The 72,089-nt window shown below is 33.2% G+C and overlaps 4 protein-coding genes and 1 long non-coding RNA gene across 5 annotated transcripts; 3 read left to right on the top strand and 2 right to left on the bottom strand.

Annotated features, from left to right (window-relative positions):
* The first annotated feature begins 11,927 nt into the window (after positions 1-11,927).
* Positions 11,928-17,091, top strand: LOC123658543. The gene is made up of 2 exons (XR_006743908.1): positions 11,928-12,099; positions 16,773-17,091. It is a non-coding gene; the product is annotated as an uncharacterized LOC123658543 (long non-coding RNA).
* A 9,313-nt stretch (positions 17,092-26,404) lies between these two features.
* On the top strand, positions 26,405-28,987 carry LOC123658541 (leucine zipper putative tumor suppressor 2 homolog). The gene is made up of 2 exons (XM_045593928.1): positions 26,405-27,542; positions 27,938-28,987. The coding sequence occupies exon 2, from the start codon at positions 28,031-28,033 to the stop codon at positions 28,637-28,639; it is 609 nt and encodes a 202-aa protein (XP_045449884.1). The 5' UTR covers positions 26,405-27,542; positions 27,938-28,030; the 3' UTR covers positions 28,640-28,987.
* Positions 28,988-29,122: 135 nt separating this feature from the next.
* On the bottom strand, positions 29,123-49,120 carry LOC123658322 (ionotropic receptor 25a). Its single transcript, XM_045593760.1, has 12 exons — positions 48,963-49,120; positions 48,736-48,885; positions 48,297-48,599; positions 47,792-48,206; positions 47,554-47,668; positions 47,152-47,391; positions 46,536-46,924; positions 41,616-41,819; positions 41,056-41,241; positions 35,203-35,535; positions 30,812-31,052; positions 29,123-30,190 (listed from the first exon to the last, which is right to left on the bottom strand). Exons 1-12 carry the CDS (start codon positions 49,042-49,044, stop codon positions 30,083-30,085), a joined length of 2,766 nt encoding a protein of 921 aa, XP_045449716.1. The 5' UTR covers positions 49,045-49,120; the 3' UTR covers positions 29,123-30,082.
* A 355-nt stretch (positions 49,121-49,475) lies between these two features.
* Positions 49,476-52,252, bottom strand: LOC123658732 (nucleolin-like). Its single transcript, XM_045594077.1, has 3 exons — positions 52,086-52,252; positions 50,923-51,119; positions 49,476-50,813 (listed from the first exon to the last, which is right to left on the bottom strand). Exons 1-3 carry the CDS (start codon positions 52,106-52,108, stop codon positions 50,680-50,682), a joined length of 354 nt encoding a protein of 117 aa, XP_045450033.1. The 5' UTR covers positions 52,109-52,252; the 3' UTR covers positions 49,476-50,679.
* A 15,853-nt stretch (positions 52,253-68,105) lies between these two features.
* Positions 68,106-69,489, top strand: LOC123658454 (cAMP-dependent protein kinase catalytic subunit 1). The gene has a single exon (XM_045593875.1). It carries the CDS (start codon positions 68,428-68,430, stop codon positions 69,487-69,489), a length of 1,062 nt encoding a protein of 353 aa, XP_045449831.1. The 5' UTR covers positions 68,106-68,427.
* Positions 69,490-72,089: the final 2,600 nt, after the last annotated feature.

Genomic DNA, 72,089 nt, shown 5'->3' with positions numbered 1-72,089 from the left:
AATAAATGTTTTGCACTATGACGTCTAATTGTTGTATATGTATTTATGATACAAGTAGCCAGTCTTTCGTCACTTCTGTATATTTTTAGACCAGGATAATAAATATAATTCACTTAAATAGTACGTTGAAAAATATTTATATTCGTAAAATAATTGTAACGTATACGAAAGTCAAAATAAGGATTGTAAGTTCTTTACTGTTTTGGGCAAAGGATACAATAATATATTTTTGACCAGCCCGTTGGCGCAGTTTGTAGTGCTTCGAGGGTTGTGGGTTCAATTCCCACTTCGAATCTGGGTGTAAATAAATATTTATTCATAAATTTATATATGTATTATTTATAAGTATGTTTATCGAAAAAATAAATGTAGCTATACCAGTCGGCTGTTACCTATAACACAAGCATTAAGTTGCTTACTTTAGGAACAGACGACCGTGTATTGTGTAGACATTTATTTATTATTATTTATTATATCATGTTTTACAAACTGAAAACCTCTGTTTTTGTTTTCTACTTCTGTTGGAACAAAACACAATCCAAGACCACGTATACGCACGTTTAAAATGTATACGACCTTTGAATTGTGACATTTTATTGCGTCTAACGTACAAAATGCCGAATGCGTGCCGCTCCACAGATAACGTTGCAAGATAGCCATTAGCTCAAATTTCTGTAACGAATATCATTACACTCCGACAAAAATAATATCCACTTAATACCCGCTTGAATTATTTATTACATAAACTAAATTATAATATAAAGGCGAAGTGATAAGTTCATCTCTTTTCTAAACGATCGAAACGTTTATAAGTGTCATTATTATAATGAGGATGATATTTATATTATTAATAATATTCGACATAAATATTAGTTTAATTTGGACTTGACATTTGTGTTTTTTATTAGTATTAAAATATGTCATATATTAAAATATTTTTATTGTTATAAATAAAATATTATTATAATGTGATGTTGGAACATTTTTTTGTCATTAATCATAAACTAAAAATATGTGTTTTACATAATTATATAACTGATATAGAAAAACCGACTAAAACTTGACTGTATATTAAAATATTTTGATTGTGTTTGTAATCACAGTGTCTCCAATTTTTATATTTTAATATAATTAATTATATGAAAAACGTGAAAAAAATATCAGTTGTAAAAAAAAAAAATTGTATAAAGAAATATAATTAGAAATATAATATTTCAAAAAAATCATGCGGTAGATAGATTTGGTTGGCCAATGGGGCGGAAAGGTTCTCGAGTGGCGACCGCGTACCGCGTACCGCAGCGTTGGCAGGCCCCCACGAGGTGGACCGACGATCTGGCCAGGGTCGCGGGAAGCCGCTGGATACGTGCTGCTCAGGACCGATGGTCGTGGAAAACATTAGGGGAGGCTTATGCCCAGCAGTGGGCGTCCGTGAGCTGATGTGATGTGATGATGAGACATTTTATTCAAGTATATTTCTTAACTCAAAAATATTAGTATTTAAATCAAAACTTTTTAAATGTCTATTTTCAAAAATATTAATTTTTTACAGGGCAAATCGGTAATACGTCCGATAGCATTCAAGCCGCTTGGCGGGCGCCTCTCTGCGGGCGGGGAACGGTATGGCTCCACGCCTGTGCTGGCAAGTCGTCCGCCGTCGCTTATGACTTTGTATGGCAGTAAGTATAATTATATCCTTCATTAGACCTACCGAGTACCTAGTTCAATGAATGTCAGCGATTAGTGATTGCGTTATTTTAATACCAAAACTGGAAAAATTAAAATGAATGGATAGTAGGGATAGTATAAATACGTTCGGGTCTGTAATAATACAATGTCTTAACATTTAAAGCACTACAAAGTTTTAACTGACACTAACATGTGTTCACTTTATCTGTTATCATCATTTTTTTTTTTTTTTGAAAAATGTGTATATTAAATGAATAATTAATTTTTTATTAGCTTTTATAAAACATTATTGCACATACTATAATGTTGTGTTAATAGATAATATTTATTATAGCAAGTCTGCTCAGCCAAATTTAAAATCCATACTTAAAACAACAGTATTTATTAACAACTACCTACCTATCTCTTAATATCACTCCCGTATTTTTTTCATATCACATTATATTCCTTAAGAAGTAAACTACGATAAACAAATTCGCAAAGATCATTTACAAAGCAGGAACTTAATAGGTTCATCGGACGTCCGGGAAGCGCGCTGGTGCGGGTCCCCACAGCCAGCGTCTTTGTCCGCCCTGCCGCCTGCCACACTCTCCGCTCCGCTTCACCAACGACATCACTCCGCTATCGTGTGAGTATTAAACATAACACATATTTATAAATAAAACTAGCTGACGACGCAAACGTTGTTTTGCCATATATGTTATTAAACCCCTTAATCCCCCCTATAACTTAGTGGTATGAAAAATAGATGTTGGCCGATTCTCAGACCTACCCGATATGCACACAAAATTTCATAAATATCGCTCCAGACGTTCGGAGGAGTATGTTAACTAACATTGTGACACGAGAATTTGATATATAAAGATAATACGCGATACGCGTAAATACTTTAAATTTAAATTTAAAACAATAAGAATAGTGCAGGAAAATTTCGTAACCCAAGCAAAATTAATGTCGTTTACAGGGTATATCCACATAAATAAAGAGTATGCTTTAGACCACACGACTAAAGTAAAACTTACGAAACTCTCTCTCTTTCTATCTTAACTAACTCATATCTCCCTCTCAACTTCCCTTCGCCTCGCCCGATCACACTTTTTGGTAACGCTCTCTCTGAAAAAGTATATTTAAAATAAAGGCATAATCCAAAAAGACACACCATTTATATGAATACATTATTTTTTTTTAATTTGAAAGATTCCATGAATAGTTTTAAAATGATTATCAAATTTTATATATTATAAAAAATTGCAGCTCAAATGCCAAGAAACGAGAGAGAAATTATTGGCGCTAGCAGTTAACGAATTTTTTTTTTTTTTTATATTAGTTGTATTTACTTATTCTAGCTTTAAATTAAATAGCAGTAATGACACACGTCCTCAGTATTATATTTTAGTTACATTGGTACAACGATATCCACATTTCACATTGTCTTTAATAGGGCAAGCAATTAGCCTTTTATTACCCGCATGTATCAATTAATTCTGACTGCGGTTACAAGCATTCGTTACAATACTAAAATGTTGAGTCACGCTTTTGACATAGTTAAAATCTGTTAAATGATATCAAAAATAATCGAACCTAGAATATTTTATTTTAAATTTATATATTTATATGCACAAAAGGTTATTTTAACCACTGTATATAAATAAAAATTAATCACAGAAATATATGTAAGCGTACAACTTCCAAACTACTGCATTAAATTGGATAGTTTTTATTACAATTTATAATATAATTAAAACGAACCAAAATGGTAGTCACGAAAAAAACATGGTTGTATGAAGTTCGCCGAATCAGCTAGATTAAGATAGCTTTACCAATTAAATAAATTCGCCTGATTCTATACATATAAAAATGAATGTTTGTCTGTATGTCCTTTATAGAATCGTAAACTATGCATTTTATCAAGTCATGATCTTCAGCAAAGTACTGTGCATGAGCCCACAAAGGTTCCTGAGTTGGTGCGACCAAAAAAAAAAGCAAGCGCAGGTACTACTGGTCTAAATAAAAATACTCACCTATAACTCTGAGTTAGCTCCTCTGAGTGAGTTCCTCACTCTACATTATTTATTATACGCTAGCTACAAGCAGGTTGTAATTTATCATTAATTACAAGCACCTAATTATCCGACGAGCTGATCTTGAGCCTTCACTGTTTGCGAAGCACCCAGCTTCAGCATCAGTATTAATAGCTTGGCTTATACAAAACCAACCATCTTAGATATATATAAGAAATCAATGATTTTTCTTACTTGAACTTTGAAACTATTCATATTAAGTCCATACTAAGTCCAAATTAACTATCTAGCAAGAAAAATTGCAGATAGAAGAATTAAGGAACCGACTGTCGTCAGTTACCCCTATCCCTATGTAACATATTAACTTACAAGTAAAACAACTGTTTAGGGAATTTAAACAGTCAAGACCGTGTTCATAAATAGTAGATTTATGTAAGAAAGTAAAATAATTAAAATTTTAATTTATAATTTATTATTTCTTAAACATTGTGATGACTAGCATATCAATAATATTAATATGATAAAGAAAATTTTCTTTTAAAGCAGAACATGCTTCGAGCTTAAGCTAGTCTACTTCTGCAAAATAATCATATCGTAATCTTAAATATACATCGTTAGGACATAATGTATGCTACTCTCGACGGACCATATTAACTATGAAATTGTCTATTAATACTCCTTTAACGACTCTTCGTAACGAGGAAAATACTAGGCTATCTACGTGTCGGTAGGTGGTCTTATTATTGTACTAAATTGTATATAAATATAGCGTGTAATTGCAAGTTTTAATATATTTACTGCCTCATATTAGGCAGAAGAGCTTATTACTGTAATTGAAAAATAATTTTAACTAGACTTAGTTGTTAATGTTCGTTTTTAGTTCATACTACGACTTATTCTAACACATCAAACTTATACATAAAATAATTACAACTTCTAAAGTTTCATCTTATGTGTTCATTGATATCGGTATTTTTTTTTATCAGTAGTTGTTAAGTAATAAATCGGTTCACTAAATGAATTGATCACTACACCAGCAACTGAGGTAGGGGGGCACAGCAGGAAATTTCCTGCTCAAAATATGGCGCAGCCCGACTGGGGAAGTACTTCGACCTTACAGAAGATCACAGCTAAATAATACTACTTTTAAGCAATGTTGTGTTTATGTTGGTTAGTAAGGTGCCCAGGGATCCTGGGGGGAATTGGGGGTACGGTTGGCAACGCGTTTGTTATGCGTATGGTGTTGTAGACGTCTATAAGTACGGTAATCGCTTATCATCAGGTGAGCCGTACGCTTGTTTGCCGACCTAGTTATATAAATAATTGTGTTTGCTCGCAAACGAAAAAAACCGACTTCAATTACATCGACGAATAATACAACGTAGATCGACGAAAAAATAGTCAAGTAACTACGCGTTATCAAAGATTACTCAAAAAGTAGTTATCAGATATCGATAAAATTTATATCCACATGATAAATATCAGCTTTCGATTAAATTAAAAGTTATCAAAATCGGTACACCCAGTAAAAAGTTATTTCGGATTTTCGAGAGTTTCCCTCGATTTCTCTAGGATCCCATCATCAGATCCTGGTTTCCTTATCATGGTACCAAACTAGGGATATTACTTTTCCAACAAAAAAAGAATTATCAAAATCGGTACACTCAGTAAAAAGTTATTACGGATTTTCGAGAGTTTCCCTCGATTTCTCTAGGATCCCATCATCAGATCCTGGTTTCCTTATCATGGTACCAAATTAGGGATATCCCCTTTCCAACAAAAAAAGAATTATCAAAATCAATACATCCAGTAGAAAGTTATGCGGTATAAAACAACGTAGATCGACGAAAAAAGCGTCAAGTAAAAACGCATTATTAGATATAACTCGAAAAGTTATTGTTAGATCTCAAATAAATTTAAATGGGACCAAATGACGCACACTACCTTTCGATTAAAATAAAATTTGTCGAAATCGCTCCACTCAGTCAAAAGTTCTGAAGTAACATACTTACATTAAAAAAAAAATACAGTCGAATTGAGAACCTCCTCCTTTTTTGGAAGTCGGTTAAAAAATAAAAATAATTTGCAGTCCTATGGCTAATGCGCAGCTTGCACGAAATGCAACATTATAGAAGCAATTTACTTCTTGAATTGAATTCAAAGTTATTTTATTGAAAAATACAAAATAATATTGAAAGTACAATTAAAATACAAGTATGTAAATTTGAAACATTACTTTTGCTTTTTTTGTATTGATTTTGATGACTTACTTAAAAAGTTTCTAATTAGATAGGTACAAAAAACAAAACACAAATACACTAAATTTTACTATTTATCCAGTTCTAACAACGTCACACAATTTTAGTTTTAAGAAAAACAGAATCTATTTTTTACAATTTAATGCCCGTGACTCCGTTTGAGTAGCCTTTGGACATGGGAGTATTGTTTTTTTAATTATCTCCTGGGAACTCTTTGATAACGCTGACGTACCAATTATAGGAAAGAAGCAACTTGGCTTGGATATTAATAGTTATTGTTGATTGTACGAGTCTAAGAGATACATGTGATACCTATTAAATACAAAAAAAAAAAAAAACACTCATAACCGTCACGGCCGCTTCATAAATAAAAACGACAATTTGAACCAGATCATTACGTGCGCCACTGGGAATTTGGATGATGTCACTCATAAGCATGACAATGAAATCAAATGTAGCGGATATGTCGATGAAAGGACGATAAATCCAACGTCTTAGTACCTCGCGTAGTGTTACAGACAACATTCCAACGCATGTTCGATTCCCGGTAAGCAATGTGTGTCGTACCGGCGATTCAGACTGGGAATCACTTGTTACGTGCCTTAGATAACAATTTCTTTAGAAATGTCATCAGCGAATTACTTAATATTTCACTGTCGTTAAGAAATCTTGCATCATAATATTTGATAATGGAGTGAATTTGTGCCAGTGTGCTACTTTTATTTATAAGTATATATAAACTTCTTCTTTAAGCTTAATCTATGCTTCAAAAATTTATATGGTTTCTACTAATGTTACTTTAATCGTGAACCATATCTTTTTTTTTGCTGCTTTTCCCACTGTGCGCAAAGGCTCATATCTGCAGACTATCTCCTATAAAAGTTGACCTTTAGAGGCAAATTAGGGTTAAGAAACACTGGTACTAACTCTTAATTGAGACCACGACCGCTATGCAGGCGTTATTGTATGAAATAAAACTTGCCAAATGCGAATCGGCCTATTTTACGGAATGCTAAACCCCACCGCAACCACTTTACTACACAAATAAACCTTTATTAAATAAATTTACTATTAAAATAATAACTACACACTTGGACTTTGAATGAAAATGATAGTAAAATAATTACGATAATTAGGTTCGACCTTCAGACGTGCCATTTCTATTATCCTTCGTATCGTGGTTGTATAAACTTTTTATAATTCCGTGCCAATGATTCCATATGGCACTAGTGCAACTTCGTTTCTTACGCTGTCTCTAATCTATCTTATTCTTTAATTTTATATTCTAATCTATCTTAAATGGTGGTTCCGTCTTTAGTTTCGTTAATAATTCTTGTTTAGGTAAAGATTTTAGATTTCTCTATCGGACCTCGTTTAGTATGAATACTAAATGTTACATAGGTTTGTACTCGTATTCTAATTAAATATATTATAATAATATAACATTATATGTCGGAATGCATGAATTTAATAATTTCAACGTTTTTAGCGGAATTGTCTATTAGAGAAGGCTATAAAATAACATGCTACGACTCGTACATCAATCATTGGCCTTAGTCCGTCTATTGCAAACGATTTAGACAGTGTCAGACAGACACTGTATCGCCTTGGACGCTCTTCAGGAAAACAGAGTTGCCTAAACTCTGCGCCACCCTCGCGACCTCACTGGCTAGGCCCACAGGAACGACGAGTCGATACGTGTGGAGCAAGTTCGGCTGCAGGAGTTTTTCGCATTTTAGAGCTATAACTTGGATAGTTCATTAATTCATTAGATGGATAGTTCATTAATTAATTTGGATAATTAGTCGTAAAACTCATCAAGCTAACTAATTAAACACAAATCCATTGTAACATTATAAAAAAGTAATTTTAACACATTTGCACCTCTACATCGTGTAAAACCTTTGATTTTTAATTTAACTCTTATATGCAAAATAATCAACGTATAGTATTATAGCTAAATAATATCCATGAAAACAATTTTAGTGCCTGATAGCAACTGTAGTAGCTTCAAAAATGTTATTTAAAAATATTTAAGTAATATTATTAAATAATTTGTGTTCTGTTTCTGTAACATAAAATTTAACTGTTCAATGTTTAATATGCATAATATTGCCTATTTAACATTTTATGAAACTTGAGAAATTGCCTATTTGCTCAAACACATTAATAAAATTAATATGTGTCAGTCAGTTTTATTCAAAATATTATTTGATAAAGATAATTGTATTTGGTCGCAAACGAAAGAAAACCGACTTCAACTACATCGACTAGTAAATACGACGTCGGTAGACGAAAAAATAGTCAAGTAAACAAGCGTTATCAAAGATTACTCAAAAAGTTTTTATCAGGTCTTTCGATTAAATTAAAAATCATCAAATTCAGTAAACCCAGTAAAAAGTTATGCGTTATAATAAAACGACGAAAAAATAGTCAAGTAAAAACACATTATTAGACATAACTCAAAAAGTAGTTGTTAGATCTCAAATAAATTTAAATGGGACCAAATGACAGACAATTAAAAATTTTTTTGTCGAATTCGGTAGACCCAGTCAAAAGTTCTAAAGTAGTATACATAAAAAAAACAATAATACAGTTGAATTGAGAACCTCCTCCTTTTTGGATGTCGGTTAAAAACCACATGTAACCTAATATTATAAAGAGGTAGTTTCTAACTTTATTTGTTTGTAGGGATAATCTTTGGAAATACTGTTCCGATCATGAAAATTCTTTCACTAACAGAAAGCTACACTGTTCAGGAGTGATATAGGCTATATTTTATTGTTATTAAAGGAAAAACCCGGGATAAATAATAGTATATGTAAATTAAGTCGGAGAAATACGCCAAAGAGATAAAAACTACTATTGCATCACAAAAATAATTAACGCCCAATGAAGGGGGCACGGATCTAGTATTTTATAAACTGTGCCGAGCTCCCTTCTTGAATAAATTTTCACAACAAACACAAAAAACATTAAAACTGAAGCTAATACTTACTTACCGTTCAATTTCCATAATTGGTCGGCCGAGCAATAAGCGGCTCGGCGCATTAATCCTGCAAGTACAGATCTTAACCGCGTTATATTTATCCAATTTGAGATGAAAACGGTAGAGGAACGATTACGCGATTATGTCGGTCGCAGCGTGACAGGCCTTGGGGATTTATTATTAGTGCTATGAAAATGTTAGCTTTCGGATAAAAAATTGTAGAGACGCAAATGGTATTAAGTTTTGTAGCAATATTGCGTACACTTGACACACAACTCTGCCTGTGTTTATGTTTACTGTTACGATTCAATGAGCTGTAATGTTCAGTTTACCTTGCGTATAACAAACTTAAAGTAGCAATAACTTTTTTCGTCATTTTATTCTTATGGAAACAATATGCTTAAAGCACATGCATTTATAGACGTTGCCGACGCTATGTCCTTCTCCAAAAGCTTTGACTACTTTACTCACCACAGCAATACAACTCTACTAGAGATGAGCATTATTTGCCTGTGATCTTCTGTAAGGACCAGATACCGCCCAAGTCAGGCTGCTTCAAATTTTAAGCAGGGAATTTCTATTGTACCTACCGAGTAAACTAGTATATAGTTGACTATATAAAAATTAGTAGAGTCGTTCCTAAAGAGTGCAACCAGAAATGCCATGAATCGAGATTGTTATTTATTAGACTACTTATTTAATTGAATGCTTAATAGATTCAGCCTTTAACATCTCACTGATGGGCGTAGCCTTCTTTCATGAAGAAAGAAGGAGAGCGGAGCTTAAACCACTATGCTGCTCCGTTGGGTGTTGTAGATAATTTATTTATTACATACAAAATACAGATACATTAAATCGAGTTTTTATTATTATTTTTTTTTTATTAGGATAGCTTACAAGCTTGTTATAACTATAACTAATACAGAATACGAATTAAAAAAAAAGCTAATAACAAGCTACCACGTATACCACGTATATATATATAATGAGTGAAATATGCTGTAATACTGAAGATCGTCGTGGTTTTGTGTAATGTGTTTATTTCTTTTTTGTTTACGATATAAATTTACGTAACTTCTAAAATATAAAGTAAGAGGTTTTTATTATCGAAGAAGTTGAATATATTGTGAATTATGACTAAAATATTTCTTATGTAAGTATTTTTTTAAACTCTATTTGGGACCAAAACAGTCTTACAATATATTTTAATTTAAAATAGTTGTTTGCTGGCAAACGAAAAAAAAAACCGACTTCAATTACATTGGCAAGCAATACAACGTAGGTAGACGAAAAAATAATCAAGTAAATACGCATTATCAAAGATTACTCTCCAAAAGTTAATAATTATCATCTTCCCTGAAAAAGATGCTTTCTAGCGAAAGAAAAATTGAAAAAGTTCTACGGAAACTAATCATATAAAAAGGAATCATATAAAAAGGAATGTAAAAAACAAAAAATAGATTGTTGTTTGCTTAAATATAGAAGTTTGGTTTTAGTTTCATGCTCTCTTTGCTAAATTAATTTGCACATTTCCCTTTCTTAGTCTATTTTACAAATAAACAAGTGAAAACTAGCAATACACTTTTTCCTCGTATTAATTTGTAAATGTTTTTATTTCCGGATTTTTTTCCGTACATTTTATAAATATATAATATGACTAACTGCTTCTCGTAATTCCATGTGTATAAGTTCCTACTCAATGTTAAATATGACATATATACCTTATATATAAAGAGGTTTTAAACGTTTTGTTATAGAAAAAAAAAATTGTCTCTAGCTAATAAGTAAAGTAAACAAAAAGTTCGTCGCCAGTTGACTGAAAATGTCAATGACTCACGCCCTAGTCCATTAGTCGTTTAATTAAAGTTATTAGCAGAACTCGCATGTGCATTCGCCTTAGCCGTTCTTGAATGAGTTAGCCAGTAGCCCTAAAATGACGCTCTAACATTTTACTTTCCGTATTCGACAAATTACGACTTACACATTAAATATTTTTCATATTTTTATATCTACGGTTTTTATGACATTAAAAGAGAATGGTATGCCTAGTAGTAAGCTTTTTTTTAATCAGTCTAATGTTTTTTTTTTCGCTCGAAAGGTCATTTTGCAGCAATATACACAAAAGGTAAAGAAATATTTTAACAAATTATCTAATTACAATATTGTATTTAATAGACATTCTAGTGACGCTTTATTACTAAAGGTTCGTCATTAATTATCCTTTGACTTTGTAATAGGTAATTGTTGTTGACTTTAAAATAAACTATTCTAAATGTGCGATTTACATTATTGAGTTGCATACCATTGTAATCACGGACTAACTTTTACCCGGTGACCACGACAGATGCAACTCCATCGAAGCTTCAGACCAAAATTACAATTATGTAAAAATGGTAATATTATGGTACCTAGAAACGTAGAACAGACCTATACTTGCTAATTAAAATGAATGAGGTGTTTTATAAATATACTACAGTGCAGCATTGTGATTCATTGCATACTTTATCTGACGCACGGATAAATAAAAGGTATTGTAAATAGCATGATCCATATCGGTAAATGTACTTTTAAACGAAGATATTGTGTATTACATTATCAAATGCAACCAAATTAACAAAGAAAAATCATAAACATTACCATGAATTACTATAGTCATATTAATTATACGGGTATTTAGGACCGTAATTTAATGTGACTATTTAATTAAAAATAGATTGTATAATATAACTAAATACGTCTAGAGGTTCAACCAGTTTATGTTCTGAATTTGAATTCGGAATAAAAAGATAAACTTATTGCGAAGAAAATATACATATTTTTATCATTTTACAGTGAAAGTAAATACTTTTTAATTTATATTATTTATGTGAATTACATAATAATATTTATAAATAATTGCAATAAAATAATAATTACCATAATAGATGCGCTGAGCTCGGTTTTAGCGTTCCGATACGGCACGCGCTCGCATTCACACATAGCGCACTGCGTGGTCGCGTCGTGTGTGTACGTCCATTGAAATTTTTTCTGTTTATTTATATATTTTATTTAAAAAATAGACTTAAAATGATTTTCTATGGTGATATATATTTTGCGAGTTAGTGAAGTGCTTAATGGATTTTATTTACTTGAATACAATGTACAGGTGAGTAACTGAGTATTTGCATTGTTGAATGTGTCGTACATAAATATGTTCCTACATATATTGCTATTTGTTTTCTTGTCATTTTTAACTGTCAGCTGTCGCTTTGACATAAACAATGTTCGTTTTTTTTTTAATGAACAGACTAAGAATATTTTATAAAGCAATTAACTTAACTACCTTTAAATTACCTATATTTACTGATAAAATGTTTTTATATACAAACTTATAATATTATTTAGATATTTTTAAGTTTTTTATGTTGCTTTAATTCAAATAAACATAACTACATGCGTACACGAAAAATAATTATAATGACTTTCACGTGATTTTACAAGGGGCTCAGTTCAAAGCAAAATAAGCCTTATTACAACCGTCATAGGAAAGAATAGACTTGGGTAATTTATTCTGTATATCACGGCATCGTACCACAAAAAGTGTCATTAAATGAACGTATGTGTACGTAGGAATCACGATGCTTGAGTCAACTGTTATTTCGTTGACTAGTGAATTAACTATGCGAACGATTTAAATCCAAATAGATGTTCTTTAAAATAAAGTACCGTATACATATGACGTTTTTTTTTTTTCACAAATGAAAAAAAAAAGAATTGTATAATTTATTTATTTTTTATCTATACTCGTATAAATTTTCAAGTACTCTATGATGACATGAACCTAAACTAAATTAATTCGTTTAGTTTCAAGTTTACATTCAAACGTTTTCATAAATAATGAAAGTACAAAGACTTGACATTGATAAAAGTTAAACTGTTTACAGGCAAAACATATTATTAACATAATTATGTGCATTATTCCAAGTGAGTGTACGCTTTGAAGCGTATTCAGATTCACTTGTTAACGTTCAATAAACATTTTTATTCAATACCTTGGCCTTAGCAGACAGACGGACATTGGGACATTGTCTTTGTATTTACATATATATAGTTGGATTATCCGTCAAGTAAAATACGCAGCTATGCATAATAAATGCTATAAATATGTATACATCAAACTTTACAATGTAAGGTCAGGACATCAAAACTTTAAGTCTTCTTACATGTCTCTTAGTAAAATTACTAACGTCCTGTTCCTACATTCGAAATTAACTAGTTCGTGAGCAGAACGACTTGTTTTTGGAACATATTTGGGTGAATTTTGACACTACTATACCTTTTATATTTACATATATTACTTAAAACACAATACATGCTGACCAGAGTTCCTTGGGGGATTGAGGATTGGGTCGGCAACGCGCTTGCGATGCTTCTGGTGTTGCAGATGTCTATAAGCTACGGTAATCGCTTACCATCAGGTGAGCCGTACGCTTGTTTGCCGACCTAGTGACATAAAAAAAAAACGAAATGACGGAAAAAATAATTTAAAAAAATTAATAAAAAATCTCTGCAAGGAATGCTACAGGAAGAAGCTCGTAATATCGTTTGACTTGCTTACTAAATAGTAATAGGCACCTTTTATCTTTTCATACTTTATCTTATTGTTAGTAATAAGTAGATAATAAACATATTGTTATTATTTTTAACGATGTATGACAAACCTAATTCTGTTGTAATATTGGAGCTAGAGTACTTAACTCATCCTTTAACTATTTCCTTTGATATTTTATCAAAAGCACACAATGCGTTTCCTGTTGTGCAATAGTTTCCTAAAATGTTATACATCTATACCTATTTATTTTGCTATATTTTAAACCAAGCAAGACCAGAGAACTACGAATGAAGTGTCATATTTTTATTTTCGTGAATATTGACGCTTTTTTATTTTCTTTTATAAGACCTTATCCTTCTCCTACATGGAGAAAGAGGCATTAGCCTCTGGGCATATGCCCAGCAGTGAGATATTACAGGCTGAAGTTTTTTATTCTGACAGTAACTGGCACAAACAAAAATTATACAATTTCGTGCACTCGTTCGGAAGTATGCGCCCACATACATTGCGGCGATTTATTAACACAGATTAATTCAATAATTTTAAATATTAATCATTATGTAAATAAAATTTGCGTGAAGGTAAAAAATGACCTTCACCAAAATTAAAAGTATACGTGATGTTTCGGTAATTAAAATATTTGTTTCGTAATTGTATATGAATTGGGTTTATTTTTGATACGATTGATAAGACATATTATGTTATTTGCAACGCATAATTGTTATTTGCCTTAGTCATCAAGAAACAGGTAAGTAATTATATGTACAAGACATCCCTCACAGTTTCATTTTGATACTTTTTAAACCTTATTTTTTTATTAGGTCTGTCATTTAAAGGCCAATTTATTACGGATCTTTTTTAAAAACAATAATAAATAATAATTAAACTGTTAAAAGACCTCAAAAGTGGAAGAGAACTCAGTTTAACAATGTTTTTTTTTTGCTTATAATTCTTATTATTGCCACTTTCGAGTACGTTAAATGCTCGGAATGCCCCTATACAAAATGTCCGTATATTGTAGTTTATTAGTTCACTACTAAGAAGTGGCATGTGGCAAACACGTGTCATTCTGTCTAAAAGTGTCTTATGGTAATTTAGGAAGAGGGTTCTAAAAGCATCTGAAATTATAAGACATCTGACTTTACTTCCCCTTAACCAAGCGTAATGTGGCAAAGATCTATACTGAATTTAAAATAATGTAAATTCGAAGTCAATGTTACCTGCGAGTCTGTTGCTTTATTTACTACTAACTTTTTAGTATAATTTGAATATGATAAATAGTGGAGAATAGATTAAATACCATTATTTTTTTTAAAATAATAACAGTGATTTAATACTTATTCATAGTTTTTATTTCATACTAATTTGTGTTTTTTTTTTTTTTGTACAGACGTCTAAAATGACAAGTCACGTAACCTAATTGAGTGATTTTACATTAAGTTACGTCTTACATCGCGAAATTTAAGAAAATATTGCCGAAACTTTATTCAAAAGTATGATGCTACAGTACGTAAAGTACAGTAAAATAAGCGCAGTACCGTACGATCAAAATATACATAATACAAATCATATAATTATGTACCTAACATGTGTATAATTTTATACTAATAACTTATCTATCAGGTAAGCAATTAATTAAAATAATAATATAACTTAAAAGAAAACCATTAAAAGTATTGCTCAATAATTTTTGGGTAGTTAAGAGTTTTATATTTACCGGAGGCTGCGTACAATAGAATGTTGATCAGATCGCCAGGAACTACGCTCCGCGGCGTCTAATTTGCATTCTACAACGGATAATTAAAAATAATTTGTCGGCGTTAACGCAATACCTCATCAATTATAAGAACCTTCGTATCTTACGAAATACAACTACGGAAAAATAAATATAAAAAATGTAAACATTTTTAAGAATTATGGTTATTGTTATAATACTTTTAGTATTTGATTTCTTCCGTTCCCGCTGTTGTAACATCCACTCGTTCACTGACTCAACCAATTTTATTTATCGTTCAAGGTTCTTGATATGTAATATAAATACAAAATGATAACAGCACATAATAACCTCGTTTCCTTAGTCAATCTTTACTAAGCTTTGTGTTGTATATTCAGACTAGTTTAGTCTCTGAGTCTACACATACATGTAGCGTCTTCTTAGTGACTTTCTCAAAATTAGCTACGTTTTTTAGCTGCGTCCTCAGTTGCGTCGCAAAGGTGTCATAATAGTCTTCTTAATGTTGTAAAGTACTTGTGTCGCTGCTCGAAAACTTATAGTTGCGAAATAAAATTAAAATTAATCTAACCTGTTAATAATCTTAAAAATAAATTTTAAACCAAATACTCAAGATTTTATAATTCATAAATAAGATGATTGAGTATATATAATTATAAAAGTACCAATTTTCAATAGTGCTTTTTAAATAGCTGACGATTTTATATCAAAGTGTTTGAAATTCTTCAACAAATTTTACATTCGAATTCCTTAATAATATCGTAGTCTACGTTGATATCGGAAATCAATAAATACTATGTTTTTAACTGCATTTTTGAATCGTTCGAAATCCGCAGCGAATGTTGTAAAGTCGACGAGTCATTAGATGAATTAAGAGGAACGAAACTAAATACCACAAATTTCTTTTTATTTACTTTATTTTGTTCTAGTCTACTCCTCTTCTTATTAAAATGCAGAAGACAGTAAAGTTGTTGAAAATAGGAACTGAATCTGTTTCCAATAATTCGAATTAACTAAAATGAAATTAAACACCTGTGCAAATTCCCTTGGTTATAGTTTCTATTTTTACAAAGAAGATAGCTTGGAGTTTAATCAAGTACTCTACTCCACTACAAGTTGAATAAGTTCTCTCTATAAGAACGATAGTCATCAACTGTTTGTAATAACAACTGTGACCGTCAACTTTACACGCTTTTCAAGGCATAGTAAAACAAAAATACTAACACCCAAGCTAGATAAAATTATTTATACAAAAATAAACGTACACGCCTATTGCGTTCATGGAACATTTTTCTCCTACACCGGAAGAGTTGAATCAGAAGATTGTTAGAAAGTAATTTTTGAATCCATTTGAAAGTTCTATTTGCTACATGTGAGTTCTTGTTCTGAATTTTAAAAAGTGTTTTTATTACAAGAATCGTGTAAACGTGTATGGCTGTGTAAAATGTTAACGCTACAACCCGCCACTTCGATTTTATTTTAATATTTTTCATAGATAAGGTGGTAATGGCATTTCTTCATCTTCAACCATGTCTCGCTTGCCACGCTCGGCCGCTGGAGCACGACACGCCGTCGACCGCGACGTTCATACCTCCATACCCAACTTAGCATAAGGCTCGAGATCAACAAAAATATGTATATTATATTTTTATATTACCGTTAAAACCGCGGAACCTAGATTGAGTAATTTGTGTAATTTTGTTTTTAGTTTTTTATTTGTGAACTATATTGAAAGATACAGTTTTGCTTGCTGTATAGATGAAGATGTGTTCTAGGTGGCATCAATAAAATATATAATAATAATCAGAAAGAAATTTTAAATTGTGTCTCTTTACTCATATAAGATCATACTAATATGAACCTTTTTGTTTTGAAGTCTAACTACTTCATATCATCAAATTGAGAATTACTGCAAAACTTACAAAGAATATCGCGTCAGCCTGTAATATCCCATTGATGGGCATAGGCCCCTTTCCACATGTAGGAGAAGGATCAGAGCTTAACCAGCTTAGCACGCTGCTGCCTGCTCCAATGCGGGTTGGCGAATATTCCCTACTATGAGTAACGATCGCTATCAGGTATACATATACACAATCGGACCGCTCCGAGCACGGCACGGTGAGTACAAAGATTATATAAAAATACTTCATCAAAAACGACTCGTTCGCTGCTGAGGCACTCTCTCAGCTCGTGCGTTGCGCGTAAAAACTAAAAAGTAACTATAACCTAACTTAATGCATGGCTTATGTTCACCAATTAGGGACGGTTCACAGCTTTTAACGGTTTGCAACGCAAACTAAACTGACTGTGTTCAAAACTACGACATATGTATAGTAAACATATTTATATACATACTTGTAAACTTTTATACAAGAATCCTATTGTAACCTAATTCTAACTATATACTTGTAATCAAATGAGACTTATGAAGCTAATTGATGTTATAAATAAATAAATATTTTTATAACACACACTATGGCTACTTCATAAACATATATTGTATAGTCTTTGAAATCACTTGTTAACCTTTTGACCGCCATAGACAAAAAACCCGGACCGCAAAAATATTAAAAAAATTATTAAAAAAATATTTCCAGTATTTTAATTCAACATTTCTTAAAATAGAATATCCCTGCAACATTTGAGTATAAAAAACAAGTCTTTTAGAGCTACAAGTACTGAGAAACATTGAAATAAAAACATGCATTCTTATTCCACTTAAATGATATGAATAATATATGAATGAAATGATATGAATAATGAATAATGATATAGGTGGGAATCTAACCCACAACCCCCGGAGCAGAAAACAGGGTCACTACAAACTGCCCCAAACGGGCTAGTCAAAATGGTATAGATGATTTTTAAGCTATTCAAAATTGAACTCAAACGTGTTATATTTCTTATAAATAATTTGATATTTGAATAAAACAAAATGTAAAAAACATAAAACTATCAGCTAACATAAATAACAAATGAATAAAAAAATCAAATCAACTAAAAACAATCAAATTGCCATATAAGCGAATAGTGAGAAAAGTAGTGCAGTGCAACATGAACGATACCTTAGAACATCGTCGCATTTTGGAATGCGTCGCATCGATGATTTTATAATATATGATTTTAATAATATACAATTACAAATAAAATTTTTTTTAATTTTTTTATCTAAGGTTAGCAAATTAATACAATCGGTGCGGTCGGTGCTAGCCTTAGTTCAAAAGAAATATTTACATGCTTTAAATATTAAGGCTTGCACCGACCTCTAAATAAATAGTAGGCATATTTAGGTAAGTACCTTATATTTTTTTAACCGACTTCAAAAAAGGAGAAGGTTACTCAGTGCGACCGTATATATACCTACATATATTATGAATGTTCGGCCATAACTCCGTCGTTTATGAACCGATTTTGATAATTCTTTTTTTGTTGGAAAGGAGATATCCCTAGTTTGGAACCATGATAAGCAAACTAGGATCTGATGATGGGATCCCAGAGAAATCGAGGGAAACTCTCGAAAATCCGCATTACTTTTTACTGGGTGTAGAGATTTTGATGATTTCTAATTTAATCGAAAGCCGATGTTTATCATCTGGTCACACTTAAATTTCATCGAGATCTGATATTAAATTTTGGAGTAATCTGTGATAATGCGTATTTATTTGACTATTTTTTCGTCTACCTACGTTATATTACTTGTCGATGTAATTGAAGTCGGTTTTTTTTCGTTTGCCAGCAAACACAATTATTAATATGAAACTTTTATTACTCCCTTTTTAGTTATTAATTATCTAATAAGAAAAATTACAAATTTGAATTTGTTTTTTTTTTTCAAATTACTTTTCATAATTATTTATTATATCGATTCGATTCGAACTCGATATATTATATAGCGTGCGGCTTCCTTGCGTGCGACACAAGCACGTCTCTAAGAAAGTTTCAAAACCGTAGGTCAGCTGCGCCGTAGTCGTCCAGTCGTGACAGTGACGTCATGGCGAAGGAAAAGAGTGTTGTGCTTTACTACGATTAGTTTTGTAATGTTTGTTTTTTACTTATGTTATTGTAAGTATATATAACGTGTGCAAGAAAACACAAGAAAAATATTAAAAAAATAAACCTTCGTAGATTATATAAGTAGTAATTTATTGCATAAAAACTAACAAAAACAAGTCACTGTGTGGTACTCAATAACGACTCTTGGCAACACTATTTTTTTCGTAGGTATTTTTGTTATTTTATGCCTTGGCGTACAGGGCACGGGAATGGATTTTAGCCGTGGCGTTCAAAAGGTTAAATTTTGTGATGATAAATCCAGATTCGCTATCTATCACTATATATCATTTCATGTAGTAGTTTTATGACGGAAAGTTAGATTTTCATAAATACTAGTACAATTGTTAAAAACCAACTTCATGTTGAGGTTTGAGAGTTATCATATGCTTAAAATTTCGATTATTTTACTTTAATCCTGCCGTATAACGTATGAGAAGTCCCTAGTTTGCGTTCTGTAAATAGGAAATGTATCAAAAGATAAAACGTATCTCTAGCCCTCCATATCACATGTTTACTTAAGGCCGATTTGAATATCTACTCGTCTATCTGCGATTTATAATGTTAGTGATATACTTGACACAATATTTACAAACTTATCCAAATAACACATGCATTTACAAACTTATACTGGTAAGTTCGATAAAAGATAAATATTTTGCAGAAACGACCGTTAACTGAAATTACAATCAAACAGACCAGATTTTTTCATTTTATTTTTGTTTTTTTTTTAGGCTGTATTACTTATCTTCATTAAAATAAATGTAAGTTAACTTTTTTACGACAACTGTTTTATCATCGACATCGACAGTTTAAAAGTCAAAAATGTATTACAAAATTAATTAAGAGTCGTAATTTTATAACAGTTTAATAATAAACCTACATAAAATTTAATTACATCAATAATCGTAAATTACATAAGACGCGTTCAGAAATCAATTCAACAGAATCAAACGATCAATAAAGAACCGTTACATTAAAAAAAAAAGAATTAAATCACAACAAAACTCGATTCAGGACACTGTTTACGGAAATTATCAGAATGATTCTCGTAAACACGTTCATACAAAAGCGAGCCGACGCAAAGAAGATTACAAAATAAAATATATCACAATTTAACCGTATACGGTAATTCGTACAATTAAACTCGTTCTTGTATAGCTTTATGATAAATAACGATACGGTCGCAAGTAAACAGACGCGAACAAATGTTCATTCACGCTTGTACATTCCGAATATAAGCAAATTCAAAAAAGCTCTTCAACCATATATTGTTATTGATACATGTTTTTAGGAAAGGTTAAATGTTACATTACATTTGATGATTTAAGATTACCTATATGTATATACGAATCTCCCACATCGAAAATCACATCGAGCATACAACGTTAAGAGAAGATGTATTAATAACATTACTTGCTTTTCTCTATATTGCTTTCTTTGCCTTGGTAAGCTTTAATATGGATCTTCTTCAACTCGTCTAAGATTTATGCTCTTATTAAAGAAAGAAAAAAGCCTTACATTTTAACGTACAACTTTACATTTTAACGTATTATTTTTAATTTGTTGGAGTAATATTTATAGCATAGCTTAAATGAGAATTATGGAGTTTTGGCTAACGTAATAAAAAGGTCAACAGTAATGCATAATTATTATTTTCTTAATCCGTTCAAACGCTAGTTATAGTAAACTTATTAGAATAGTTATTGATTTCTTATCAAATGATATTATCGAAATGCATCACAACCGTTTCAATTAATGATAATAATTTATAGTCATTTTCTGATCGCTGATAAGGAAATTGCTTTAAAAGCAAAGCCTTTGTTGAAAAGTCAGATTCAATTAAATATACTGCAAGGGCATTACGAGAACACATTACTGATTTATAAATGCAATAACTTATCTTAATATATCTGCTATAGTAGTAAATTATATAATGCATTTTTTTTGTGTCTATTTTTAATATGCCCATTGTTACTTTATTAGAATGTTAAGTTGTAATGTGAATCGATTTTTTTCAAATTATTTAAAATTTTCTTTGATTAATTTGAGAGACTTTTATAAATTACTAGCTGAACCCGCACGTTGTTTTGCCATATATGTAACTAATCCCCTTATACCTCTCCCCTTATAACTTAGGAGTATGAAAAATAGATGTTGGCCGATTCTCAGACCTACCCGATATGGTCAAAAAATTTCATAAAAATCGGTCTAGCCGTTTCGGAGGCGTATTGTAACTAACATTGTGACACGAGAATTTTATATATAAGATTTGAATCACTAATTAATTGTAATGTCATAAACATTATTAGAGCACTAGAGGTTATTTAATCGATCTGCACATGACGATTATTTTTTTTTAACCATATATATGCTTGGCTAAGTCTGAACGTTTGTGCTTCGCATCCTAGTGGAGAGTCGTTGATTGTACAGCGTTCATTATACTAGATAACATATTAAATATACGAGTATGGGGTAAGACAATTTTGGTGCTAATAAACTTTTTACAATTTTCAGAACTAAATCAAGTTCAGGATTGGGTTCGGAGAGCAAGGAGCCGGTGCCTGCTCCGTCGCCTGCTGACTCTGGAGTTTCAGAGCTAGAGCGGGATCAACATGACTACAGGTATAGTAATAAATCTTATATGAGGATAATAAATAAAATGTAAATAATACTGAAATAGTCAAGATGGTTTTTACAAAAACTCTTTAAATTTAAGATGGTTTTTACAAAAACTTTTAAATAACAGCACATTTCTTTAGAAGAAAATAATCATGCAATATAATAATTGTAACTTACATAGAGCAGTCGTATCGTCCACTTGTAATAAGAAAAGATGATTTTGAAGTCTAAAACATTTCTAGACAGACCTAATTATTTAAAGATATATTTATATTGTCTTGTAATTCTCGTACTGAAATTAATATACAAATAAACTCATCAATTTTGATATAATTCGTGATAGAATACTAAAAGGGCTGAATATATATTATTATCATTTCTAAGTTATTTTACTTTTATACAAGTTGCTAGATAGTCTTGCAAATCGCCAATAGGAAATCGTTTCACAAACACTACCATTGTATGTTTAAATGAACACTTGATACTAAAACGTTAATGAAAATATTACATTGCTCGTAAACACGTTACTGTTGATTGATTACAATCCAGTGCTCGATAACTTAAAAGGAAGTAGGAAGGTGAGCTCGAGAAAAAATGAAATGCCTTCCTTTGTGTTTCGGAGAAGTTTTTTCTATGTATTTATTACTTATGAATTGAAATATTTATTTTTTTACCGTTTAATAATCAGGCTTACAGCAACATGTTTTCATTACAAACTGTTTATAAATTCAATTAGAAATATTCAAATAAATTGAAAAATATTTTGAGATAAATATCGTATTTAGTAATAGCCATTTTGACTTATATAACTGGCAACAAATATTTCTAATAAATGTTACGGTAGACTGAATGAAGATTGTGTCACTTATAATAAAAACGTATAAAAGTTTTTAACCATTTTTTTATATTAATAATGATAATGTAAATTGTTTTTCTCACAATAATGCTTTCTGTTCTGCGGTTTGCGGGTTCGATTCCCACCTGAGTCTGGGTGTAATATAATATTTGTATTTATATATTTATATATTTATTATTTCTATGGATGTTTATAAAAAAAATATAGTTATAACAGTTGGCTGTTACCTGTTGCACAAGTATTGAGTTGCTTACCATGGAACAGACGACCATGTGTGTATATTATATGATATTTATTTATATATTACTTATATTTGTATACATAAAATTAAAAGGGAAAATGGTTAAAAACATACTTCGTTCTATTTTATAGGCATACCCAGTATTTTAATGAAACTTAACGCTCAGTTAGACAAGAAAATCTGATGATTGATATGCCGTCACAAAGAAAAGAAAAAATATACTCTACTGTATTTGAAATGTAATACTTTTTTATTTTATTGGTGTAAACAGAAGATTCTAGTGTCACAGTCTGCTAGCTGGTATAATGCAGATTGCGCTGTATTTTTGCTGCAAACAACATACCGTAACACATTAAAAAACGACACACAGAAGCATCATCTTAAATTTAATGCAGGGATATCACATATCTACGCATTCTGTAATGTTACCAGAGAAACCGCAGGGCTTGTCGGTGAAAAAGTTTCTGCGTATTTTATATAGAAATTCCACATTACTGTACCATTTTGTTCGATGACTTGCCGCCATCTTGAGAATCACATATGAATAAACGGTCCATTAGGTTTTTTTTTCAGTGAGTTCATGTGGCATCCATATATTGAGCTTTTTTGTATAGCCAGCTTTTTTCAAATGGGTCAAAACTGTTTTATTTTTAATTCTCAGATCTTCAGATATTGTAACTACTCAAATGTCTCTATCAACTACTACAATTCAAATGATCTACCTCCACTTTTTAAAAAATGTCGTCACGTTTATCCGTAACTAGGCGACCAGAGTAAAATGGCGGACAGAAAAACAAATGAAAAGTGGCGATAAACAATTTTTTAAACGGTTTTATTTAGCTCACCCCGTTTGTTTTATTTATTTTTTATTATTTATTCTTGGGTCAAATTTAGTAATTCAAATTTCACCCTCTTCCTGTCAACCGATTAATCTGAAATTTTGTATACACTTTGGATTTTGGTGACAATACAATTATGTTTATTCATTATCATTATAAATTCAAGATGGCCGCCGCTACAAAATGGCGGATAATTTATGTTTTATTAATCTCATCAATATGGGTATCAAATGAAAGGGCTCAACAAGCAGAATACAATATACTATAAAAAATTGAAATCCAAGATGGCGGCCGCTACAAAATGGCGGATAACGTAGGTTTTATCAATCCCATCAATATGGGTATCAAATGAAAGGGCTCAACAAGCAGAATACAATATACTATAAAAAATTGAAATACAAGATGGCGGCCGCTACAAAATGGCGGATAACGTAGGTTTTATCGATCCCATCAATATGGGTATCAAATCAAAGTGCTCAACCAGTATAATCAATGTACTATATAAAATTAAAATCCAAGATGGCGGCCTCTACAAAATGGCGGATAACTTAGGTTTTATCAATCCCATCAACATGGGTATCAAATGAAAGGTCTCAACAAGTAGAATACAATTTACTATGCAAAATTGAAATCTAAGCTGGCCGCCGCTACCAAATGTCTGGTAACAATTTTTTATCAATCCCACCAATATGGGTATCAAATAAAAGGGCTTGACAAGAAGAATACAGTGCACTATACAACCTCAATATTTAAGATGGGCCTTGCAATAATGAAGCACTAAATGAATTAAACAGAATGCGAAATAAAAACTAAAAACTAGAAAATAAAAATAGGTAAAAAAACTTTTTAAGTTAAACGGTTTTATGTTAAACATACATTGCAATGTTTAAGATAAATGTACTAAAAACCAAAAAATAATAAAATAGATACAGTCGTGGGAATTATAAACATACGCATAGACTAGACTAAAATAAAACCGTGGGGCACGTCAATTGTCTACAAATTATCGACTTAATGTGCGATAGAAGAATCGTTTAATTCGTCGTTAAAATAGGCAGTTGGCCCGCAGACGGTGAGGAAATTACTTACTATTTTCTTGCTCATGGAAATTCCAATAGTTATACACTCCATGTAAATAAAAGAGATGTTTCAACTAGTTTATCGTTGGACATTCACACTGCTGGCTGGCGAGGAATCGTTTCACTGCTCGTAGTTTGTCTTTAATCGACAAAACATATGATAAAAGTACTACTCGCTCACCACTATGAAACCCTAAAACTTGCTTATAATCGAGCTTGCTAGCTTGTTTCCACATTCTAGCCCTACTTATCACACGTCCATCGTTGTCGGTTGAACAACTGCCTAATTATACTGTAACATTACAAAACAAACATTTTAATCAACGATTGTAGACAATTGACGTGCCCCACGGTTTTATTTTAGTCTAGTCTATGCGTATGTTTATAATTCCCACGACTGTATCTATTTTATTATTTTTTGGTTTTTAGTACATTTATCTTAAACATTGCAATGTATGTTTAACATAAAACCGTTTAACTTAAAAAGTTTTTTTACCTATTTTTATTACTTTTTAATTTCATTTTTAAAATGTCACCTTTTCATGGTATCAAAACCAGCCAGCAATACAACCAAACCAACAAATTTATTGCAACTGTTTACTAGAAAATACGAAAAGACTTTTTCCTCGACCTATTATAAAACTATTCACACCAAACTCCACTTTGAACACTTGATTGTACTGGACTTACTACGACTGTTATTTTGAAACTCCCTATATTTCGACGACGTTGCAGATGCTATGGTCTCCGAGTCACTTGTGTAGTTCCGTAGAACCAAAGTGTTTAATAGTGACCGTGAAAGACTAAAAACTCCACTTTATTCGTCATATATTCGCAACATGCGACTCCAAATTGTCCTACTACTTTACCATTCTGTCAGTCTTTCTTGGATCAGTGACGTCTCAATGACGTATAAAAATTTTACTTTTTTTATAAGACTAAGTTGTCCAACAAGCGTATGGACCCAACTGTTGGTAAGCAGTTACCGTAGCCTGAAGACGCCTACAACACCAGAACCATCGCAAGCACGTGTCCGACCCTACCCTCTACCACAGGAACACAGTACTACTTCAAAGCAGTAATATTTAGCTGTGATCTCTTGTAAGGTTGAGAACTTCTCCAGACGGACTGCTCCAGATTTTGAGCAAATATATATCCTACTAAACCCTACCTTAGTATGACGTATTTTAGGAGTCATTAATCACTCTAACCCTATTGGTGAAATTTTGTGTGATTGCACATACAACGAAAAATAAACGCACGTGATATCTCATTACAGCCCCCGTTTTTACCCCCTCCAGCCCCACTTTTCGAGCCTTGCGTGATTAATGGATGACCCCTTACTGTCAAAGTGGCCTAAAGCTGTCTCTCAACGTATGTCTCGTCCCCAGCTCCTCGGACCGCGTCCGGCACGAGGCGCGGCTGCGCGCGGCGCGGCTCACGCTGCAGAGCTACGGGCGCGCGCACGAGCGGGACGCGGAGCTGGCGCGCGTGCGGCGGGACCGCGCGCTGCTGAGGCAGCGCCTCGAGGACACCGAGTGGAGCCTGTGCCAGCGCGCGGGGGAGATCGCGCTGCTCAAGACGCAGCTCAAGGACGCGCAGGTGACGAGCAGCACTAGCTAGTCGTAGCCAGCTCAGTTTAGCGCCTCGAGGACACCGAGTGGAGCCTGTGCCAGCGCGCGGGGGAGATCGCGCTGCTCAAGACGCAGCTCAAGGACGCGCAGGTGACGAGCAGCACTAGCTAGTCGTAGCCAGCTCAGTTTAGCGCCTCGAGGACACCGAGTGGAGCCTGTGCCAGCGCGCGGGGGAGATCGCGCTGCTCAAGACGCAGCTCAAGGACGCGCAGGTGACGAGCAGCACTAGCTAGTCGTAGCCAGCTCAGTTTAGCGCCTCGAGGACACCGAGTGGAGCCTGTGCCAGCGCGCGGGGGAGATCGCGCTGCTCAAGACGCAGCTCAAGGACGCGCAGGTGACGAGCAGCACTAGCTAGTCGTAGCCAGCTCAGTTTAGCGCCTCGAGGACACCGAGTGGAGCCTGTGCCAGCGCGCGGGGGAGATCGCGCTGCTCAAGACGCAGCTCAAGGACGCGCAGGTGACGAGCAGCACTAGCTAGTCGTAGCCAGCTCAGTTTAGCGCCTCGAGGACACCGAGTGGAGCCTGTGCCAGCGCGCGGGGGAGATCGCGCTGCTCAAGACGCAGCTCAAGGACGCGCAGGTGACGAGCAGCACTAGCTAGTCGTAGCCAGCTCAGTTTAGCGCCTCGAGGACACCGAGTGGAGCCTGTGCCAGCGCGCGGGGGAGATCGCGCTGCTCAAGACGCAGCTCAAGGACGCGCAGGTGACGAGCAGCACTAGCTAGTCGTAGCCAGCTCAGTTTAGCGCCTCGAGGACACCGAGTGGAGCCTGTGCCAGCGCGCGGGGGAGATCGCGCTGCTCAAGACGCAGCTCAAGGACGCGCAGGTGACGAGCAGCACTAGCTAGTCGTAGCCAGCTCAGTTTAGCGCCTCGAGGACACCGAGTGGAGCCTGTGCCAGCGCGCGGGGGAGATCGCGCTGCTCAAGACGCAGCTCAAGGACGCGCAGGTGACGGGCAGCACTAGCTAGTCGTAGCCAGCTCAGTTTAGCGCCTGCCTAGCGATCACCCAGCGTGGTGACTATGGGCAAAACATGAGACGCATTTTGGAGGGTACCCCTCCAGTTTGTCTGGGGTACACTACCTTTGGGATATCACCTATCCAACAAAAAAAGAATTATCAAAATCGATTCATAAGCGACGAAGTTATTCCCGAATATACATAAAATATATATATACAGTTGAATTGAGTGACCTCCTGCTTTAAAAAAAAAGTAATTCAAACTATTATATAAAATTTATTTATTTATTTATTTAACACCAACAAGATGATATTCCATAACTTAATATATGTTTTATTATATTTTACAATAAATTTTCATGTTTCAATTTTTTTTAATTTCAGAACGAACAAACCGCAAAAGGTCACGAATACCTGACACTGAAAGCTGACTGTCGTCAGCTGAGAGAAGCATTAGACAAGAAAGACAAAGAAACGATGAGACTACGAGCCGAATCAGACGAAAAAGACAAAGCCCTGAAAAGACTGCAAGCCGAAGTCGACAGACTCACCAACGATTTAATGGAAAAAGTGACTGAAATGACAAAAATTAAGGAGAGTAGTAAAAACGAAATAGAAAAGCTAAAGACGGAAGTTAAAGAGTTACGACAGGAACTCTCGGACGTTTCTCTGAGCGGATACGAGGGAATCGAATGCGGGAGAACTATGAGAGGTATTTACGATGTTTGTAAAACGAATGAGTATCATTGGACTTCCAGTGACAGTGCATTGGAGGACGCAGAAGTACAGAGACTTAATGGGGAACTTCCAGACACGTGTGTAGAGAACTGCCCAGCAAGCGTTGCCGTTGATCGCCTTAAATGTGACATGGAAGCTAAAGAGGCTCAGTTTAACAACGAGAGACGAAAGTGGTCCGAAGAAAAAGATAAAGTCCTGAGATACCAGAAACAGTTACAGATGAATTACGTCCAAATGTTTAAGAGATCTCGCACCCTAGAAGCCGAGATCGACGGTCTGAGGCTGGAACTTGAACTCTGTAATAAGAACGTGAAAAATCTAAACCAACACAAAACCATAGAGTTGTAAATGTACCAAAATTAATTAATTAATTAGTTTAATATTTATTTATGTGTTACTAATGCTTGTGTAAATATTTGCATTCTTGCCCGTGGTCTGGATGGTTGTCAGTTTAGGAATGTTATTGTTTCGTTATTTGCATTACATAGAATCGAAGGTATATATAAAAATGCTATGTATAGCTGTCTCTCTCTTGCTTCTTACGAGTAAAAGAGGCAGAGAACCTGCTAAGTATAGTAACGATTCGTTAGTATTTGATAGAACTTAAGTAAAATACGTTCTGTTTAATATTTAAATACTCAGCTGGCAATTTATTTAATATCACATTTATCAATTAAATTATTGTACATTTATTAGCATAATACTATACGTAAATATTATATTATAAGATTTAAATGATATTTTTGAGAAAATATTAAAATACTATTGTAGATAATATTATTAATAATGTTTTAATTACATATTTGTGTTTTATTTAAAATGAAACAACGATTTGATTTATTATTTATTGCACTATTCAAACCGGAGCAGATTCTGTGCGCACGTGAACTTATATCTAAATTCCTTACATTTAATGAGATCAAACCGACATGAAAATTTGAACAATTTCTAAAATATTTTTTTTTATAATCCATTCGTATCGAATTCGATGTGAATGTTAAGAACAATATTTATTTTAGTTAATAAACACGCAGGTAACGTTTACACGTTATAACATCGTTTTCCTTTTTCTAACATTTTTCGACAAAAAATCATTTTTGATACTATAATCAAAAAATCCAGTATCTACTATTTTTCTTATAATGCTTTTCTAAATAACATGTAGAGAGAAAAATCATAGTAAACATAATTTTAGGTAATATTTTAAGAAGGGCATTTTAAAGGCGGTGAGAAAATCTTAGATGCTTACAATCGATATTGTATAAGAAAGAGACAAACAAACAATGCATTTTTTTTTTTACATTTTTATGAAATCATATTTAATTAAGCACAATGTATATTTTATATTTTTTTATTAGAACTTTAAATTAAAGGATTTGTAAAAATCCAAAACTTATCACAGGATGAATTTTTTTCTCCGATCCTTAAACTATTTTAAATAACTTAACAATAACCTTTTTTATTGTTTCCAGCTCCTGTGTTGATTGTTGAACTTTACCGCTTTTATTGACAAATCTGTATCCTAAATTATAGTTTCGCAATTTTTAATACGATATTTAATTATTCAACGATACTTTAAGATTAAAAAAAAATCCTTTTAATCACATTATTTTTGTCATAATTTGACAACTTATGAAAGCGACCCATTTTTTACAGAAGAGACAGTTGATAAAAATTTCCACCTCGTTATGTAAAATGCCATAATTAAAGACAAATTAAAAATATCTTAAGTTAATATTAGACTTGGGTAAATTCTATACTAATGGATTATAATTTATGCCATATCGCCAGTTAAAACTTAGATTTCAAATTAGCGAGGCCTAAGTTTCTAGACCTAAAAGTAAATCCATCGCCTTGTTTAACGTCAACGTTGTTTCGTACTGATTTCGCTGGTTCCACCTGAAATAAAGGAAAAAAGTTAAATATCACTGACCTATTTTTTTTTTAAATATATATATAACTAGGTCGGCAAATAAGCGTACGGCTCACCCGATGGTAAGTAATTACCGCATCTTATAGACGCCTGCAACACCAGAAGCATCGCAAGCGCGTTGCCGACCCTATTCCCAATCCCCCCATGAGCTCTGGTCACCTTACTCACCAACAGGAACACAATACTGCTTGAAAACAATATTATTTAGCTGAGATCTTCTGTAAGGTTGAGGTACTTCCTCAGTTGGGCCGCACAATATATTGAGCAGGAAATTTCTTGCTGTGACCTACCTCAATTGAGTAATTATAGTTCATTTAGGTAAAAGTGTAAAGTTCGATATAAAAATTGAGAATCCTCAGAAAATATTACAAGACATAAAAAAGTAACAAGCAGTTCTAGAAAAAAAGAACAAATAAAATCTTAATAACTATCGTAATATTGGCCAAAATATTATATTATGTGTATTTATCTATTTTATTTTAGAACCATAATTTACTTATACAAAAATACAAAAGATTTTAATGTATATACTTAGCATCGCAATACATAAAAATTCATGTCTTATGACTCATTCTTAGCTTAGTCACCTGAGTCACGTCGCCAATGGTCGAACGTTTTCGCCACTTGTACCACCAATACTCCACACCCAGTGTCACACAAGCAAGACCAATTCCCATAAAAATCACTATAAAAACACCACCAATATTCTGTATCGATATCCCATCGGACTGATCATCTTGCTTTTCACATTTCATGGCATTCGGATTATTATTCCACCAGTTTTCCTTCAACTTTTCTAATTTTCGTTTATTGAGCAACTGTAATATTCTGAAACATGAAAATTTTACGATATTAAATATTAATATTATTAAGACTGTCTTTTTTTATTTTAACGCGTAACTTTTAAATGGAAAATACTGGATAGGGACGCCCTAATCACCTATTGGTATTATACTTATATTGGTATACACTATACGACCTACACTACAAATAATACACAAAAAAATATTGTATGAATCAATTTAGTCATTTCAAATAACTGACTACAAACACCATGACACGAGCTTTCATATATTAGTCATAACCTTTAATGGTCATAACACATTCTTGATTATAACAGCACACAAAAAAGGTAAAACATATAAAATAAAAATGAGAAATAAGGCGGTCTTATCGTTTAATAGCGTTTCCTGGCAGACAACCTTATATAATATAAGTAGCTTAATAACCTTAAATTAACTTTAAATAATATTAGTAAGTAACTTTACTATTAGTAGATCGATACGGAAGTGATTAATGAACTTTATGTGACCAAAATTCTGGCAACGTTTCAAAGTAAAATTTCGGTTTAGTTCGTCGTTCCGTCAATTAAGATTTAAATTTTAAGGTTACGTTAAACAGTCTGTTTACAATTCGTTTGCTAAATAAATTTAACTTTACATTTAGAATGTTTTGCGACCTTGTTTTAAAAGTAAACTAGATATCTAAATTCCAAAGAAAGTAGAAATTATTAAACTAAAAACACTTTTGATTTAATAATAACAAAAACATTCACATGATTTTTATTTACAGTCAAATAATATTTATTTATTTGTATTTTTAGTTAAGAGTGACATACTAGTTTTAATAATAACTAAGTACATCGACGGGTTTTTGAAAGAACAACTGTTGATTTTCTTGTAAATTCTCAGCAAACTCTAGGTACATACCGAATTAGTGTTAGCTACGCGTTAAGTAACTACAATGTATCTATCTATACTAATATTATAAAGCTGAAGAGTTTGTTTGTTTGTTTGAACGCGCTAATCTCAGGAACTACTGGTCCGATTTGAAAAATTCTTTCAGTGCTAGACAGCTTCATTATAAAATTCTTTCATTTATCGAAGAAGGCTATAAGCTAAATATCATCAGGCAAGACCAATAGGATCGAAACACTAATGAAGAATGTTTCAAAATCGGGGTTTTTCCCAGTCAGCCCAAAGAAAATGTTCCACGCGGACGAAGTCGCGGGCAGAAGCTAATTAAATAATAAAAGTACTCTGTAAAACGACGATCCAAAAGTGTTTATGAAGACTACTCGAAATTTTTGATTCGTTTTCGTGTCTTAGCGTTTTGTGTATGAGCAAATTGTTTTATGTACGTACCTATGAGACACGTGTGAGACGAGTAACGGTCCCAAAACAATAAAAATTTCGAGTCTATTTATTTTAACATCTAAAATTTGTCGCTGTAACGCCTGAGTGCCTAGTGTGAGTTTTGTTTAATCCGTCTCGCAATAACGGGCGTAAATTTTAACTTAATTTTGTATGGGAAATTCGGCATTTCAACCTAGATCTCGAGTTTGCCACTAGATGACTCTGTATCGATTGTATCGTATACTATTCTTTGTCGTCTAGGCTGCAGTGTTTAAATTCTCATGCAAAATAATCTTCACGTGTAAACGTGTTTCTGTCATGTTTCTGTGAATAAAACTCGTACTAGGCACTCTGTCATATAAACGCCGTACGTTCTCGTGTTTTTTCTTTAACGATCAAAGAATTCTGGAAACTTCTACGCGGGAAACTTACGTATTATTGAAAGTATTAATTTTATATAAAGAAAATTTAATATCTTGGGTAAATAATTGTGTTTGCTCGCAAACGAAAACAATCGACTTCAATTACATCGACAAGCAATAACAACATAAGTAGACGAACAAAATTAACAAACGCACTAGTCGTCCCTACGATTTTCGAGGGTTTCTCTCGATTTCTCTGGGATTCCATCATCAGATCCTGGTTTCCTTATCATGGTATCACACCTAGGATATCTTTTCTAATAATAAAAGAATCATCAAAATTGGTTCATAAACGAGGAAGTTATCCCCGAACATGCATAAAAAAAATTTTTTTTGCCGCGTTGACACAAGTTGTTGCGCTGGCGGTTGCAGATTCGATCCCCGCACATGACAAACATTTGTATTGGCCATACAGGTGTTTGCCGTGGTCTGGGTGTTTGTGCAGTCCTTGTGGGTTTCCCCACCGCGCCTCGGAGAGCACGTTAAGTCGTCGGTCTCGGTTGTTATCATATACACATCGTTACTCATAGTAGGAAATATATCCGCCAACCCGCATTGGAGCAGCGTGGTGGATTAAGCTCTGATCCTTCTCCTACATGGGGAAAGAGGCCTATGCCCAGTAGTGGGATATTACAGGCTGGAGCAAATATTTATTAATTATAAGTTATTACTTTCCACTAAAGTAGACAATAGTGGCAAGTCTGCTGTAGCTGTTCCTGTTCCATCGAAGTCCTTGGGTAATTTTTTTATCAGTTTTAGTTTTGAAAAACTTCTTTCAGCTGTTGCGGTTGTAACTGAAAGGGTCAAGAATGGAAGCAAGCTGTTATTACCTCCGGAAAACTGAATGCAATTAGCAAAGTTCAAACACTTTAGTTTCATACTAATTGGCGATAGACTATTGGGCTTCCCAAATGGAACTCGTGCCTTTTGGTCTCTTGCCAAAGCTGTCCGAAGGTAACTTCTTTTAGTCTTCAGTTCCATCATTGCATGAACCTGAAGACTCTCTGGCACATTCTGCGAAAGAGAAAGCGAAAATTCTTTGCACCCTTTTGCGTCGAATTCAATTTTTGACGATGAGGGTAAAGCACCATCGAGCATTCCATGGTCCGAGCACGCGATGCGTAATGTGTGCTTTGAGCAAAGTGCCGTTCTTCGTGTTCTGCATTCCCTCGACATCAAGAAGTTTAGTGGTCCTGATGGTATCCACATCTCTTCGATGCATGGTTTGCAACTAATGTGCGAGCTTCGTGCGTATTCTTTCCGCGTACATGCAAACTGTGGAATGACCTTCCTCAGTGAGGTTTTCCCTGAACGCCATAATTTGGGGGTTTTCAAGCGTCGAGTGTGTAGTGTAGTGTACATCTTTTCGCTAAAGGCCATAGACGACGGTAACCGTTAAACATCAGATGGCTTGGCCCGGTTGTTTGCCCCCATTGTTATAAAAAAAGATTAACTAATTGTTCATAATGATTAACTGAATCCCTCGGGCGCTTAACTCGGAAAAAAGGGGATTGCTTTTTTGTCTTTTGACATTTCTGAAGTGAAACCCATAGGCAAAAAAAAACTATAAGCAAGTATGACAGTTTTTTTAATGTTTTTTTCCCAGGAAGCATGAGATTAAGTGACATCGTGGATAGCATTTTACTAATTTTTGCTTCCACGCGTTAGGGGCCCCTTTAGATAGGGGGCTAATACGACGGTAGCTAAGCCCCTGAATCAATTATGAAATGGTCTAATCAGTTTATTGATTGAGATGATAAGGTAATACAAATTAGTACAAAATAAGATTTAAATTTTGCTAGTTTCCGTTTTATCAACATAGGATAATATCTTTGTTTTGTATTAGAGTATGATTACAAACAAATTATATGAAAAAAAGTTTATAATTTACAAACGGTAGTATTACAAGGCAAATGCCACGCCGGTCACTTGTCTATGCATTAAACATGAACTCATAACATTTTGTAGACGCGGTACGTATAAAATTGTCGTCTCTTCATTAAAAATGCACGTGAATTTGTTTGATCTTTGATACAAAGGTACATTTGACTTCTAGGTGCATTAAATATTCATTTTTAAAATTGTTGACGGACTGTTTTAAAATACAGATAATGTAGGCTAAGCAATTTATACCTAATACGTTTTTTAAAGAATATGGATAATTATAAAAAATAAATTTAACTTTATTTATATAAAGTTTAACTTTAGTTATATAAGAAGAATTATAAAACGTTAATAATATCACATTTTAAAAATTATATATTTTTGCGTCAAATTTTATAAAAAAGTATGTGGAATTACTTTGATTTTTTAATTGTATTATTTACTACTAATTAACTTTTTCGATTACATTTTAATATAAATATATTGTTTACATAACCTTATATTTGTTATTCTTAAAATAATGTACAGATAACTTACGCGTTGTTGAACTGATCTTTAAGTGGCGAACCTTGCTGGACCGCTATTGCGTATGGTTTTCTAGAAAATTCATCACCAACCATTTGCAAATCACAACTGGTAAGTACATGATATCTAATATCAGTGGCGTCTCCTAACCAGGCGAAGCCTTCGCTGGAACTCTTGGATGCTCTAACTCTTTCTATAGCCTCTTCTACAGAGTTCGGCAGACCAGCTTCCTTCATAGCTTGCCACATTTTGCTGTATTTGTCGCTGACAGGGTAATCCCAAACCGCGAGCTTTGCGCGCTCGACGTCACTCAAACTGTCGTTTAGGCTCATTTCTTTCCAGATTCTGAAAATTTACAATATTATATTGAACCTCATTTCGGAAAAAAATTAATTAGTTAAAATTTATAGTTTCAAGCAGCACCAAAGTCTAAATAAATATAAGCTATATTAGCTATGGACAGCGGTACATTTAAATTCAGGTGTTTCCATAATTTAATAAAGTCGTCGAATCAAAACTAGAACGCATTCATATACAACATTCTACTTCATGCATACGTGATTTTATAAGTAGACCATAGAAATGGAGAAAAGTCAGACCGGTAAAATTTTAAATTAACGTGTTGCAACTAGTAATGAAACACAGAAAATTTTTAGACCCGTTTAGACAAATAATTAGCTTTTAAATCGACTTCATTTAAAATGAAGATATCGTAGTATATACATGACAAACATATTACAGTATTGGCTATACAGCTGTTTCCCGTGGTCTGGGTGTTTGTGGGTCTCCCCACCGTGCCTCGGAGAGCACGTTAAGCCGTCGGTCCCGGTTGTTATCATGTACACCTGATAGCGATCGTTACTCATAGTAGGGAATATATGCGCCAACCCGCATTGGAGCAGCGTGGTGGATTAAGCTCTGATCCTTCTCCTACATGGGGAAAAAGGCCTATGCCCAGTAATGGGATATTACTATTTATTATTAGGCTGAAGCGTAATATATATTTTTGAAGTAAAATTACTTTATGCGCGCTTGAATAGGGGAGTAAGCTGGTGAATGCGTGACGAGAGCGTAACCAAAAGTGTGATCGGACGAGGGGAACGGAAGTTGAGAGGGGGATATAAGAAGATATAAAGAGAGAGGGTTACGTTTCATGTTTTTATTTTTATTTTTAAGTGAAGTTTCTAATCAATAAAATTAAGAAGACATAATGGAAATCTATAGAACTCTTTTTTTTATGATGCAAATGTAGTAGCAGTCCTTATATAAGTCTATTATATTTATAAATTATTTGAACCCTTCCTTTATCTCAGAACTCAAAATATTACCTATAATTTCTCATACTCCTACTATACTTGTTACTAAAGAAAATCTAATCTACGACATAAATATTATTTCTTTTAAATACATTTTAACGAAACAATCAATGTCAAGTTTATGTTTTACTAGCTGTGCCCGCGGCTTCGCCCGCGTTGAAATTAGTGTGTCACAAAGTTTTCCCGGCAAAATTATAGTTAAACTCTCATCAAAATCGGCTTAGCGGTTCCGTAAACCTTCCTATTAGCCCTCTCTCCAATGGTGAAACCACATGAAAATCCGTTCAGTAGATTTTGAGCAAATCAGTCACATACACTTTTGGGGACTGGTTTTATAATACACTAACTGTTGCCCGCGATTACGTCCGCGTGGTTATGAAGATATGCATTACCATTAAGTTGTTTAACGCAAATTATTTTTTAATTCAGTCACTTGAAATGCTTATCAAACTGAGTAACTTTTTAAAAGGCACAATTTAGTATAATTTAATAGTTATTTTTATAAAACCTCTCTATACACCACATTTTTAGTTTTATTTTCAGGCTGTATATGTTTCATACAAACTATCAACCCCATTAAACCCCCTTAGCGGTGGAATATCGTAAAATCCGTTCTTAGCGGACGTCTTCTAACTATAATCTACCTCCGTGCCAAATTTTATCTTTGTCCAACCTGGATGGATAGACCATCCAGCGGTTTTTGAGTTCTCGTGATGAGTGAGTTAGTGACCTTTTTCTTTTATATTTATAGATTACGATGCATTATTTGGACACCTCCTCACCATCTATAGAGCATATATTTTAAATTTCAAGTCTCTTACTTCAAAAACATAAGACTTTCATACAAACTTCCGACCCCCGTTTTATCCCTTTAGATTAACGGATGTCTACGCCCTATAAGGAACGTACCTGCCAAATTTCAAGTTTATAGCCGTTATAGTTTTGGAGGTTTCGTGATAAGTGAGTCAACCTACAATCTCCCGTTTTAACTCAAAAAGAGAGTTGATTTCTAAGATACATTTTTTGGACACCTTCTCATCATCTATAAACATTTTAAGTCTCAAGTCTCTTACTTCAAAAACATGGGACTTTCATACAAAGTTCCAACCCCCGTTTTACCCCTTTCAGGGTCGAGTTACGTTAAATTAGTTCTTAGCATATGACTACGCTTTATATAGAACCTACCTGCCAAATGTCAAATTTGTAGCTGTTATAGTTTCGGAGATTTCGTGATGAGTGGGTCAACGTAACATCCCCCGTTTTAACCCCAAAAGGGAGTTGATTTCTAAGAAACATTATTTGGGCACCTTTTTACCATCTATAGAGCATACATTTTAAATTTCAAGTCTCTTACTTCAAAAACATGGGACTTTCATACAAACTTCCAACCCCCGTTTTACCCCCTTAGGGGTCGAGTTTCGTCAAATCCATTCTTAGCAATAGATTACGCCCTGTAAGGAGCCTACCTGCTAAATTTCAAGTTTGTAAGCATTATAGTTTCGGAGATTTCGTGATTAGTGAGTCAACGTAACATCCCCCGTTTTAACCCCAAAAGGGAGTTGATTTCTAAAGATACATTATTTGAACACCTTGTTACCATCTATAGAGCATACATTTTAAATTTCAAGTCTCTTACGTCAAAAACATAGGACTCTCATACAAACTTCCAACCCCCATTTTACCCCCTTAGGGGTCGAGTTTCGTAAAATCCGTTCTTAGCGGATGTCTACTTCCTATAAGGAGCCTACCTGCCAAATTTCAAGTTTGTAGGTGTTATAGTTTCGGAGATTTCGTGATGAATGACCTTTCGCGTTTATATATATTATAGATATAGATAAAGCGATTTTTATGAGTTAGTTGAGTACGTTTTCACTCAACTGTTACCGTAATTCCGAAGAAAAGTAAACTGAAATTGTGATTTCGAACTAAAAGTAAAGATTGAGCAATTCTAAGCGATACCGTTGCAATCACGATGCTCAATTTGCCTCATACTGTTGACAGTTGTGATTGCAATGTCATTCGTGCAATTTTTGCTGCTGCATGATTTTATGCTAACTTGCGTTTCTTTTGCATCATCTAAATTACTATGTTACAATTGTTTGCACCCACGTAAAAAAAGTCTACAATCGCTACTGTCAATGAGTGTCAATATATCTTACTTATAACATCTAATAAGCAAACATAAAACCGAAGAAAATGTGTTAGTGTACGAGTCCGGCGAACTCACATGGTTAGTTCGTTATTACGTAACACATCCTTGATTTTTAACCGACTTATTTATTTATTTATTTAAGCATACTAACAATATACATATTTTTACATTGTTATAATAAGCACATTAGGTATACAGTAAGGTCCTTAATACATATATCAATAACTAGCATGCATAACATTCAATTTTTTTTCAGTTTGCATAACACAAAATAAAACTATTAATTACTTTAAAAAAGGATTACAAACTAGAATATAAAAAAAGGTTTATTAAAGAGAATATTGAAAAAGAAAAAAAACTATATTATTTGTGAAAATGACATAAGAATGTTCTCAATTCGATTGCATTTTTTTTTGTGTATTACGTAAGAACTTTTTACTGAGTGGACCGATTTCTGATTTTGGATGATACTTTTTTAATCGAAAGGTTGTGCTTGTCATGTGGTCCCATTTAAATTTAATCGAGATCAGACAAGTAGGTACTTTACTACGAGTTATATCTAATAATGCGTATTTAGTTGACTGTTTTTTCGTCACCCTAAGTTGTATTATACCTCAGAACTTTTTACTCGGTCTACTGATTTTGATAATTCTTCTAATCGAAAGCTGATACTTGTCATGTGGTCCCATTTAAATTTTATTTAGATCTAATGAGTACTTTTTCTGTAATCATTGATAACGCCCATTTTATTGACCATTTTTTCGCGTAACTAGATTGTATTACTTGTCAATATAATTGTTGTCAATAACCTGTCAACTATCGCCACGCGTGCCTTGTCACCGTCACGCGAATTAAGAAAATATTATATAGGTAGGTCATTTCATTGTACAATAAACGCCCACGATATTACTAAAATTGTGTCTGAAACGATATCGTTTGTTTAAAAAAAAATGTGTAATCAGTAACGTAGATTTTTTTCTTGTCTATAATATAGTAAAGTTGAATGATTTTTTTTTTTTTTTTTGATTTTTGTATATGGATAAACACCCAAACTAATTTTATAAGTACTGATTTTATCGCGGTTTATAAGTTTTTTAAACGGTCACGAGAGGACCTTCCGTGACCATGGTCGCTGTTAGGTATCCGAAACGTCGGGTTTTAAAAAACTTATAAATCGCTAAAAAATCCGAAACAGTGTTTCATTATAATGAGTTAAATTCGCGTAAACATTAGAAAACAATACAAAAACTAATGTTATTTACATTATTACTGCGAAACCTAGTAACAGTGAATACTTAAACATGAGAAAGCGGAACAATCAATTGTAATTCACGCGGACGAGCCGCAAGCGGAAAGCTAAATCAAAATAACAAAACAAACACAAGATTCTCTCCGATTTTTAATTTTCATTATAATTGTATTTGCTCGCAAACGAAAAAAAAACCGACTTCAATTACATCGACAAGTAATACAACGTAGGTAGACGAAAAAATAGTCAAGTAAATACGCGTTATCAAAGATTACTCAAAAAGTTGTTATCAGATCTCGATGAAATTTAAATGTGACCACACGATAAACATCAGCTTTCGATTAAATTAAAAATCATCAAAATCGGTACACCCAGTAAAAAGTTATGCGGTATAATACAGCGTAGGTCGACGAAAAAATAGTCAAGTAAAAATGCATTAATAGATACAACTCGAAAAGTAGTTGTTAGACATCAAATAAATTTAAGTGGGACCAAATGACACACACCACCTTTCGATTAAAAAAAAAATCGTCGAAGTCAAAAGTTCTGAAGTATCATACATAAAAAAAATACAGTCGAATTGAGAACCTCCTCCTTTTTTGGAAGTCGTTTAAAAACCGTGTGTCAGTATCAGAACGACCTTTAAGGCCTTGTCAAATATTGCTTATTTATTTTAAAGTCGGTCTAAATACGCTATCGCTGTTTGACCGATAAGCTGATAATAATTTTGTTTGATACCGAGATACACGAACGTGTGAAAAAATTCCATTGAGAAAATAATGAGTTATTTTTATGTACACGTGATAAAAGCCTCGGCTAATAGCCGAGGAAGAATAGGATCGTGTAATTTTAATCTTCTTTCTTTTATTATACTCTTCGATACTTTTTGATAAATCATTTATTAAAAATAAAAAAATATGTTGTATCCATACACTACCGTAAAATTCCTTATCCTACAATTGTTATTATTTACTGAGTTATAATATTTTTTTTTACTAGTTAAATAACGGAAAACAACATGAATCACAAAAGATATACTGATAATGAACGTAATAAATGTATGAGACAAAACTTAAAATAATTAAACTGAAGCTCGTATTCCTTTAAAAATAAATGTGATGCGTTTTATAGTCTTAATAGGTACTTACTCATAAAATTTAACTTCAATATTCGCCATCCGTTCAAAGTAGGTCATAGCCGAGGAACCGTTCAGAGGCGCGTATTGTATCTTATACTGTTTGGACAAGTCATCTAGCGACTCTATAGGTGTGTCCAGTCGGGAAACTGTTAGAAAAGCGGCGAGATTAGCCGTGTATGACGCTATAATGATGAAACTGAAAGTAGGAAACGGCTGATTATAATATAATTACATGCGATGCATACATTTACATACATACGCTATAGTGCAAAACTCTAGTTAACAACGAACTCGTAATAAGAAATAGTTTTATTTGTAACCAGTTCCAATTTTTGAGCTGCGCTTATTTTAGAGATTCAATTTAGACACTATCGATTATTTATATATATTATACAATACTTATGGTAAATTAAATTAAAAATTAATTTAAATTCATGCTTTTTGATCTGTTACATAATAAAGAAATAAGCAACTGTGGTAAAAAATTATACATTTGTCTACCAATCTGCAATTTATTTCAGGAATTTTCGAACACGAGTTTTGGAATTCTTTTGTAACAAATTAATATACCCAAAAAGCCACCAAGTGGCAGCCAGTAATCTTCCGGATAGGTTTTTAGGCGCCTCCCCTCCGCCTTGCGGGGTCAGTGACGTCATACAGAACCAGAGGCACTCCTTGAGTGTAAACTCGCGTTTTTCTTCGTCATCTTTATACTTTTCGCGATTATTTTGATAACTATATGGACTCCATTTATCAAACACCCACATTAGGAAGCTGGAAGAACAATTAATATTATGTATCAGTATTTTTTTGTCTTTATCCCCTAATAATATTGAAGTACAATTCTTTTACTCATATTAAAGAGTTTTTATTTACTTAAGTAAAACTAAAAACTCAAAAAAAATTGTTATACCGAATGCTAGAAATTTTTACGGAGCTAGAATGTTAAACACCATTATACCCGCATTCGTTAATGAACTTCCCGAAGACCTACAAGAGTTATACCTGGACAAACGTAAATATAGAAAATTACTAAAAGAACATTTATTGAAATCTATAAGCGTTTAATAGTCACAAAACTTTGGTAATTACCTTAGTTTAATTTTAATTGCTATAATATGGTACGGTACGGTATAAATATTGTATGATAATATGGTATGCGACGCGGCGGCTTATCCAGATATACTCTTGTGAGTTTTCGTGGCAGGCTTATAAATGAGTGTTAAGTATGTTTTTTTGTATTTTTTAACAAATAAAAAAAATGTTTAAGGGAAAGCTAGTGACAAAAGTATAACCAAAGAGGACTAGAATTTTTATGGCTCTGTACTTAAAAGGTTTGGATACAAATGAGATACGTTGGTTATTAGGCTTTAAAAAAAAAACATTACAATTTCAAATACTGGAAATATAAATATTTCAGTCCTCCTGAGTGTTGACTTGTGGAATTTCCCGACGGAGATCAGAGTGCACGGCAAGTCATCGATAATATCGCAAGATTATATTTTTGTTACAAATATAAAACGTTGATGTGATGATAACCCAGCTATTAAATAAAAGAATTAGCGCATTCAATCTCAATATCATGGACATGGTTAGACATGAGTATTATAACGTAATAGTAGTAATAATTATCTATAATGTCATAAATAATAAATTAGATGACCGGTTTTCAAAAAAAAAAAAAAAAAATTACGCATTCTCATTTTTATCCTTTTTATTTCAATGCACCCTCGAAGTTTGCAAGGTCAGTACAAAATTATGTATACAGTTGAAATGTTGAATTAAGACTTTTAATTTTATAATTAACAAGTCGGGACAGCCTTGTAGACATAAATTATCTTATAAACCTACATTTCTTATACAATAAATAATAAAAATGTATAAATATAAATATGTATAAGAGCCTTCTCAACGTAACAAAAAAAAGTGCAAAAACAAATATTTTTATTTGTTTATAGGATTCAGTGAATAGAAAAATCGCCTTATTACCTAATAAAAATCGGGACATACCATTCTAATTATGGCATCTGGCAACACAAATTAATTAATGTATTAAACCTGGCTACACTCGTCTGTCTGTGTCTGTCTAAAGCAGGCAACTTAATGACTGGGTTATAGTTAATGGCTACTGATATGATTTTTTATCAATAAATTCATACATTATACTTTACAAATGGCTCGGGATGGGAGTCAAACACACGACTCTATAATGACGAACAGTGTTGCCTTGCCCTATTTCCCACAGAAAAATTATTAATATTTATCTAAATTAATACGAAAACAATTCTTTTTTAATAAGGTGATGATACAAAAAGTTTCTATTATACGTTCATTATATGAGTATAATATTAAATTTCTTGTTGTTAGCAAAATTGCAACGTACTTTATATGGTGTTGGATGACATTTAAATTAACGACACAATCATGTCATGGTTTCAACAAAGATATCAATGTCTTACAAGGATCGCAATAGGGAAGGTAAAATTAATAGTATTAGACGTATCTTTGAAATCTTTACCTTTTTTTTGAACGCCTTGCAATCATAAAAAAAAAAAACAAACCATTGTATATTTATATTTAATTTTAATAAAAAAAATATTAATTGAAGTTCAGTTTTCTAACGTAATTTATATACTTACTAGCTGACCCCGCAAACGTTGTTTTGTCATATATGTTATTACCCCCCCCCCCCTTATAACTGCGGGGTATGAAAAATAGATGATGTTCCATTCTCAGACCTACCCAATATGCACACAAAATTTCATGTGAATCGATCAAGCCGTTTCGCCTCGTTTAACTACAAACACCGCGACACGAGGATTTAATATATTAGATGTATAACGTTTAATAAATAAAAAGACGGTAGAATTAGGTACGTTGATAACATTTCTAATAGTAGGTATAGGTAGATACATAGTTGAGATAGCACCTCACTTTATTCACATGGCACCTTTAACTAATTAAAAGCATACATGTCTGTAGGTATAAACTTTTGGTACGTTTCGGCATTCTTACGTTTAGATAACTACACCCTCTTTTTGTTTCTAATAGCGTGTTAAACATTATAATGACAGTAACTTCCTAGACAATAAATTAACACTAGATAACAACTGCTTTTAACAAATGAACGTTGTTGTCTTGCAGTTTGCAATTTGCATATCAAAGACATTTTTTTTACTGTTCAGTGGACTATAGATTTGCATTGCGTAGCATTTAAAATAACCAATACCGGTAATGAATATAAAAGGAAAAAGACGTTGATTCATATGTTATTTTTTTTTTTATTGTAATTCATTCATTCCTTTGGTATAATGGCTTCCAATAGTGCAAGACGTACGACGTGCGTGTGTGGCTACGGTACTAAAGAATATAGCCACCCCCTCTCTTCCCGTGGGTATCGTAAGAGGCGACTAAGGGATAACACAGTTCCGCTACCATCTTGGAACTTAAAAAGCCGACCGGTGACGGGATAATTATCCAACTGCTGGCTTTGAAATACACAGGCCGAAGACGGGCAGCAGCGTCTTCGGTGCGACAAAGCCAGTACTGCGGTCACCAACCCGCCTGCCCAGCGTGGTGGCTATGGGCAAAACACATGAGTTCACGTTATTTCTGGCGTTAACTTGTGGAGGCCTATGTCCAGCAGTGGACTGTATAGGCTGTAATGATTGATTGATTGATGATGAGTGCAAAGACGATGATTTCGCCAATGTCACGTAGAATGGAGAATAAACTAAGGAGATTTTGTTTGGTGCTATTGAGGTTATAAACTTATTATTATTATTTTTTGGAACTAACGTAGTTTGAGTGTCGAGGCAGTGACTCTTTACCAGAGGTACCTTCATACATTCCACCTTCAAAAATATATTTTTTTCAAATATATCGATTTTAAAGTTACTTAGTAATGAGGTGAGGTTACTTAGTAATTATAATTTCAGCTTTATTCAGCCTATCGCAGTCCACTGCTGGACATAGGCCTCCACAAGTTCGAGCAAAAAAGGGCGTGAACTCATGTGTTTTGCCCATATTCACCACTCTGGGCAGGCGGGTTGGTGACCGCAGGGCTGGCTTCGGCTATGGTATGCCTATATGTAACTCTATATACCCCTAAACGGAAGGAAACATGTATCGAAACGTTGTATACGAGATTGATAAACGGAATTTCCAATTTTATGTTATCATTGCATGTACTCGTATTAAGATTACCAATTATACTAATCGTAATTAGGATTTATGATTATTCTATGTGATCCTTTAGAAATTTATATCTTCAAAATAATTAAAGTTATTAAATTTATTTCGTTTTTTTAATCAAGAAGAAATATTCTTTTATTTGTACTGAATGACTTATGGTAAGCTAATTGCCGTGACCGTTAGATTTATTACAGTACAACTATAGTGCTTACTATGTATGATATATAATAACCAATTTCTAATTCGACCTCGTCCGAACTCAATCTGATAAGGAATAATGGATTCAGGTGGGCATCGGCCTATTGATCGCATGAAATATGTCATAGGACATAGACTATACTAACATTTTATGACGACACAGCACTCGCAACACCTGCCTTTATATGTTATATTGACTATAATATCTAACCATCTATACAAATAAATAAAATTGGATTGGTCTGTTTGTAATATTAAAATAATAGTAATAAAGTTTTTTTACAACTTTCGTCTGTCTGTCTGTTTGTTCCGGCTAATCTCTGAAACGGCTGGACCGATTTTGACGGGACCTTTCACTGGCAGATAGCTGATGTAATAAGGAGTAACTTAGGCTATTTTTATTTCAGACATTTATTTATTTTATAGCTCTGCGAACTGAACAATAACTTTTTGGTGAAATTCCACGCGGACGAAATCGCGGGCACAGCTAGTATTTGTAATAAATGCTATTTTATCATGCCTCAAGTGAAAAAGGGGTACAAAGATTTTTGTTTCACGAATTAATATATAAATTTATATACTTCCTGCTGTCACATCCAAAAAAGTTTGTATACATAATTTATATAAATGGATATTTACTATATATATCCTAATTATATATACGTCTCGAATATATAATTAGATATGTAATATACGAATAATTTAATAATTAATTTAAAATATTTTAAAAAAGGTTTCAATTAGACGTAAAAAGATATACCTTCTAAAAGACATGAAAAATACACTTGTAGCATTTATTTAAATTGCCTCTTTGATATTGATTTAATGTTCACCGATAAAAGTACTTATTTAAAATAATAATGACGTAACGTATTATATTGATTTACATATAATACGCGGGTCTTCTTAAAATGAATCGCGAAACTAATATTATTATTAATGTTAACAAAACCACATGTTCTTAACTTCTTACATTGTATTATTCATAGTAACCGTGTCGACGTTATCCTTCAAACGTTCATGTAATGGTAAGGTATCTTTATAAATATCCTACATTCAGTATTGCCGTGCGTAAAATAAATGATTTTTTTAACTCACCTAGTAAAGAAATAAGCCGCCAGAATTGACAACCAGACATCGTTTTCCAAAACTGTTAGAAATTTAAACAATGACGTAGGAGTCGTTGGTAGCTTCATCAAAATAGTTATCCCGACCAAGTCGTAATATGGTACAGTGAAATCGACAACGTTCTCCCGTTCAGCCATTACAGACATTGATGCTAGACCAATATCAGCCCTTTTTTCAATTAATTCCTTTATTATTCCATTCCAATTTCCATTTTCGTCCATGGCACCAAAATTACCATCAGGCGACAACGTTATTTCGTAATCGAATTTAACGATTTGCCGAATTTCTTCTATCAAATCGACGCAATAACCTTTAAAACCTTTGGGGGCATCGTCGTCTCTAATTATAAATGGTTTTTGCTACAAAATAGATAAGTACATTGTTGAGTCAATATTACTCAGTAGGTATATAAGGAAATATACCAGAATTCGTCATCCCAAAACCAGACTTGATATCGGAAAGTATCGAGAACACGACATACATACAAACGGTAATAATAATAATGTAATTGTTTACACAACTGTAACTAAATAAGTGGGGAAATTTTTATCAACCGCAGTTTCAATAATATTCATCATTTACCTACCTCCACGGTTACAATTCTATACACAAGTTGCGCGGAATAATCGCTCATATTGTCAGAGTCCGTTAGAGACAATGGATTTTGAAGTCCAGCTTTCCAGGAACCCAAAATGCGGCTACCGATCGATGCGCCATCTTTAATTGTAACTGCTGTCAAATCTGTATTGAACTCCATGAAACTTCTACCATTCATGGGATCGTCTTCAGGAATATAAAAAGGAGCGTAGGTAGGTGTCTCTTTCACCTGAATTAGTCATTTTTGTTTTGATTTTTTTTTTCGCCTTTAAGAAGGAACTAATAATATTGTTGTATGAATGTATAATATGAAATATGAATGTATAATATTATATCAGTAAAAGAAACAAGTATTCAAAATAAATACGTTTTTAAATTTTAACCCACCTACCTCTTGAAAAGCAGTTTTAAGATCCAAGGTCCTGTTAGGAGTATTCTTACCATCGTAATCGTCGCAATTGATATATTTCATGTCATTTGGCCACTTGCCAGAGTCCAGCAGTGATCTGGAAATTCATAAAACGTAAACTCGTGGAATATGCCAGGTTATAATTAGATGATCTATATAACAAGTTCGCACTAAATTGGAAATAACTACACGAGCACTACAAATAGTGAAAGGTCATTACTTGATAGCTAAAAATGTTCGCAAAGAAAGGTCGAAATAAAACGCAGAGGTTATTTCAGGCTCCCCATTCATACTATACGTAGTTTTAATTTTGCCTAAACGATCCCTGCTTTTTACATCAGGCGTTGGTCTCATATAGACAATAGTAGCATCTTGACATCCACACCCTATATCTCCTTTATCTAAAGACAACGCAAACCACGCCGTTTTTCTGCCAAAATATTGATTCTCGTTAGCAGCGTCTAGAACATTCTTTATAGTCCTCAAGCTGCCCACAATAAAAAAGTTAACTATATCGAGTTCTCGTAAGCTTCGTAGTTGGGTCTTTATTTCATCCTTACTAAAACTTTTTACTGGAGTTATAACATGACGCGTTGGTATATTTTGAAGAAGCGATTTGTATTTATGATCCATAACTGTAACAAAAATTGTAAAGTACTTATACAAAACAAAAGACGACCTTGGACTTGTACAAAATGTGACATCAAAATTAAAAATAGACTAACCAAAAAATTCGTCAAAAATAATAGCCGCATTTGTTATATCTTGTTTGATGACAATTGCTCGTATTGACTCTGGTAGAATATCTGCAGGAGGCATTACTTGCAAAAGATATTTCGTTTGGTTTGATGTAAGAGTTCGCCATTGCCGTAAATCACCGACTTGTCCAAATGATCCAGAAATAGTCGGCAGGGCTAACGCAGCAGTAAACGACTTAATAGTTTCCGAACCAACTCCAGTCATGGTAAAATCTAACACGACATGAGGCATTTTCTTTGCGGAAAGCATGTCGTTATATTTTCTGCAAACTGACCATAATACTTATTGTGACATGTAGATTCAAATTCATAGAAACGCCTTAAAAAAACTCCATTCTTTCAAAACTTTTACACAATTAAAGTATTCGTCAAAATATTAAAACACGTTACTATATATTTTAAGTACCGTTTTCTAAAAATGCCTTTGCATCAGACCGATTTCCTACTACAATAACAGGATCTATAGCAAGACCAAGATTAGGATTACGTCTTACATACTCCTTGGCCACTTCAAAAGATTTTTCAGCCAGTGCATTGTTTTCTTCATTTATAAGCACTAAAAACCAATAAGTCAGTTAAAACATCGTATAATTAATTTATTTTTCGATACAATTTGCAAAACTAATGACTTACAAACATTAATATTTTGCGTTGTCTGCGAAATGGAGATCGGAAGTTTACAAAATACACTCCAAAACGCAAGCAAGAACTTCATTTTCAGTTTTGCTAGTGTCGTATCATTCACGTATATGGTCTTGTACCGATGTCTACCTATCTAACAAGAGACCAATTCTTGTGTACTATCTAGTTACCACGGTGATGTCCGGCCTTGATTCACCCTAGTAATCGTTTGGTCATACCTTTAACAAGTTTGTTGATTGGTAGGTATGTTGCACACAGACACATGTTCTATTATGTGCGTGACATAAATAATTAAGTACTAGAACATATCAATTATGTATTCATTTATTTGGTTTTATTTGTGCAACGCTTGTATTACTCACATTTACAAAATATTGATTATATAGAAATTATAATCAAATTTTCAAATATTTGTATACACATTTTTATGATCAATATAATTAGCTAACAGTTTAGTTACAATAAAATATTTATATTGGTAAAGGAATTAAATGAAAACAAAACTACAGATTGGACTATTTTATTGCCAGAAACCTTTTACAAACACTGACTTCAAAATAAGTAGTGTCAACTGTACAAACTACTCTTTTAATACTAGATGTACATTCGAATAATTGAAAAATCTGAACAATTTAAATTGTCAAATTATTATTTGAAAAAAGTTAGTCAAAACCTTAATATAATTTATTCCTTAGCTTGGAACATTGTTTCATAAATTTGTTGCAGAATAAAATGAGGATTCATATCCACATGGATTTATTATCTTTAGCTTACATTCGAGGTTTGTAATCTATCACAATAATGAGAAGCAAATAAATTAGAAAAAAAAAAAAAAAAACTATATAAGAAATATAGACCCATAGAATTCAAAATAGCACACAAAAATAAGAATGTCAATATGAACTATCACCTTATTTGTCAACTTTGAACTTTATAATTTTCAAATCTTATAATTATCAGTGCAATGTGAACCTCTTAATTCGATGTAGCAGAATAGATCCTAGAGTTCGCATCTATTACGAAACTCACTATGAAGCAAGCACAAAAAGTTCACATGCACCTAAACCCAAGTCAAAGGAATGTTTAAATGGTTAAGTAATAATGCCTATGTAATATAAATGTGCGACATTTAACTGCTAACTTAAATTTACAACTGAATTATTTATCTAAACACTTTAATTAATCTTAAGTTTATATAAAATCCTTGTATTACGGAAGCTGTTTATATAAATCGCATCGTTCACAGAACGGATTGTGAATTGATTTCACACTCGTGAATTACTTTGGCAGTACCTACTGGCGGAACAGTTGACCAATATAAGTTACTCTAATATCAATTCAATAACCCATCTTCTAATTGTCTGCTGAAATAGACACCGATACGCAAAAACAGCATACGAAACCAATCCATACTTTCATTTATTCAGTTCACTGCGATGCACATGAGACTTGACTGACATAAAAATTTACAATTTACAGGTACTTTTATAGGTAAGTTAAATATGCATTTATATAATAAACCTAAAATTAATGTGGTCGCAAAAGGGCCCAACTCTGTAGTATAATAAAGTTGTACAAATACATAACAATGTATAAAAACTATAGTTTTGGCATTGTGTAAATGTATAGAGGATATGTATTAGTCTGAGTGGAGTTGAACCCTAATGAACGAGGATGCATTGCAGTAAACCAAGTATAGTGGACAACTTTAGGCCTTAGCCTCTTCTTCTGCTGGTGAAGCTTCCTCTGCTACTTTGGCTTTTTTCTCAGGTGTTGTTTTTTCTGCTGCGTCCCCATTATCGGTTGCTACAGATTTCCTCTTTACACCAGTTTCTTTCTTTTCTGAAAAATAAATAAAAAAATATGTATAATAAACACAACTTAATCCACCCCACACTAGAGTGAAAATACATTTTATTTTATATCTTTCAGCATAAATAAAAATTAAAACCTGGCACTTCTCCATTCTCAACGGCGTCATTGCTTTCGTCTCCGTTTTCGGCGGGAGTTTCCTCTGGAGCGTCGCCGCTACCGTTTTCTTCTTTACCGTTGCTTTCTGTTGGCCCTGCTTCTTTTTTGGCGGGAGATTTTTTTACTGGAGATTCCTTAGCCACTTCAGTAGAGGTAACTTCCTCGGGTGCGACGTCTCTGAAAAGTACAAAAAAAAAAAATTTAAAATCTGCGATATACGTTGTAAAACCAATTATATCTACGTAAAAATTATCTTTATAAACAAAGAACCCCAATCATTGCCTATAAAGAATTAAACTCACACATTTATAACTTACTGTAATAGGTATGTAACTGTAGTATGGAAAAAAATATTAAGTACACCGACGTAACAACTGCCTATTTACCAAGTGAAACGATAACAGGGAAGTGTGCCGGAACAAAAACAACTGGCAATTGTTGCGCAAGGCTGCCTACATGCAGGTGGGAAAGTAACAAGGAAAATAAACGTACGTGATTGCTGAATGTAAGGTTTAAAAATCAGTAGATTGCCTCGAGTCGACATGACTTAAAAGCGTTAAAAATAACTAATGACAACACGCGGCCCTCGCGAGAGGCAATAACGCAACCGACGAGTTGCAAAACTCACAAGTCTCGGCAAATTTGAAACAAGCGCGCGCCGATGACGCTACCGCGCCGGCACGCTGCGCACACAGCGCCATCTTGAACGGACGTAAAATGACTCGCGCTCGCCGGCGTGCTTTTTATTTTCCCGTTAATTATAATGACGAATACAGCTTGTATCACTTATACGGTCCCTTCAACAACTCTAATATAATTTAATGATGTCGCACTACTAAATTTAAAACAAAAAATGGCAAGGGTGTAAGGTTTGATTTGGACTCGCTTTCCCGCGTGTATTGGCGTCTAACAACTAAGTACCAAATAACTTAATGATAATCTTCAAAAAAAACAGATACAACATTTAAACAAACTTTAATATTTTTAACTGTAGTAAAACGAACCAGTAAATTGTACACACAACGTAAAACTTGTACGAAACATAATAAAGGAAGCCATTTTGATCACGTTTCTAAAGCCGCCAAAAATAAAAAAACAATTGCGCTCATACATTATATACTTGTAGGAACACTTTATACTTACTTTTCAATTGCTGCATCTGCCATTGTTGAAATTTGTTTAAGGTTATTTGTAATTACAAATAAAAGTATCCGACACGTGCTACGCACTTCGTACAACAACGTTCACTGCACAAACACCGGCAACCAAATGAAGGAGAAGGAGAGATAAAAAAGTGCTCAACGTTTTGCGGGGCTGCGCGTTAATAGTGAAGTTTACGCGCCAACTTCGCTACGTGAAATAACACCATCGTAATACACATATGTTAGAGTAAGACAACTAAAATTCCATAATCTCTCTTCAAACAACCTTGAATATCTTAAACAACGCCGGGCGGGAAATAATCTACCTAGCTCTGTCTTGTTTGAAAAACAGTAATCGTTAAATTAAAATGTGCCATCGTGCAGAAAATATTATTTTTATAAATAATATTGAGAATTTATTGTCTAAATGTACAAATTCTAAAATAATAATCATATAGTATATATATATATATATATATATATATATATATATATACATCCTGCTAATAATTAGGCGTCCCACATGGGCCGAAATGCATCTAAACTGGCGTCCACCTCCTTTAGACGTCCGCATATCGGACGCCACTTTTTTAATCGATGTCCCATTAGTCCTTTTGGCTCTAGCTACCTGTACAACAAAAATCGCCGGAAGCCAAAAAATCGTTGAGACATTTGCATTTGTATAACTAAAACTTCCGCGAAATTCCGCACCAACGGTGCAGCGCTAGTCTAGCGCGTATATCGACAGAGCGTATACTCTGCTAAAACTCTTCCGATACAACCGATTATTTGACGTCCTATTGCGACGTTGCCAAACTGACTGTATTTGAAGGTTTTGAAATATTCAATTAAGTCAAAACAAATCATTTAAAAACAGTTTGCCGAAGTTGCTACGCACGTGTCGCTGCTTATTTGACGCTCGGTTGCAAAATAGTAAAATAAAATAAAAGTACACTTAAAAGGAAAAAGTGAGGCATTAACGAATTTACGAATTGAATTTACATATTAAACGGAAAAGTGACACTATTTTGTCATAAAAATAAAAATATTTCTATAAGTTAACTAGCTGACCCGGCAAACGTTGTCTTGCCGCTAAACGCTATTTTAAAATAGGTTGGTGGTAGAAAGGTGAAAACATAGGGTTGTATGTATTTTTTAACGCCAAATCATAATAAAATAATAAATAAAATAATTTATCTAAAAATTAAAAATTAAATTTAGGGGTGGACTACCCTTAACATTTAGGGGGATGAAAAATAGATTTTGTTCGATTCTCATACCTACCCAATATGCACAAAAAATATCATGAGAATCGGTCAAGCCGTTTCGGAGGAGTTTAACTACAAACACCGCGACACGAGAATTTTATATATTAGATATACATTATCTATACTTTTTTGCATGAATATGGAAGCCAGGCTGGGTAGCAGTCTTTGAATCTGAAAAAACAAAGGTTCTGTTACATTTAATACATTTTTGCAATGATTTTTTATTTGGTTACTGAGCGTCCCTACTGAAAATTTGTGTTTTTTGTTTAGTGACGGTTTGGTCATGGACGTCGAATATGTAGTGGTTCGAATAGTAGGTATACAGATTTACGACGTCTGTATATAAGGTAAGGGCTACGCAATACGTAACACATATACGGACGTTAGTTTGACGCATACTGTTATTAAGGATACGAAGTTTTTTTGCAGCTGTTCTGGCTTTTGACCCAATCCAGGCTACACGCAATGCCGTCAAAAAACTTTGGGATACTTTTAGACAATGAAAGTTTTAGAATTGCTCTCGGTCTCCGGTTGGGAGCTCCACTGTGCTTTGAACACAGATCTCCGTGCGGAAAAGAGGTCGATTCTTTCGGACTACACGGCCTTTCCTGTAACAAGAGTTCAGGTAGGTTTTCCCGCCACGGTTCCCTAAACGATACCATAAAAAAGTTCTTGCCACCATCGACGTTCCTGCTCTTATCGAGCCTACTGGAATTAGTCGCAATGATGGCAAGAGACCTGATGGATTGACGTTGGTTCCCTGGGAAAGGGGACGGGCGCTTGTGTGGGACGCAACCTGCGTTGAAACACTTGCTCCTTCTCATGTCAGGGAAACAGCCTTAAAAGCGGGAGCCACAGCGGAAAAAGCTGAAACGACTAAACGGCACAAGTATTCGTCATTAATTTCAAATTACATCTTTGTGCCATTTGCAGAATTTAGCACTGCTACTCCAAGGTCCAAACCTTGGAGTAGCAGTGCTAAATTTTTTTTTAAATGAGATAACTCCTCGCCTTATTGCCTCCACTGGTGACAAGAGGGCTGGTGCATTTTTTTGCCCAGAGAATCGGCATAGCGATTCAACGAGAAAATGCTGTCAGCATTCTTGACACGATTCCACGCGGACATGATTTATACCAAAACTATCTGTAAATATTTAGTTCTTAAGTTGTGAATTGTAAATATGTATAATGTTTAATAAACTATTGTTATCCATTTAAAAAAAATTAGAAACCTACTTAAAAGATATACTTTATATTTTATAAGTAAATATTGTTTGACGACGTTTAAATTTGCCAGACGACGACTTAGGTAAATCATTCTAGTGAAAGAGAGATAAGTAGTTAGACTATTTAGTCTGTATAAAAAATATTTTAGCCGTGAGACATTTTTATATTGAAAATGATAATAATATGTTGTTTGTAAAAGCAGGCAGCACAACTATTTGTGGCTATAAAACTTAATTAACCTATAAGATTCGTCAGCGAAGAAGAAAAAATAATATCCTCGTATTCTTGGATGCCCAGTTACCCATGTTCTAAAATTACTTGAAATCCGTTTAGCTGTTTTGGCGTGATGAAGACACAACGACACATACAAACATATAAAAAAAAATGTTCGATTCAGTAACCTGTATTCATAGACCGTATCACTTTTTTTAAATATCTTCAATATACAGAAAGTATCCGTGGCAGGTAAGGGAACATTATTTATTATTATTCTTTGACGGTTCGCAGGAAAGTGGACATAACCTGCGAACCGTCAAAGAATGCTTATAACAAATGGACACAACGATAAATATTGATAATTATTTATTATATTATTATTCTGATGATGTGCTACGTCGTCAATAATTAAAATGTTAAAAGTCTAAATAAAATATATGTTGCAACTCATTAAGAGAGCTATTACAAGATGAAAAATTGGAGGTGTTCCTATGACCGTTACATGTTAAAATTTCAACGAGCATAATAGAATTATTTCTTAAGTTAACGATAGATGATCACACCTACTAGAAAACTGGCAACGTCGCATTTCAGCTTACTTCTCACTCATTTCATCATTACTTATATAGGACGCTAAATAATCGGTGCATTAAGTGAGGCTATATGGATATATGGAGGAAGCAATAACATAAGTATCATGAAAGGGGTTCATAAATGGTTGGGCACAACTGTAAGCAGAATATTCTCAAAAAAGAAATTTAAAGAAATTGATATAACCCACGGAATTTAAAATGAAAAAAATAAGCAACATTCGCAGAAAAAACATATAAAATGTAAGCATAACTGAGGGACGTCGTAATAACGCAGTTTGTGCTTGACGCCAAAAATGTATCTGGATGTATATATATATATATATATATATATATATATATATATATGATTTTATAATGATATGATTTTTTTTTATTTATATTAACAAATTCTTCTGTATGCAAATGTAATTTGTTTCAATGATATTCAAAAGTTTTACCTAGATTTATTCATAAAGCCAGTAATAGAAATAAAAACAATCTTCAAAAAATATATATTTCTTGTATTACACATTAATGACTCGTGACTTAAACAGTGATTTAAATTTTCAATGAACTCGTGTATGTTTCGAAGATCATTGTCTTTACTGAATGTCACTTGAAAAGACGAAATATTTTTATAGAAATATTTCCTATTGTGCACGACAATTTACATTTCAGGTAAATGAAAAGCTTAAACAAAATATCACGTGCTCAAATAAATGTGTACCGCTATCAATTAAGATTAAAGTAAATTTTAGCAACACCACAAGTTCATTTTCCGCAAATGTAATTCCATTTCACATCGTGGTTGAGAAAATCATCAGGTCGCGTAACATAAAAATTTATAATATTCAATTTACAAAACTTTTCTAAAATGAACTTTATGTTACACACATAATGTTCACAGGATTAGATTTAACGGCAAATATAACTCGGCTTTTGTATTAGGTCGTTGGCTTTTGAAAGAAATCTTGGCACACGTTGGTGATTTCGTCAGTTTATGAATTTGTGAACCAGAACAATCCGGGCACGGTCCTTAAGTTTTAAGCAGGTAAAAACCTTGAACGAAAACCGAATACGTTAAAATTTCACTACGAATTGTACCTAGGGTACACAATTTACGTTTAATTTATTATAAGTACATTGTATAATAACTATATTCATAGGTATTATTATTTTTAATTCCGTAATTGTTAAATTATTTTTACAGACGACAAAATATTAATATTTATTATATTAGCATAAAAATCTTGAGGATAAATGTATTTAACACCAGGTTTTACGATTACCTACAGTCTTATCGTATGCCATTGTAGCCATTGCCATTCTAATTATGGGTTTGGTTTTTTTAGACAAATATGAACTATCTGCGTTTATACTTAGGTTTATATTGCTTTGCGAATAGAGGTAATACTTAGCGTGGCTGTGTCTGAAATGTCCCCTAAAATGTAAGTAGGTATAATATTATAGGAACAAAATTTTAATTTATATTTTGGGAAAATTTATCTCTCTTTTATCGATAATATCACTATCCCAAATTTTCTATTTTTCAATAAAAACACTTAGGTATTATTTTAATGAAGGCATCCTCATTTTATTTGCTGTGGTACCAACGTTATTAGTTATGAAACACGTCTATCAAATCATTCATTTTCAGACACGTTAATTAACGAGGTTAACCAAGCGATCACAACATTTTTTGTTATCATTCCTTTAGAATAGAAATAAATTATAAATCTTAAAATGTTCTGTTGTCCAGAAGTCGGTTTAAATTTTATTAGTAAAACAAAGAAAAGTTTTTGGAGAATTGTAGAGAATGGCAAGGAAATCAATCGATGATGGGTTTTCGTTTTCTTCTGGCTAATTGTAAGGGAATGAACTAAAATGAAAAAGGGCGGAATTTTTATCATCAGAAAAAAAATACGAATTAAAACGATTTTAAAAGTTTTATGTAGGTAATCAATAGGTAACTTTTAAATTACCGTGGTCCGGGTATTTGTGCAGTCCTCGTGGGTCTCCCCACTGTGCCTTGGAACACGTTAAGCCGTCGGTCCCGGTTGTTATCATATACACCTGATAGCGATCGTTATTCATAGTAGGGAGTATATCCACCAACTCGCATTGGAGCAGCGTGGTGGATTAAGCGCTGATCCTTTTCCTACATGGGAAAAGAGGTCAGGGGCCTATGCCCAGCAGTGGGATATTACAGGCTGAGGCGAACTTTTTAGTTAGAATTCGTTAACATCCAAAGTATAGCAGTTTTTATTCTTAAAATACTTATTGTACTAGGTTATTTATTTTAGTATGCAGTGTTCTATTTAATCACCTGGATGAATCAATTCCGCTGAATCACTTATAGCAATGCTATCGCGTAGTGATGTCCATTAATATAATCACTATCGATAAATAATCTTAAAAAATCAGCAAGGTATTCGATATTACGATAATATTATTTTTTGTCTTAGACCACGTTATAATGTAATGTATGGCAACAATTGTATTTGAATTTGGTCAGCTGTTATGTCAATTTAGATGTACAAAATTATTTATGTTTTGCATATTAGTACCTATGTGTCTGTGTTATATGGTTATACCTATGTAATACATTGCTATAATTATTTCTCTCTAGAGCTATAATATATTAAGTTCAACTATATTGGTTCATTGGCTGTTATATAAGTCATAACCTTTTGTTTATAACTTGACTACGTGTTTTAAATAAAATGTAACGTAAAGGATTGAAGTGTTAAACAAATGGAAATTTAACGAATGAAATTTAAAGTTAACGATTTACTAGATGTAGCTTATCAATTAAGAATGCATTAAGTTTTACCTTTTTTTTCTTTATTCATGTAAAACAAATAAGTAAAACAGCAAATAGACACCAAGCAATCAACTGTGTAAAGATGTCCATAAAATGTCTATTTATTCTTTTTATATTAAAATATTGTCAATGTTTATTATTTATTGAGATGTGATAGTACTTAATTAAGTTATGATTTTATCGACACTATTTCACAAAGACACAAGATACTATTTTTATTTACTACGTTGTCGATAGCCTAGCTATCTACATCACTACTGTTTTGTATACATTATATCTGTTGCAGTCAAAACTCTTAACCAGTCAAAAGCACTATTGACTAGCAAAATCAGTCAGAAGTACTTTTGACCGTTTGCTTTAGTCAATAATACTTTTGACTAAAATCACAGTTAAAAGTACTTTTGCCCAATGGAGCTGGTTAAAAGTACTTTTGACTAAATGATTCCGTCAAAAGTGGTTTTGACTGGTTGTATCAGTCAAAACTCTTAAAAAGTTAAGGTGGTCGATAAAAATAACGACAAACGCACATATAAACTTTTATATTACTCATTATTAGTGGAGAACGTGCTGATATTAGAACAAAAATGAGTGACTACGAAAAGAAAGAAGGCTTTTTTCAAAAAAATTTAGCGATGGAAGACGACAAAAGAAAAATTAGAAAAGTTTGCAATGGATGTGGAAGACGCGAAACTTAATGAAAAGGAAACACCATTACAGTACAGTAGACTACAACGCTTTAACACATTGAAGTTTGTGGTATAAAAAAAAATTAGTTACAAACACAGAACCTGTCAAATATTTTTGCCGGCTGAGGAAATCTACGACATTATTGATGCTGCTCATATTTCTATAGGGCATGGTGGTCGCGATAGACTTAAGAATGAAACGGCAAAAAAGTACGCTAATGTTACAAAAGAAATGATTAATATATATTTATCAATGTGCGAAGTATGCCAAAGCAAGAAAAGCAAGAAAAGGATGGGTCAGGTTTAGAAACCGATCCTGCACACTGAAATGAACAGCCGCTGCCAAGTCGATCTGACTGACATGCAGTCGCAAGAAGATCGCGGGCATAAATTTGTTATGGTTTATCAGGATCATTTGACTAAATTTATTTACATCTAACGAGTTAATAGTGCTTTTGACTGACGCTTTTTTGCAGTTAAAACTACTTTTGACGGAGAGCGTCAGTCAAAAGTATTTTTAACCGCGAATTTGCAGTCAAAAGTACTAATAACCAATAATTTTCAGTCAAAACCACTTTTGACCAACTTGTCCAGTCAAAAGTACTTTTGACTGATTTCGCTAGTCAATAGTACTTTTGACTGGTTAAGAGTTCTGACTGCAACATATCGACTGTACTTGTTGTTACTTTGCCAAAATTTCAGTAGGATATAAAATAAGAAGTTTTAATTTTATATAATGAAATATTTTTAACCCAAAGCTTCGGATGTGTTGATATATTCTTTTATACAACAAGATATAGCTTGTTGAGCTAAAAATTTATTTTTATACACATTTACTCACAATTTGTTTTGGTACTTATTAAATTGGTTGACATATATCAACACTCGACTCCTGCCTGCCGAATTGCCGATATTTCATATTTTAGTATAAAATTATCCACAGATCTAATCCAACAGTTTTCAATACAACTTATGAGTAGGTATTATATGTGTGTATACAGAAGAAACTCTCGAGACTAGTATTTTTGACATTTCGAGAACCAATTCAAATATAAAAAAGTGATAGTCCGACTATTACCGACTATCATAGTCGGTAAACATATTATAAGAATTTAAATACTTGTTCTGTAATTTTGTCAGTTTTATACAGGCTACTCTTCAATATACGACCGGTTCGAACAGAATCGATTGTGATGATAGGACTTTCCAGAGCAGTTGCTTTAAAAGGAATTATATGGACTTCTTTTATAATTAAAAAATAGTAAATATATTAGTAAATCGAAAAAGTTTTTATTAGGAACTTAAAATTATTCGTAATATTGTTGATATACCTACCTATTAAAATTCGTACGATCTTCAGCTTTTAATAAGTATGCTTAACATTATTTTGTATTAGATAAATTTGACTTGATATGCGGTTTCACCTGCGGTTAAGTTTAGACTTAAGCTACTTTTTACTTTTACCCTAATTTTTTAATCTGCTTTAGGCAGTTTTTACAAATATTGAGAAGTAGGTATGAACCTCTACCTACCTAGTCTGTGCCGTCATCCTTTTACACGATGGCCGCGTTCCACTAAGCGTCCGCAACGCCCTAAAAGTCCATTCCATCGTTCCACCTAAGGCCCGTGGTCGTCGCAAGCAATCGCTCGACGTCATAAATGACGTAACTGTTCGCGACCACACCGTCCACAAAATATGGGTGGGTCAAAGTTTGCTTTCATTAAAAACATGGCGGGATTTTTAAAAAAACAACTGTCAATGTCAAATTGTGAATGTCATCTCTCATTCGGTTCTGCAAAAACGCAACGCTTATTTCCCAGGAATCCATGTTGAATTAAGTTTTAATCTAATTTCGCGAAATATTTACTTCTAACCCTCACAGATGCATGTTTTCACCATGCCGCCATATTGCGACAACACAGCTGACACCTGATAGCGCCCAAATATGCGTTCCACTTATAAAATTCGCCTACAAGTACAACGCCCGCGGCGTTGTTTACCTTAGTAGAACAGCAATTTCAGCGGTGGTGAACGATCGCGTTGTGTGCCTTAGGTGGAACGCGGCCGATGTGACCTCTGATGTAATTTAATATTATTATACACCCTATGCCTAGCAGATAAGACTAATATTAGCGCGCTCGTCAAAATCTCGCACCAAACATCGCGGACCAAAATTATATTTAAACATAATATTTAGAAAACTATAAAACTATTATCTCGAGGTGGACAAAAAAATCTTTACGTATAATTAATTTTATTGTAAACAGTCGATATCTGTACATCAGAGATATTTAGGAAAAACGGAATATTGGGGTATTTGTAAGTCTGATTGTAGCCTAAATAGGTAATTAGTTTTTTAATATTTGTCTGTCAGTATTCCAAGAAATTAGATGCATTTTTTTATAAAGGATACCGGGGGTCTACTTTAATTCTAGAATAGGGTTCGTCATGATTATTCATGATATTAAACAACATATAGTGATATGAAAAGTGATGTTGTTTGTTACTCAAAAACAATTTAATGGGAATTAAATTTGACCTTATGTTACGCTTATGTAACGCATTCGTGTTACAGATCAAGTGACACGTTTATGTTATGAGAAAATCCGAGAAATTTACTCTTCATGTTTACCGTCATTATATTAACGTTATATTACGGCTTAATTAAATTAAAAGTAAATCATAATTAATTATTAATTGATTAATTATTTATATGTAGTTTATAGCTACCACCATTGACTATTTCCGCTTACGATTACTGTTTAAGTCAGATCAATAAAGCAGATCTTATATTTATAACTTAATGGCTTTTATTTTAAACTATATCGTGTCATTTGTGTGACGGAAAGAAATAAGAAAATGTTCGTAAATCCACCAGTCAGTCAGTAACAAGGCCGTATTTTCCTAATAAATAAGTTAACTAACAATTAATTCTAATTAGTAATGTTTTGAATAAGTAATTGTTATGTTTCTATAATATGTACATTGTTAAAATACTTCCCTATAAATTGTTTCTGTACGTTTTAACCTAATGCATCTAATTCATACTTGGCGCATCGGATTATGTTGCTATGCCGTGGTACTACCTTGCTTAGGTCGAACAATTTGCTTTGCCATTTCAATCTTTATGACTATTGTATTAAAAGTTATATTTATGTCTACAGGTAGTGACGCAACTCACGCGTCGGCCTTTACGACGGAACTTTATCGCGGTCATTGTTCCGCATCTAGAAAGAGACGTCTATATACAATTCGAATAGCTCCATCACCTTCATGATCCGTTTGAAATTTTTCATGGTAAAGCGCGTTTGAATACATAATATAAATTTAAAATCTATAAATTTCTTTAACTTATTTTAACGAGAAATGTATGATATTCTACCTTTAATAGTTATTCATTAATCGAGTGTCTATTTTTATTGAGATACACAAGCAAGTGATCGTGAGTTTACACGTGTTTCGAACGCAATTCAATGGTTTAATCACACCGATTTATGTGTTTTACGTAAAGTATCACACCATCCTATACCTATCACACCGAATTAAATTATGCTAACATATACCTAGCGTTTAGAGTTGCTTGACGAATTACAGGAAATGGAGAGAAATAATTTATCTATCTATATACCTATATAAGAGATTTCCACCTATATATTGACTCATCACGATATTTCTAGAAGGCGTAGAGACCCGAAATTTGGTAGGATATTTCTTTTGCCGACTAGAGGTCAGCTAAGAACAGATTTTAAGAAATTCCTTCCACCTACAAGAGGGGTTGCGGGGGCGTTAACAATGGGAAATTCCCGTTTTTAAACTACCTATAGCTCCTATCGACTCCAAATTCGGTAGGAATCTCCTATATGTGATGTAGAAATGATCAATGAGCGGATTTTATTATAACTCATCCCCAATAAGGTTTGCGGGGATGGGCGTTAACAACGAAAATTATAAACGTATGTAACTCCGAAACTACTGAACCAATTTTTATTACATTTTGTAAGCGTCTGTAATTTAGTCCAACTTGGGAGATAGGGTATTTTTTATCTCAATCGGACCGGTAGGTGGCGCTGCTATCCGTATGTAACTCCGAAACTACTGAACCAATTTTTATCAAATTTTATAAGTATCTATGATTTGTTCCAACTTGGAAGATAGGGTAGTTTTTATTTCAATAGGACACAGCAAGTGGCGCTGCTATCGGTATATAACTCCGAAACTACTGAACTAATCTTTATCAAATTTTGCAAGCATGTGTAAATTGGTTCAACGTGGGAGATAGGGTAGTTTTTATCTCAATAAGACCTGGTAGGTGGCGCTTCTATCGATATGTAAGATATCAAATTTGGTAGCTGTTTTCCGGGAGGACAACGTCTGCCGGGTCTGCTATATATAAATAAGAGATTTCCACCTATATATTGACTCATCACGATATCTCTAGAACCATAAGGCGTAGAGACTTGAAATTTGGTAGGAATATTCCTTTCGCCGAGTAGAGGTCAGTTAAAAACGGATTTTAAGAAGTACCACCCACAAGAGGGGGTTGCGGGGCGTTAACAATGGAAAATTCCCGTTTTTAAACTAGAGCTACTATCGACACCAAATTTGGTAGGAATCTCCTATGTGTTGTAGAAATGAATAATGAGCGGATTTTATGATAACTTTTACCCAATAAGGATTAGGGGGTGGGCGTTAAGAATGAAAATTTTAGAGTGATCGAGAGCAAACTCTGTGAGTATTCTGGTAGTTCTATAATCTATTCATATTATGTATAATTGTATACACATTTTATCTCAAGCTCAAATAAACATAAAAAATATTATATTGATTGAAATACCTTAGTGTTTCTCAAATATTATTCCACTATTTTTTATTACTATTTAATTCATTGAAGGGTTTCCTGTTTGTGTATCAGCAGCTAGCTGTGATATTCTTATGTTGTATAAAATAATTTAATGTGTGTGTGATATTCGAGTTCAAATAAGTCTAAAACTATTTTTTCTTTGTAAACATTATCAATTTCAACGCGAGCGAGGCTACGGGCAACTGCTAGTATATTATAAATGTTTATTTTGTAAATATTGTTTTTTTTAGTTTACTTCTTAAGAATCGATTTTCATATAAGGCCCCCTGGTATGAATTTTTTTTTAGGGAAGTAAAATCTACTGAACGGATGACTTCGTTACGTTTCTCCTATTGATATCCCTCGTATTTCTCGTTTTTATATACTTTTATCGTTATTTGATTCGTTTATTTACCATTTAATATTGTATTAATCTTTTTCTTAGACTAGTAATCCTTTTTTGTGCCTATTTAGACATTCGATCTGAAGGAATACTTACGAAGCTTACTCCCCAAGTCAAGCGTACGTAAAGAAGTTTTACTTCAAAATTGCTTAAACTATAAAAATAAGTAAGTAATACAATGAGTAAATTGCCTTGAAGTAGATAACTATTATCAATTATAACAATAACAATTTATTGCATAATTTGATTTATAAGTGACTAAATAATTCTACTTTTTAAATGTAAATGTATTTAAAGTGACTATGAGTATTTTTAACCGACCTCCAAAAAGACGGAGGTTACTCAATTCGTTGTATCGTCGAACCGATTTTAGTAATTCTTTTTTTGTTGGATAGGAGATATCCCTGTTTTGGTACCATGATAACAAAACCAGGATCTGATGATGGGATCCCAGAGAAATCGAGGGAAACTCGAAAATCCGCATAACTTTTTACCAGGTCTACCGATTTTGATAATTTTTAATTTAATCGAAAGCCGATGCTTAATCATGTGGTCACATTTAAATTTCATCGAGATTTTCGTTGTTTCTTTGTCCGTTATCAGTTTAATTTTTCATTCATCGGTCTTCTGAAGCAAAAACAATCTTTGAAACGCGATACAGTTATAGTATAAGTATACTATAGTTATATGTACATACTATAAACTACTACAATAACTACGCGTTATCAAAGATTACTCAAAAAGTAGTTATCAGATCTCGATAAAATTTAAATGTGACCACATATTAAAAACACCAGCTTTCGATTAAATTAAAAATTATATTCAAAAATGTTTAAATTAAAAATTATCAAAATTGGTACAACCAGTAAAATGTTATGCGGATTTTCGAGAGTTTCCCTCGATTATTCTGGGATTCCATCATCAAATCCTGGTTTCCTTATCAAGGTACCAAACTAAGGATATCTCCTTTCCAACAAAAAAAAAAAAAAAAAAAAAAAAAGAATTATCAAAATCGGTATATCCAGTAAAGAGTTATGTGGTATAATACAACGTAGGTCGATGAAAAAAGCTTCAAGTAAAAACGCGTTATTAGATATAACTCGAACAGTAGTTGTTAGATCTCAAATGGGACCAATTGTCACACACCACTTCCGATTAAAAAAAATTGTCGAAATCGGTCCACCCAGTCAAAAGTTCTGATGTCACATACATAAAAAAAATATAGTCGAATTGAGAACCTCCTCCTTTTTTGGAAGTCGGTTAAAAACATCTTGCTTTGGACACGACTCACATCACTCGAGACGTGTGGTGTAGTATCGCATTTGTATTTCTTACTGTTGACACATATTTTTAGCTTTGCAATTTATTCTTTATTACTTATATTACTGTTAATAGTATTTTAGCAAGTAGTCTGTTTTATTTCTTAGAATTGTGATTGGTTGTGGTCTTTTACGAACTAATTTACTTAGTAAAAAAAACAATTATCATGTTTATATATATATATATATATATATATATATATATATATATATATATATATATTTATTTATTTTTTAATTATTGGCGGATATATTCCCTGCTATGAGTAACGATCGCTATCAAATGTACATAATGACAACCGAGACCGACAGATTAACGTGCTCTCCGAGGCAAGGTGACTACCCACTAGGACTAACAACCAGACCGAAAATATATAAATATATGTATGTATAAACAAAAATATCCATTCCGAGCGGGAATCTAACCCGCGAACGTGTTAATGTTAAGGCACCGCCGACGCGTCACACGCACCATTACACCAGAGCAGTCGTATTCGCGGTCACGTTCGGTAGAAAAACAACCTTTCCTTTTAATAAATTTCCAAAAATGATTTCATTAGTCTAGCTTTAATAAAAAAGGTATTGCTAAATAAGTCTTACTGATTGCAGTACATTTCATTGTGCATGTTCATGTAAGACATATACTTTATGTAAGTTAGATAAGTAGGTATAAGTTGTAATTTCACTTTTTTATGTAATAATTTCCATAGCAAAATAATGCTTCACAGTTATACAATTATAAACTATATACCTATATGCGCATTCTTTAAATTATACAAATGAATATAACAAAGCTAGAGTAAATAGTGAATATATTACATACTATGATTATTTATTTTACTGTCTATTTTCTTACGCAAATCGTTCAGTAACGTCACCTGCCGTAACAAATAAAAACTAAAATATAGAGTTGCCATGCTAAGTACTCTTTCTACTATTTGATAGATTATGTACACTTAAAATTAGACCTTTTACAAAACGGAATAAGTAGGTTTCTACATATAATTTAATAAAAATAATTATAACCTTACATTCGAATAAAAAAAAAGGTAAAAAGAACCGCCTTGCACTTAACAGCAGAACGAGGTCCTTGTACAATTTTGACTTACACAATACCTGCCTAATCTATTTTTTCATGTATGGGAAACGAACTAGCAACGTTTAATTAAACAGCCATTTCCTGTGACCACCTAGGTTACAAAATGCATTGGATCAGACTATCCCAATTTTCCATTTATTTTCTCAAAACAAAAAATAAACAATTAATATTTATGAAGTTTATAAAGCGTATGAAAGTTATTCCTATATTATTATTGATAATTGGGTTGGTGAAAATGATAAAAATCACTATTGTGGAACAAAAAAAAAAATAAACGTGTACATCTTGGGACGCCTGACAGAGATGATAACTTAAACTAATCTAAGAGAGAAAGATGAGAACGTCGTAGGTTAGAGTGAGAGAGGAGGAGCCTGCCTATTACTGCCGTATGCTTGAGAGAAAGGGAAGCCAAAAGACTAGTGCCGTAACGTATTACGTTAAGAAGCGGTTATTCTCCCATAAGTAGTTATCACTTCGATAAATAAAATTAAAAAAAGAGTGTGTATAAACTCTCTTTCTATTTTCACTAACATATCCCCTTCTCAACTTCCGTTCGTCTTATCTAATTACAATTTCCATAACGCTCTTATCACGTATTCACCAGCTTAGTCCGCAACTCAAGTGTCTGAGAAAAATTTACCTTAAAAAAAAAACGTATTACAGCAAGAAGTGTCGAGAAAAAGTCTTGTTACGCTTTTTTTGATTATGTACTACGCGATAAGGAATTTTATTCAAAAAAGTTTTGCGTTTCTTCATATCGTAAAACATATGAACATATAAACATATCGTGAAACGTACAGAGCATTTGACGTAACGCTTATTTAAATAGTTCTAAGATTATAATTTAAAAAGTTTTATAGAAAACTAGGGACCAGCCCCGGCTTCACACGGGTGCAATGCTGATACTAAATATACTACAGAATGTCTTTATTTATAGTGTATAAGCTTATAGCATGGTTATTAACATAATAACAACAACATTCAAATATGCGTCGTTAGATTACACGTTGTTACAGAAAGCGTTAAAGAAATAAAGGTTCACTGCTCGTTCCCCGTAGATTATAGCGTGATAATATGTAGCCTATATGTTGACCCGACTTCTTAATAATATTCGTGCCAAATTTGAAGTAAATCCATACAGTGCTTTTTGAGTTTATCCCGAACATATATACAGACAAAAAGACAAAAATTCTAAAAACTATATTTTTGGCTTCGATATCGATTGTAGATCACACCCACACAAGTATTCTTTTAAAAAAATATTCAATGTACAGTTTTGACTTTCCTACCATTTTATTATATGTATAGATAATAACGCTTTATAGCGATTTGCCAACATCACAACTTCGAGCGTCTACACGCGTAATAACATATATAATTATATATATTATATATTATAAATTTAATTAAATATTATATATATATTATTTAATTCAATTTATAATATATAATTAATAACATTTTTTTTGGTAATTGTAAACCTATAATGGTATTAATACACAATTTAAGATTTAGTAGTTTTTTATAAAAATTAGTAGGAAAAATGTATTTAATATAGTAACACTCTTAAAATTGACCGCCACCCGTGAGCAAATCGTTCGCTCGATCTCGCTCTGTCGATCGAGTACGGTAGTGGAAGCCATTTTATTCTTGTGAATGTGACAAAAAATATTTTTGGATTACCACGACTTTATTTTTATCGTGTCAATGTGTGCCTACAAAAAGTGTCTTTTGTGACGTGCATACGTGCTTTAAAAGTTATAATGTTCGTCTTTAAAATCGGTTTGTGTTGACCTGCCCGTTTCTTCGCGGACTTCAGGCAGGCATCGATTAGTACAGAAGGCAGCCTGTAACGGCAAACAGAGGCACTGGAATAGTTGTGTGCGCCATGGGCAATAATGCTGCCACCGCCAACAAAAAGGTGGATGCCGCCGAAAGCGTCAAGGAATTTCTTGACCAGGCCAAGGAAGACTTCGAGGAGAAATGGAAGAAAAATCCGACAAATACCGCCGGATTGAATGACTTTGAACGAATAAAAACGCTCGGAACTGGTTCATTTGGGCGTGTTATGATAGTGCAACATAAGCCGACAAAAGAGTATTATGCTATGAAAATATTAGATAAGCAAAAAGTTGTTAAGTTGAAACAAGTAGAGCATACCTTAAATGAAAAACGAATTTTACAGGCTATTAATTTCCCATTCCTTGTAAGCCTTAAGTTTCATTTCAAGGACAATTCTAATTTGTACATGGTGCTGGAATATGTTCCTGGTGGCGAAATGTTTTCCCATCTCCGCAAGGTTGGCCGATTTTCAGAGCCACACTCGCGATTTTACGCCGCTCAGATAGTCCTCGCTTTTGAATACCTTCACTACTTGGACCTTATCTATCGAGACCTTAAACCTGAAAATCTTTTGATCGACTCGCAAGGCTATCTTAAAGTAACCGACTTCGGTTTCGCGAAGCGAGTCAAGGGGCGCACGTGGACGCTTTGCGGAACACCTGAGTACCTGGCACCAGAAATCATCCTGTCAAAAGGATACAATAAAGCTGTAGACTGGTGGGCGCTGGGAGTCCTCGTCTACGAGATGGCGGCTGGATATCCGCCTTTCTTCGCCGATCAACCGATACAAATTTACGAGAAAATCGTGTCGGGTAAAGTGCGCTTCCCATCGCACTTCGGCTCCGACTTGAAGGACCTTCTGCGTAATCTCCTGCAGGTAGATTTGACGAAACGTTATGGAAACCTAAAGGCGGGAGTGAATGACATTAAAGGACACAAATGGTTTGCTAGTACTGACTGGATTGCCGTGTTCCAAAAGAAGATCGAAGCACCCTTCATCCCCCGCTGCAAAGGTCCGGGTGATACAAGTAACTTCGATGACTATGAGGAGGAGGCCTTGCGTATTTCATCTACGGAGAAATGTGCGAAGGAGTTTGCAGAGTTCTGAGCGCGCACCTGGAGCCTGCGTACGGACACCCCCGTGAGTAGGTGTTTTGTATTAGTGAATCTCCCATGACCACAGTCATGGGAGGGCAATGAGTGCATCTTGCGGGTAGCTCAGGGTGTAAATAGACATTGAAGCTCCCCAAGCTGGCACCCCAGGTGTATCAAATTTGGAGTTTAGGTCAAATGAAAGTAGAACTGATCCAGATATTTTTTGTGGCATTCATTCTCTTAGTGCCCGTTCAATTTAAATATGAACAGACAAAGTGTAGCTCCCTGGTGATATTCTCTGAGAAGCATACTGCTGATAGTGTAGTTGAGTGTAAGCAGATCTTCATTGTCAGTAATACGTGTTTTTTGGTATGTAGTTTGCTTTTGATAGCGTCGGAATGTGGTAAGCTTGATTATTTTTAAAATTGTTTTTATGGAATCATACAAATTGTATATTTATCAGATTTCCTTGTGGCTTATTTAGACTTATAGGTCTTTACTATTATTCTTGTCATATTTTAATAATATCAAAATGCATCACTCAATCATGATTATAGAATCAGTCACTAATTAATTCGGCTAATGAAATTAATTTCTTGAAATACAGGCAATAATATTGTTAGACCTGTGCTGGATATCATATTTTGCTTTTTTACATTAAATTTTTTTACAATCAGCCGATATTTCATGTGAAAAGGCAAGTATATTCAGATAACTTTTACTATATTAATAAATTTATTAAATCAGTGTTATTTTGTGAAAGTTTTTAATTTTTGACTTTTGTTATTGGTTTTATCTTTATAATATATTGTTAAATCAGTTGATATTTTAATTAAGGAGTTTAGTACTACATCAAAAAATATTGAAGAGATTAATTTATTGTATTTTTATATAGTTGTGTTCAGTTGTACAATTTAACCTGTATTTGTGATCTGATGGAAGATTTTTTGGATTTAAGTGTAACTGTATAGTTCCTTATTTTGTAGATTATTAAAATGGTGATGTTCATTACGCACATTGGAAGACATTCGATGACATACCCAATCTATATATTGTTAGCATCAGATGTTGAAGAGCAATAAAATTTCGTACTGTTGATAAAACAGTTTAGTAAATGTTCTTTCCTTATAGACAAACTCTAAACATGAATCGTAAAAATTTTTGAAAAATCAATATCATATTTTGACTGATGTTTTCAATATATTGATTTGTTAAGTATAAAGTCACAAGTGCTGTGTGCTGATTTCACCCAACATCTGGAGGTAAAAATAAAATTTGTTAGCTAATTAGATGTAGGACTTCAAATTCAGACTGTACAAATAATTATCTACTTAGTTATTTGTAGAGTATTTTACATTGTGGAAACATTGTTTCAAATTTGTGGTTATAGTCATTAGGTTAAATATCCTGGGATGGTTACTTAACCAATATCGCTTGTTATACACCCTCAGCGGAATAGTCAATGAAACATGATAGTTATAATTAAATTAAATGCCTTTTTGTACATTGCAATTTACAAAACAAAAATTGCTATTATTATATTATGTTAAAGAATTTAATGCATGCTAAAATCAAATAGTGGCTAACTTATAAGTAGATTTAATGTTCAGCTCTTGAAATAATTGAGTTAACTGGTTGTTCAGAAATGTAATAAGTTAGCTCACAACATTGTATTTATGAGAAAACCCATCGTCACACTAAGTGTGTCATACTATACCTTAGTGTATGAATTTATCAAATTTGCACTTAGATTAATTAAAATTTTGTTTGAAATTAATAATGTCCATTATGACTATGTTGTATGGATGATGCTAAATCATATCAACCTTTTATCATTAAATAAAGAATCTTTCTGAACTTATATAATAATAGTGTTGTCCATCAACTTGTAGTTCTAGTGAGATATAAATGCTTTTCATCAAACTTAATTTATTGCCACCACTTACAGATTAGTGTAAAAAGTACCTATGTGTGCTAGTTTCTTGATTAATAAAAATATAATTGAAAACAATGTCTTATCTGGTGAAGCGTCTGGATTATATTTTAAATTATCAATATTTATAAAATAACAAAGTCCTTGAAATAATGTAGATGTATTTGGTGCCATATAATTGCTTTCAAATATTTATCTCGTGTAAATATTTATATTTCTATATTCTTGTATTGTTTCTTAAGTAATGTATTTACAATTCTTGCTAAAAGTGGCACATTAGCAGTTGTTTTTGTTACAGTATTAAGCTATGCACCATCTATTAAGTTTTAAATTAGGTCTTGAATTAGTTGTAAGCCAGAAAACGTTCACTGTTTCATATTTAATAAATAACTAAAATGCAATGTTCTATGATAATTGTAACCTTTAAAATATTTGAAGAATTAAAACTATTACAAAAACATGTGAATTGTATTCTTAAAAATGAATGAAAATCTTTCTTCTGATTATCTTCAAAATATTGTAGTGCAAATTCTTAATAATCTAAGATTTCTTTCGATCAAGCGATTTTATTACGTCTTTGGAAATATTTATTAGCTTTGTTATGGAAATATCATTCACCATTTGGACATTGTTTGTCAAGGTGTTTCTACTTAATTTTTAAGATCATATTAAAAATTTCG

The sequence above is a fragment of the Melitaea cinxia genome, chromosome 12 (genome assembly GCF_905220565.1).
Source record: "Melitaea cinxia chromosome 12, ilMelCinx1.1, whole genome shotgun sequence".
Classification (NCBI taxonomy): domain Eukaryota; kingdom Metazoa; phylum Arthropoda; class Insecta; order Lepidoptera; family Nymphalidae; genus Melitaea; species Melitaea cinxia.
Note: the sequence above shows the minus strand (reverse complement) of the source record. Positions and strands in the feature narration are given on the sequence as shown.

What these genes read in the sequence shown, in the direction of transcription:
- LOC123658541 (XM_045593928.1), top strand. Translation starts at nt 28,031, where the DNA reads ATGAGACTACGAGCCGAATCAGACGAAAAAGACAAAGCCCTGAAAAGA.
- LOC123658322 (XM_045593760.1), bottom strand. Translation starts at nt 49,044, where the DNA reads ATGAAGTTCTTGCTTGCGTTTTGGAGTGTATTTTGTAAACTTCCGATC. An exon ending in CGAACATTTTTAGCTATCAA is followed by an intron (nt 47,669 to 47,791) that starts GTAATGACCTTT and finishes ATGAATTTCCAG; the next exon opens with ATCACTGCTGGACTCTGGCA. An exon ending in AAAGATCAGTTCAACAACGC is followed by an intron (nt 31,053 to 35,202) that starts GTAAGTTATCTG and finishes TTCATGTTTCAG; the next exon opens with AATATTACAGTTGCTCAATA.
- LOC123658732 (XM_045594077.1), bottom strand. Translation starts at nt 52,108, where the DNA reads ATGGCAGATGCAGCAATTGAAAA. An exon ending in GCAGATGCAGCAATTGAAAA is followed by an intron (nt 51,120 to 52,085) that starts GTAAGTATAAAG and finishes TGTACTTTTCAG; the next exon opens with AGACGTCGCACCCGAGGAAG. An exon ending in TGAGAATGGAGAAGTGCCAG is followed by an intron (nt 50,814 to 50,922) that starts GTTTTAATTTTT and finishes TTTATTTTTCAG; the next exon opens with AAAAGAAAGAAACTGGTGTA.
- LOC123658454 (XM_045593875.1), top strand. Translation starts at nt 68,428, where the DNA reads ATGGGCAATAATGCTGCCACCGCCAACAAAAAGGTGGATGCCGCCGAA.